Source organism: Lactuca serriola, chromosome 8 (assembly GCF_051521515.1).
Source record: "Lactuca serriola cultivar US96UC23 chromosome 8, Lser_US96UC23_V15, whole genome shotgun sequence".
In the NCBI taxonomy this organism is placed as follows: domain Eukaryota; kingdom Viridiplantae; phylum Streptophyta; class Magnoliopsida; order Asterales; family Asteraceae; genus Lactuca; species Lactuca serriola.
The window spans coordinates 214569704-214638579 of NC_136415.1; the positions used below are offsets into that span (position 1 = coordinate 214569704).

Sequence of the window (68876 nt, forward strand, 5' to 3'; positions counted from 1 at the left end):
TATGAAACTTAACTATAGGTCATTATTTACCTTAGGGGTCATCCAAGAATTTATCTAGGATTTATAGTCCTCAGAAAATATTTTATCTGAATTATTACTTTATTTTCTTGCAATAATTATAATAATTTGAGAAAGATGAATTATTTTCTAGAAATTTACATATCATCTTATTTTCTTGGTGGGAATCTGGGAAAAATCGGATTTGATCAGAAAATGAGTTTTAGATATTTATTTGGGAATAAATCCTTTATGGACATATTTAAAAGCCTTTAACAACAAATTTTGATCATCTAGCATCTAAGCTTGAAGATCTTCACATGCATCTTGGTTTGAAAACCATTCATGAGTTTGAAATGGTCAAAAATTGTTTTTCAAAGAAAACTTAGGGTGCATGTGGTGATTTTCCACCAAAACGTGTAGAAAATTGCATTTTCATGGTTTTGACTTAGGTTTAGGTCATGGATCTTCACCATTTTGTAACATGCAATATAGTTTTGGTGAAAATCTACCACCATCATCATCAAAATTAACGTGAATAAACATGAACACAAATTTTCCAAGAGAATGGTGTAGAAGAACAAGGAAATGCAAGAAAATCCATGAAAACTTGAAGGAAAATGAAAGAAAATCATGTTCTACCTTAATGAACACCACTAGATGATGAAGATTTTGAGCATCATGAGTGTTCTTGGACTTGTTTGCTGGAAACTTTTGTGGTTTATAGAGAGAGGAAGAGAGAAAATGTGTATGAGAGTGTGAGAGAGAAATAAGAGAGAGAGAGAGAGAGAGAGAGAGAGAGAGAGAGAGAAAAGTGAAGGAGATGGAGTGTATGAGAGAGAGAAGAAGTGATTATATGTTTTGGGAAGATGAGAAATGTTTTGGGAAAATGGTGGATGGTTTTGGGGGATAAAAATAGTTTTCCTCTCTTCAATTATATAAATATATTAATTTTGGATTCATAATTCAAGAGTTCTTGGTGTTGATTGGACCAAACTCTTTTTTATTTTATTTTTCTTTCTCATTAATTTTTTTTTTACTTTTTCGTTTTCTGCCGTTTAAGCCGTCATTGGTTCCACCGTTTATGCAGTACACGTGCTTCGCTCCTCTCATCTCATGTCGACGTGTTTTCTTGGAGGACCATCAACGTCTTTGTTAGTTGTTTTGTTGTCTCTCACCCTGCATCTTCGACGCCCAGCTCTCCCACTTCGTCTGATTTCTTCTTCTTCCAGGTAATTCCCTTCTTTTTCCTCCGTTTTTTTTATCGTGTCTGTCATTGTCGTTGCTGGTAGCTGCAGCGGTTCACTGTCGCTCATTGAACAATCAAATGAGTAATCGATGAGAAATCAACGTTTTGTACTGGTCGGTAAGATTTCACATGAGGTTAAGGCTTTAGGTGAGACTGATTTTGTAAAAGTGATTGATGATGCTTCCATGCCAGCTTCTGTGTAATACTCACATTACCCACTAACTAATCTTCGATATTTCAACACATACATCTTACGAGATCTATAAAACGATTCAAATTAGGAAGTAGTATGAAATTTTAGGTGGGTTTTTCTGTTTAATTTGATTTTGAATCTTCAAATTACCACCGTTGATGCCAGATGCACCACATTAATATCACTTTCTGATATGTATGTTGATGAATCTTCCCCTGCTACTACTCCCATCTCTTTAATGGCGGATTTCACTCTTCCTACTCTCTTATCCATTTTTGTTTGTATGTGATTTCACTGAGCTTTGTTTTATAAGGTTATAAACAACTTACTTTGTGATTTTGAATTTTTTTTTTTTAAATCTTTAACAAAGATTATGTTGCTAAATTCCACATATATTTATCAGGAACTAATACAGATATCCCAAGCCACAAAAATTCAAAATAATTGGCTGAAGAAATTGAGAAACAAAGGCCACGAATTGGGTAGTGTTTGCCACTCTAGGAGGAGATTAGATTGAAAGTCAGGAACTGCTGTGTGGAGTGTCAGATGAATGAAGCTCATGTAGACAAGGTGTTTGATAAAAGGTTTAAAAGAAACTATCACCAAACAGAATGTGTGGTTGTGCCTCTCTCCAAATAACATTCCAGTCTTTTACTAGGTTTGAGGGCTACCCGAAAAAGACTTTGTTAATAATTGAAGTTTATAATAATTTAGTTAATGGATTAGACACCTAATCCAATATTAATGGAGTTGATCTAGGAGATGGAGATGGCGTTTATCACTTACGATTGCACCGGGAAGCTACAACCTCCTATGTTGTGAGGCAGCTCAAAGGCACAACATTTCATTGGTGGAATGCATTGGGAAATATGTTAGACTCCCAACAAGCCACTGCAGCTGATGTGGGCAAAGTTCTTAACCTACTATAAGAGGAATTTATGTTCGGCTTAGAGCATGTTGGAATTGGAGAATCAATTCATGCTTTAAAGAAGAGAAGCATGTCGGTTGACAAGTACAACAACGCTTTCACTGATAAGATGGAATTTTCCCTGCGAGTCGCCCCTAACAAGTTGACCAAGATTGATAGGTATGAAAATGGATTGCAATGGGAGTATACAGTGTCAGTTAAGTAGGCACCTACTTTCTAGGCGGATGTTTGGGCTACAAAATCAGTGGAAGGAATGATTACGAAGAGAACTACCGATAGAGCAGAAGTCGGTGAAAAATGGAAAGCTGAGGAAGCAACAACAACAATAGCAAGAAGAAGAAGAAATTTTCATAATCAAGTAACTAGTCTGGGAGCAACCAATAAGGGAAGTGGTGCAACCAACGCAAGAAGAAGCATTTCGGCGATTACGTCGTCTTTTTCAAGTGCAAAAAGCCCGAGCATATTTCTACAAATTACTAATCAAACAAAAAGTTTGTTTCAATTGTGGAGAGGAGGGGCACATGAAGACAAAATGCCTAAAGGTTGAGAAACCAATCCCAAGGATCATGCCACCAAAGCCCAAGGGTCGAAGTTATTAGATGACCCTCAATGAAGCAAAGGAAGAGATTGATGTTACTTCAGGTAGATTCTTAGTTAATCAAATTTCTGCAAAGATATTATTTGATTCTGAAGCAGATCACTCATTTATATCGTATAAATTTGTTAGGAAGCATAGATTATCACCACTTAAACTAAGTACTCCTATCTTAGTATAAGTAGTTGGTGGTAGGAATGTATATGTTAGCAATAGGTTAGAGGTCGTAACCATTGACTTAAACGGAAACAAATTTCGTTGAGATCTTTAGCCTTTTGAATTGAGTAAGTTCAACATAATTCTCGACCTGGATTGGTTGGGAGAAAACCTTGCAGACATCTCATATGGAAGGAAGATGGTGCGTATTAATCCCCTCTGGGAGGGAGCCATTTGTGGTTTATGGTGATAGGAGTAGAGTAAGATCTGGAATCATCACAATGATGAAAGCTAGAAAATGCCTAGTCAAGGGATCTACGACATTTTTAGTATATGTGATAGACAAAATGAAGGAAAAGAAGGCAATAACTGACATACCTGTAATGCGAGATTTTACTGAAGTATTTCCGGATGAATTACCAAGATTACCACTAGAGAGGCATGTAGAATTCAGGATCGACCTATTGTCAGGCATGACGTCGATTGTAGAAGCATCGTATTGTTTAGCGCCTACAGAAATGAAGGAGTTACTGAAACAACTCCAGAAGTTATTGGACAAAGGTTTTATAAGACCTAGTTCATCACCATGGGGAGCTCCAGTATCTTTATATATATTAAAAGAGAAACCTTATGACATCATCTTTAACAATCAAGACCATTCATTATGTTTTATTGATTAATTTCAACCATTGGATCATTTTGATGATGTCATCCTAACATTAAATTAAATTAAACTAATATTGACTAAATTTGAAAGTTTGACTAATTGATTTAATGTTAATATCACTTACAAAGGAATGTATTCAACTCATTTAAACCCCATCATAATTTTTGAAAGTAAATTTTGTTCCTTCTTAATTAAAATCACATTCTTAACTATCACATTTCGTAATTATTTTTTCAATTCATATCTATTATATGAAACGTATCTACAAGATTACGGGATATCATCGCTCAATTTCAAAGAATCAAAGAATTCGAAATTTGATATCCTTTCCATAATCATTCTTGAAATTTATGTATAAATCATGTGCTATTGTTCGTATATTATGTTTTCTTCAGACTTTTTGCAGCATGACGTTCGAACAACATCATCCTTTGCAGCATCACGTTCATCATCTAGATTCCTTCTTTAGTATGATGTTCTTAATTTTTATTAATTGTATTTGATTTTTTTTATTCTCATTAGTGTTGTATTTGACTGTGATCTTTGAATACATGAATAATCTTGATTATAAATGTTAGTATTAGTTTTTCAATCTTTTATTTTTGTCTTTTTAACTTTGTATTTGATGTTTCACTCTACATGTTTGATAAAATGCCCATGAGAAAAGCACAATGACTTTTGATTACTGTATGTATGTATGTATGTGTGTCTTACGTAATTAAATTTTTCTGAGACTGTTTGGATTTCACGGTAGTTGATGATAAAAACTACCATTTACCCATTCAGTGTTTTTAATTATCAATATTACACTGCTATTAATTTAACATATTTGCCCATAATTCTTGGTTTTTAACAGATTTAGTTAATAGCAATGTAGTTTGACTTTAATCTATAATGTTTTGAACTGTAATTTCTAAATTTCTTTTGAGTTGTTGTAACTGTGTGCAGTGGATACAAAGTGCATTGTAATTTCTATTTTGTTTTTAAGATATTTACTTATTAGCAATGTGCGTATGTGATTTTTTTATTTAAAAAGCCAAAGCTTTTATTTCAACATGTTCCCTAATTTGTCCATGTCCTTGAAAGGTCATATCTCGGTCATGGGAAACCCTTTTTGGTAGAAATTAGTAAACAAAGTTTCGTATTTAAGACAATCAATCTTGAAAATAACATAGTTATAAAAAAATTATAAAGTAAGATAAAAAAAAGAATTATAAGATATTAGGAGATTTGTAAAATGTACAATTAATAAAAGCGTTACGGTTATTAAAAAAAATAAGACCGTTAACATTAGTAAAAATGTAATATACAAACTAAATTATCACAATAGTAATGAAATGTCATTATTTGAGATTTCATATAATTGAAAGATATATACCAAATTACATGATATACCAATATTATTCAAAGTTGCGCCAAATCTAATGCAAAGTTCTTGCGAACACCAAATAAATAAAAACAAACATAAATGTTAGCACTTATATTCGTAGTCAATTTAAAATAAACCAATCATGATTTAGAAAAAAAAAATCCGTTTATGATATACTAAAATCAAAATTTATATAACATTTAACATCCTATAAATTATACTATGACTTTATTTGAATAAATGAAATAGTTCTTAATATTTAAGTAATCTTATTATGGAAAGAACGTCTAATTATAATGTTTATACTTATATAACAATATAATTAAGTAATATTTTTAAATAACTAAAAAACATAGAATAATGACAAGTGAGAAATAATTAATTCAAAAATACCAAAAATTGTCATTTGACAAAATGAATGAGCAAATAATATGTGGCAAAATGATTCTTATTTATTAGGATATTTATATTTTTTTATTTTGCTTTATCTTATTTTTGTATTGTGTTAACTATTTATAAATTTATATATATATATATATATATATATATATATATATATATATATATATATATATACACATTTCCCCACGTTTAGAATTTTATATTTTGACGACTTATGCATTTCCTTTATCAAATTCAAACTTTCCAAAATCGGATTTCGATTGTAACCTACCAATTTAATCGTCATTAATTTCATCTATAATTTCACCCAATTTAAATTTGTATTTCCCTTATATAAACTTTTTTAACGATCTCGATTTTTTTCCCTTCAAAAATATTTCAAGCATTTATTTCTTAAGCGTTCCTTTATCAAATTTAAATTTCTATATTCATTATATTCATAAAAAAAATTATTTTGATAACTTACGTGTTTCCTTTATCAAATTTAAACTTTCCAAAACTGAATTCAATCATAACCTATCAATTTATTTATCATTAATTTCATCCACAAATTCAAACCCAATTTAAAATTTTATTTTCCATATATAAATTTTTTAGTGACCCCGATGACCCGATTTTCCATCCAAAAATATTTCAAACATTTATTTTTAGATAATGTTGTGCATTTATAATTATTACTTTCCTCATATAAATAATAAAACTTACCATATATATATATATATATATATATATATATATATATATCGATTTTATAAACAATATTAACATTAAAACAAAGTGATTAAAAATTCTTATTTTGTATAACATACCAACCTACTTTATTTTATCTTTATATAGTAATAATAAACTTTATAATTTTACACAACAAATATACATATTTCGAATTTTGTCATAGTATTATACCTTACAAAATACAATTATTTCCAAAATAATATTCGTCAATAATTTCGTACATAATTACACCAAATCTAAATTTTTATTTTCTTTATATAAAATTTTTAATGATTCTGATTTTTTCCCTCCAAAAATATTTCAAGCATTTATTTTTTAGATAATGTTGTCCCATTATAATTATTACTTTCCTCATATAAAATAATAAAACTTATCAATATGCCTATATACCTATATTTAACTTTTATAAGCAACATTAACACTAAAACAAAATGATGGATTCAAGTGACGATTTATCTTCTTCAAGAAAAAGAAAAAAGCTAAATGTCTCGTCCCTAACATTTTACCTATCAATCTTTCGTCAAATTACACTAATGTAATTATATTTGATTTTGAAGGTACCTATATGTGATGAAGAATGTCATTCAACTAATAAAACAAAAAATGTTGTGTACAAAGAGGTACTTCAACGATTATAGATATTTATAGATTTCAATCTATCTTCTGCATATTTCAATAATACCAATAACCATAACTTTTTTTTAATAATTATTAGGCAATATTTGTAAACATTTGTATGTCTTTTTTATATGTTCCCCCGCGTTTAACGCGGGTTATAATCTAGTTGTTCGTAAAGAAGAAGTACGGTACAATGAGAATGTGTATCTATTATAGATAGCTAAACAAAGCTACGATTAAAAATAGCTATCCTTTACCTAGGATAGATGACTTGTTCGATCAATTGTAGGGATCAACTATCTTCTCCAAGATTGATCTTAGGTCAGGCTATCACCGGTTGAAGATTAGAGAGCAAAACATTGAGAAGGCAACTTTTTAGAACATCGTATGGGTACTATGAATTCCTTGTTATGTCGTTTGAACTAACAAATGCGCCAACAACATTTATGGATCTAACACACCGAATTTGTAAACCTTTTCTTGATAAATCATTAATAGTGTTTATTAATTGTATCTTGGTTTACTCTGAGAACAATTAAGATCATGGTAAGCATCTCCGAGAAGTATTAGAAGTCATTAAGAGGGAGATGTTTTATGAAAAGCTCTCCAGGTGTGAGTTTTGGATATGGGAGTTATAATTCTTGGGTCATATTGTTAACCAACAAGGCATTAGGGTTGACCCAACAAAGGTATAAGCCTTTATGAAATGGGAAACGCCAATGAGTCCTACTAAGATTCGTAGTTTTCTGTGATTGGCAGGTTATTATCGAAGATTTATCCAAAATTTCTCTTTTATAGCAGCTCCATTAATAGCCCTGAACAAAAAGGGAGTTGCCTATACTTGGGGCGAGAAGCAAGAAAAAACTTTTGGTGAATTGAAGAAGATGTTGTGTGAAGCACCAATCCTCGTCCTACCAGAAGGAACTGATGACTTTGTGGTTTTCAGCGATGCTTCTAAGATTGGATTGGGATGTATCCTTACTCAAAGAGATAAAGTAGTAGCTTACACCTCGAGACAATTGAAACCCCACGAGAAAATTATCGATCCAACTAATGATCTAGAGATTACAACAGTGGGTTTTTCCCTATATATTTGGAGACACTATCTTTATGGAACCAGATGCAAACTTTATACAGATCATAAAATCCTTCAATATCTCTTTGATCAGAAAGAATTGAACATGAGACAACGATAGATGGATCTACTCAAGGACCACGATTGTTATATACATTACCACCTAGGTAAATCAATTATCATAGGTGATTCCTTAAGTAGAAAAGTGATTCTGAAAGGGAAATAATCTGGATCATTGAGATTGAAGTGATATCTGTTGGGTTTTGAGCAATCTAACACTTCCTAAGTGTGCATGCAACCCTAATAAACCTTGGATCTATGTTTGTCTAATACATGCAAAATAATAATTTTCCAAGGTTCATAACCTATCTAACATGGCATGGGGAACATTTAAACATAAAATAGTTAGATGAGATTACATACCTTTTTGATGAGATTGATTCTTTGGAGTTTGAGAGCCAAGCACCAATAATGTGAATGCCTCAAATGGAATCACAAATCACCACAAACACTTGGAAAACTTTGAGAGAGTGTACACACACTTATATTTTCGGCCACACACAAGCACACACACTAGTGGCCATTTCATGCAACATAAGCATGCTTATATAGTGTACATGGTTAGGGTGAAACCCTAATAACCCATGACCTTTCCTTTTCCAAGGATCCATGGGTTAAAAGCTCCATGGATCATCCATGGACTTCCATCCAAGCCTAGCCCATTAACAAATGAGTGTTAGCCCACACCATATAAAACCAATAGCCCATAATCTAATTAGTCTTCCTTTTAATCTCTAAATTAATTCATAGTTAATTTAAGACTAAGACTAATTAAATAACATAACTTCATATTAATATATTATAACTTATAATATATTAATAAACATATGTGTATAACTCTCATAAAATTATCCATAAATTGTTCGGGTGAAGTGCAACCCAAATGGACCATGCCGGGTCGGGTCAAGTATATACCAAATAAGTTATGGACTTAGACACCTTATCCAACAGACTCCCACTTGGATAAGTCTAATAACTGTATTTGCCTATATAACTTCAGGAACCAACCAGCAATTGTAGCTCTCGAAAACTCTGCTGAACTATGAAGCGCCATTTTAAGACAAGTGATCATATAATCCTCTGTTCTCATGATATCAACCGGACAAACACATGGAACTATGTCTTGCTTATTGTCTGGCAGTTGTTTCTCGATTTCCGATTTGTTTTACAAAGAACTTTACTGAACACATCAGTTTAGTTCTGACCGGGCCCGGTACATGGGTCAACACAAAATCATCGAGGGGCCCAGATATCGCTTCTATTTCTAGAAGGAACAGATAAACTTCGACTCATATGCTTGTTCTACTACTTGTTAAATTGTACACAAAGGCACGTTTTATAACATCAAGTTACTGATGCGTTTACGTGCAATCAATGCACAACCAACTCATAGGTAACAACTCATATCTCTAGGTTTGAAGACTTATATGATATTATCGTCTCACGATCGCTCGAGATAAATTCCATGAAGTGATACAAGTGAGCATGGGTTTATACCAATACTCATAACTTATGAGTACTCATGAACGTTGCAACAACCATTGCCATGTCTAAACACCTTTAGCCATCTACAAACCCAATTCATGACAATCTTGATTCATACCTACTTCCGACGTATGACCGATTGTGGAGGTTTGAATAAATTAATTATTCTGGAAGTCAAAACATGCAAAACTGAAACAATAGTAAATAATTGACAATGATAGTAACACTTTACTCATAAATAAATCACAAATTTTATTCATCATCAAATGTCGATTACATTTTACAAGTTTCAGGAAAATTATCTAATCTGTAAAACTAATATCGTCCCTCAGCCCGATGCGCCTCGCATGCTGAAAATGCTTAACCCTCGTCAGTCCCTTCGTAAGGGGATCTGCAGGATTCTCATCTGACGATACCCTCTTTGCCACGAGGAGTCCTTCTTCAATCTTGTGTCTTGTGAAGTGATATTTTCTGTCAATGTGTCGGGATCTGCCATGATCTCTTGGTTCCTTGGCTAAGGCAACCGCACTATTGCTGTCACAGAAAATCTCCATAGGTTCTTTAATAGTTGGTACAACTCCAAGGTCTCCGATGAAGTTCTTTAGCCATATCGCCTCCTTCGCTGCTTCACTCGCTGCTATATACTCTGATTCACAAGTCGAATCAGCCACCGTCTTCTGCTTGGAACTCTTCCAAGAAATTGCCCCTCCATTTAAGGTAAAGACCCAGCCCGACTGAGAGCGGAAGTTATCCCTATCAGTCTGAAAACTAGCATCACTATACCATAATACTCTCAATTCATCACTCCCACCAAGGGTAAGGATCCAATCCTTAGTCCTCCGCAGGTACTTGAGAATGTTCTTTACCGCGGTCCAATGAGCCTTGCCAGGGTTCCCCTGATACCTGCTGACCATGCTCAAAGCAAAGGCCACATCAGGGCGGGTACAAGTCATAGCATACATGATCGAGCCAACAGCGGAAGCATACGGCTCTCCCTTTGTTGGGGGCTTTGGCTACCCTACCTCATTCCCTTCACAAGCCAAGGACAAGATGAAATTGGCTCATCTCAGCTATCTCTACCTCTGTACTCGGACTCTGAGTCTTACTCAGTTTGGCATTGCTTTGGATCGGTAAATCTCCTTTCTTGGAATTCTGCATGTTGAACCTTTTCAACACCTTATCCAAGTAGGTACTCCGACTAAGTCCAATTAGTCTTTTACTCCTTTCTCTTAATATCCTTATCCCTAGGATATAGGCAGCCTCCCCTAGGTCCTTCATAGCAAAGCACTTACCAAGCCAGGACTTAACCTCCTGCAAGGTTGGGATGTCATTTCCTATAAGTAGTATGTCATCCACATACAGTACCAAGAAGCTAACTATACTCCCACTAGCTCTGACATACACGCAAGACTCATCTTCACTTCTCGAGAAGCCAAACTCTTTTACCTTCTCATCAAAACAAAGATTCCAGCTACGAGATGCTTGTTTTAATCCATAAATGGATTTCTCAAGCTTGCATACTCTATTAGGGTACTCTGCACTGACAAAACCCTCTGGCTGATTCATGTACACATCCTCAGCCAACTTTCCATTAAGGAAAGCGGTTTTGACATCCATTTGCCATATTTCATAATCATGAAATGCAGCAATGGCTAGCATAACCCTAATAGACTTAATCTTTGCTACCGGCGAGAAGGTTTCATCATAATCAATACCCTGAGTCTGAGTAAAACCCTTCGCAACCAATCGAGCCTTATAAGTATGTACTTTTCCTTCCATGTCGGTCTTCTTCTTAAAGATCCATTTGCACCCGACTGTTTTAAGGCCTGGTACATTGTCAACCAAGTTCCAAACTTGATTGTCATACATGGACTGTATCTCGCTGTCCATAGCCTCCTTCCATTTAGCAGACTCCGGGCCTGCCATGGCTTCCTTAACACTGCTAGGTTCATCCAAATTTACCAGTGTACTATCGCTAATAAACGTATCACCTTCTGTAGTAATATGAAAGCCATAATAAAACGAAGGTGTGTTCCTAACCCGTGTGGAACGCCTCGGAGGTACAGACTTGTCAGCTTGCTCAACAGGAGTTTCCTCCTCAGGTTGATTGCTAGTGTCTGAGGTTCCTTCATCAATTGCTTCTTGAATTTCTTCAAGATCAATTTGCCTCCCACTGTCTCCTTGGCTTATAAATTCTCTCTCACGAAAGACCCCTCTTCTCGCTACAAAGACCACATTCTCACTGGGTCTGTAGAAGAGGTAACCAAAAGATTTCTGTGGTTAGCCGATGAAAATACACCTTTCACTTTGGGGTTCGAGCTTATCATGAGTTTCACGCCTCACGAAAGCCTCGCAACCCCAAATCTTGATGTGGTCTAAATTGGGAACCTTCCCAGTCCACATCTCATGAGGTGTTTTGGTAACCTTCTTTGTAGGGACTAGATTAAGGATATAGGCGGCAGTCTCTAAGGCATACCCCCAAAAAAAGATTGGTAGCGAAGCTCGACTCATCATAGAGCGAACCATGTCCAACAAGGTTCGATTACGCCTCTCAGCTACACCATTTAGCTGTGGTGTCCTGGGAGGAGTCAATTGTGAGACAATCCCACACTCCTTAAGATAGTCAAGGAACTCAGTACTAAGATACTCACCACCTCGATCGGATCGAAGCATCTTAATATTCCTGCCCAATTGATTTTCTACTTCCTGTTTGAATTCCTTAAACCTTTCAAAGGTTTCTGACTTATGTTTGATTAAGTAGACATACCCATATCTACTAAAATCATCAATAAAGTCACATAATACCGATTAGCATCCCTTGTGGCGGTTTTGAATGGCCCACATACATCAGTATGTATTAGGTCCAACAAACCCTCACCCCTTTCACAAGTTCCAGTGAAGGGTGATTTTGTCATCTTTCCAAGTAGACAAGATTCACAACTATCCTCCGATTTAAGGTCGAATGACTCCAAGACTCCACTCTTTTGGAGTTGGCCTATGCGTTTCTTGTTTACATGTCCAAGACGACAATGCCACAATGATTCTTTATCTAGGCTAGTAGAAGAATCAATATACAACACATTATTTCCTAAGTTGTCTATAATCGACACAGTTTCATACACACCATCACAAGGTAACGCTTTAAAATAAAACACATTTTTAAAGAAGGCATTAATACCACCACATTCATTATCAAACGAAAAGGTAAAACCTTGTTTGTACAAAGCATGAAAAGAAATAATATTCCTCGCCATTTCAAACGAGTACACACATTTATTCAAATCTAATTTTAACCCATTATTAAGCAACAAAGTATAAACTCCAATCTTGGAAACAGGTGAAGCCTTCCTATTCCCCATGATCAAGTTTATCTTCCCGTGCTCCACATCCTCACTTCTTCTTAGGCCCTGCAAATTAGAACAGATGTGAATACCACATCCTGTATCAAGCACCCAAGAGTTAGAATATGTTGAGTAATTAGACAATATAGTGTAAATACCTGCATGGGTGGGTTTCACTTTCCCATCCTTTAGATCCTGCAAGTACTTAGGGCAGTTTCGCTTCCAGTGTGCCTTTTCATGGCAATAGTAGCATTCAGCATCCTTGGGAATGGCAGGAGGAGTGATAGAACCGATCTTGGTCTTCGATGAGGAGCCTTCAAGAGACTTTCCCTTGGTACCCTTCGAAGGGTGCTTCCTCTTTTTCCCTTTGCCTTGCCCGATAGCCAAAACAGGGGTAGATGTTGGAGTAGGAGTAGTAGAGGTAACAACCGCCTTGCCCTTAAGACCGGTTTCAGCGGTCTTCAAGAGTCCTTGAAGCTTGCTGAGGGTAACTTCCTCCTTGTTCATATGATATGTCATACGAAATTGGTCATAACAAGAAGGTAAGGAGTGCAAAATGATGTCAATTTCCAACTCCTCAGGGATGTTCACATTCAGCTTCAGCAAACGGTCCACATACCTTTGCATCTTTTGCATGTGAGCCATGACGGAATCACCGTCCTTCATGCGGGTAGTTATTATGGAGGAGATTATTTCATACCGCTCCTGACGAGCACTCTGATGGTACCTTTCCATCAGGTCTTGGTGCATCTCAAAAGGGTAGAAATCTTCATATGACTTTTGGAGCTCGGCTGTCATCGTGGCCATCATGATACATGCCACCTTAGTAGCATCTCTCTCATGTGTCCTGAATTCAGCGATCTCCTCAGGAGTAGCAGTAGACTCATCAAGCTCTTTTAACTCCTTATCGAGGACATATTCTTGTCCTCATAACGAGTAACCATCCTGATGTTCCTAATCCAATCCATGAAGTTGGAACCATCAAAGATGACCCTCCCACAAAGGTTCATGAGAGAGAAAGAACCAGTTGGGTTAGAGCCCGAAACATTAGTGTTGGAAGACATTTGAAAGAAGAAAGCAAGTTTAGATTAGATATATAGGATCCTTAATAAGACACCCAAATGTAATATTAAGGCTAGGACCCAATCACAATATATTATACTTAGAAGAGGGATGTCGTAATCTAAGTAATAATATATTTGAAAGGTAGGTGAATGACGATTCACCAATTTCCACCATGAAAAACAAAATGAATTATTAGGTTTTAATTGGATTTGAAATTCCTAGATTCTTTTGAGATTCATTGAACTTTTCAATGGCATGTTTCAATCTCGATTGTGCCCTTCAAGTTTTGTGACTGGGATGCCGAGGATCACAAAACAAGGTGTGAATAACCATGCTAATTCACTTGGTACCCTTAATATTATCACCTAATCAATGTGCCGGTTAACCACACACGCTCCATTGATCTATGACAAACATTAAGTCACCCTTCGTGATCCTTACTAGTCCAAGTTAGTGTGCCGGTTAACCACACACGCTCCACCAACGACTTGGTAAGGTACAAAGTGTGAATTCCATGGACTAGCACCATGTTCACATTTTTCCTAAAATAACTAAGATTGGGAATTAAAAAGGTTTAGTTACTTTATAATAATCATTATACTTTTAATGAGGATTTAAAGTCATTGTCCTACCCGTTCGGCTAACGACCCTCCACCAGTCAAGCAAGCGGTGGGTGAGAGTGGACACCCATTAATTTGCCATTTTATAGGCAACAACCTTATACCCACCTTATAAACTGGCTTCGTGAATGAGGCCTACTAACGGTAGAACGACTTATTCTTATACATATATATAATAATTAACCATTAATGTTATAAATAGTATAAGGGTTGAATTTTAACAATTAAAACTCTAAGGGTTGGAATTAAAGTTTATTAAAGTGTGAAACTTTACAAATTCCAAAACTTGAGGGCAAGTTTTGTAACTATCCAAAACTTTTCATTTCATAACTTATGAATTAAAGGTTCATAAAAAATGAAGACTCTTCATTTTCATGTAACTTATGTGTTTAAATGTGTGTGTTAAAGAAAGTGACCTTTGGATATCCATAACTTGAGGACAAATTATGGACTCCATTAAAACACATAAATGATCAAGAATTAATTCTAAACAATTCAGTAAATAATTCCTATCATCTTCTAAATTCATAAGAACATGAACATGATCATCAAAATTTCAAGAATTATATGAACACATAAAAAATCATGGAATTTTGATATATGCTATTGTAAATGGATTAGAACAACCATTACACCAACTAAAACAAGTTTTAAAACACCAAAACAGTTTAGGGTAATGTTTCTAGTCCATTTCCAGCAGCAAAAGTCGAAATTCTGCATTCTGATCATTCTACTCGCCGAGTGCACGAACCTACTCGCCGAGTAGGATGCATTTTGCCTTAAACTTGGCGAGTCCCCCCATGGACTCGGCGAGTCCATCAGCCAGACAACAACAATTTCAACTTTTTTCACTATTTTGCATCAAGTATCAAACAAGCAAGCCTAGGCTCTGATACCACTGTTGGGTTTTGAGCAATCTAACACTTCCTAAGTGTGCATGCAACCCTAATAAACCTTGGATCTATGTTTGTCTAATACATGCAAAATAATAATTTTCCAAGGTTCATAACCTATCTAACATGGCATGGGGAACATTTAAACATAAAAGAGTTAGATGAGATTACATACCTTTTTGATGAGACTGATTCTTTGGAGTTTGAGAGCCAAGCACCAATAATGTGAATGCCTCAACTGGAATCACAAATCACCACAAATACTTGGAAAACTTTGAGAGAGTGTGTACACACTTATATTTTCGGCCACACACAAGCACACACACTAGTGGCCATTTCATGCAACATAAGCATGCTTATATAGTGTACATGGTTAGGGTGAAACCCTAATAACCCATGACCTTTCCTTTTCCAAGGATCCATGGGTTAAAAGCTCCATGGATCATCCATGGACTTCCATCCAAGCCTAGCCCATTAACAAATGAGTGTTAGCCCACACCATATAAAACCAATAGCCCATAATCTAATTAGTCTTCCTTTTAATCTCTAAATTAATTCATAATTAATTTAAGACTAAGACTAATTAAATAACATAACTTCATATTAATATATTATAACTTATAATATATTAATAAACATATGTGTATAACTCTCATAAAATTATCCATAAATTGTTCGGGTGAAGTGCAACCCAAATGGACCATGCCGGGTCGGGTCAAGTATATACCAAATAAGTTATGGACTTAGACACCTTATCCAACAATATCAACAATCATGGAAATGATCAAGGAAGCTCAGACAAGGGCTCTGGCAGAAGGTGATAAGAAAGAAGAAAGTCTAGGCAAGACGTTTGTATTTGAAGAATATAAGTAAGGGTTGAAGATTTTTAAGAATCACATTTGGGTGCCAAAGTTGGGTGGTATACGAAATCTTCTTATGGAAGAATATCATAAGACGATGTATTCTATACACCTAGGCAGCACCAAATTGTACATGGACTTAAAACCCTATTACTGGAATCAAGAATACAAGCTTGAATTGCCCGACGAACTACAAGGTATCCATAATACCTTTCACGTTTTTTATTTGAGGAAGTACTTGGGAGAAGAAGTTGATGTGCTCCCACTTTCAGAATTAAGGATCGATGAAGATAAAAGGCTGGTTGAAGAGTGTGAAGTAATCATTGACCGTAGCATGAAGAAATTACGACATGAGATGATTGACTTAGTGCTAGTGAAATGGAAACACATGACATGGCCAAACCTCACATGGAAAACAAAAAGCAAAATAAAGAGTCGCTATTCTCTTCTATTTGCTACAACATGATTCGTGGGACAAAATCATCATAAGTGGGAGATAATTGTAACGTGTGCGTTTCCTGCTATATTATTCATAGTTTGTAATCACTTTGGTCAACTATTGTAATATTTATATGAATGAATAAGAAAGGATTATTTATATATTTATATGCTTGTATATTTTATATGATATTATTAAATTGTATATGTATTTAATAATAAAATAAATAAGATTAAAATACGCGTAAAAAATAACAGATTATTTAGGAAAAATAATCTTCACCTAGCTTTAGTATATGTAATAAGGATTCCATGGATATAAGGATTGTTCAAATCGAACTTTGTATGAAGAAGTTGTGCTTCTTCGATGTTTCACGATTAAACCGGCACGACTTTAAGTATCGTAAAAAGTAAAATTTTGATAAATTAATTTTTAGCCTAAGTGATCCAAACGAAATTCTTAGTAGTCGTTAAACCGAGAGCATGCATATAGAGAACGTCCAAATCTGACTTCATGAGAGGAAGTTATGATTTTTCGAAGTTTCAGCGCAGCCATGCGGGTGTAGAAATCGAAAATCTTTTTTGTTGATTGTTAGTCGAAACCATCTAAACGAGAATCGAAGATTTCATTAATATGAGTTTGACGATATAAAGACAGTCGAGAATGAGCGTTGGATGAAAGAGTTAAGATTTTCTGCAGCGAATTCAACAACCTAAGCCTATGAAAATTATAAAATTTTGATAGAGTGAAAATGATTTGTTGGTATAAAGGAAAGTTGTATATCTCAATGAGATGTTTTTGGGGATATAAAGAACGTCAAAATGGAGCTCATATGAATAAGTTACGTCATTTTGAAAAATTGAACTTGTGTGTGCTGATGATGTGGCACCACGAGAGGGCACCACATGGCATGATCGGGAGCCCCCTTCCTCCGAGATACATGTCGACGTGGCTCCACAATAACGCGACATGTTGCTCCATAAGAGTGTGAGAGGTGTCACCTTCTAGAAGGAATCGAGGTAGGCGAACGGCAACGCGACACATGGCAGAAGGCCACTGGAGCCAGCGAATACCCTGTGCACGACGCGCCCCTATGGCATGTGCAACATGCATTTCGAAAGCCTATAAAAACATTTCTTTTCCATATAACATCCTCACACTCAGCCCCTAGAGCTCTTCTCTCTCGATTCTCTCTCTTGTAGCCCCATTTTCCTTCATTTCTGGCCTACGGCAAAGCCTTGCAACACCCCTGAGTGTTCATCCAGTTGTAATATTCGAGTAGGAAGTCCTGAGTCAGTATTCTACCCACTTGGATCCCAGTTCTTGTCAATATTACTTTGTAAGTGGGCTATGCTTACTTTGCCTTCGTGTAATTAATAATATAATTATAAGTCGTTGCTAGGAACCTATAATTAAGATTTATCAACAATTCCAAGTCGTTATATTGATTGATCTACTTATAAGAGAGATGACTATAATGGTCATGTTGGCTTGGTTTTTGGATTTCAAAAAGGTTATATGTCGAAATGGTCATGTCTCCCAACTTTCCTGCATGACTGATCTTTACTTGATAGATCTTGAAGTAGACTTTAGGATTTTTGAAAAATCTAAACCCTTATGATAATAGTTCCATAAAATATGAAATTAGACTAAGACTTAGCATTATGTACAACTAGATCTTTTGGAAAATGTGTAGGGTGAAGCTCTGTCCGATTCACCAATCACCAAACATTTTGTGAGGTGAGTGCGTAGTTATTATCGAGAACATAATCTTAATTTAAAAAGTATTACTATATTATGTAATATTAAATGTTACCTATATTATCTATGTAATGTGTTATTTGTATAAATATGATAATTGGATTAGAAACTGTATTGGTAATCGATTGCCAATAGTTATAAGTCTTGCCTAAAATATAGAGTAAAGAGAAAATTTGAATTACATTTCCATTAGTTTATTTCTCTATTATTTGTAGGGAAAATGATAGAAATGATACGTGAAGGCTTTACCGAAAAATGAAAATCAAATACTTCTCTCCTCAATTCGAGTCTTACGTACATATTTTTCCTCTTTTTTCCTGACGTCGATTGTTACGTCCGTGTTTTTAGGCTAAGTATTAGTAGTATGATGTAATAGTTAGGCTCAACAATTATAACCTATTTTGAAGTGACAAAGAAGAATTATTTGAGTATTATGTGAATTATGTGATTTTATGTGCATTAGACTTGATATTAACGGTGTAATAAAATAATAATAATAGTAAGCGTCAAAAATAAAATAATAGATATACCCAATATCTTCAAATACATTTGAAGTAGTCATAACAAGGATTTCGGGGATATAAGGAACGTTGAAATCCGACTTATAACGAAGAAGTTATGACCTTAGAGATCTGAACGAAATTTTGCAACAAAACCTAACGAAATTTTGCAACAAAACTGACACAATGCGGTGTGACGTAAAAAGTGAATTTTTGATAAAATAGTTTTTAGCCTTAGAGCCTTAGAGATATGAACGAAAGTCATAGTATACGTTAAACCGCAAGCATGCATAAAAAAAAACGTCCAAATCTAGCTTCGTATGAGGTAGTTATGATTTTTCTAAGATTTAGCATAGCAGTACACAACCCGAAATTCGAATAGTAGATCGATCGATTTCTAGCCGACACAACCTAAATGAGAATTGAAGATCTCATTAATAGGAACTCAACAATATAAAGACAGATGAAAACGGACGTCAGAAGACAGAGTTATGAAATTTTAACAGACTTTATATGTCTATGTCTGTTAAATTATAACTTTAAAAATAAAGTCAAAATTAGTCGACTGAGTCGAAATGAAAGTTGTTGATTATGTCGCTATCTACGTGTGGATATAAATAACGTCAAAAACGGAGCTTGTATGTGAAAGTTTCGAAATTAAGAAGTCGGGAATAGGCTGATGCGAAGGGGGGACACGTGGCTTAATCTCGACCATTACTTTCTCCCCACGGTCTCGCATTCGGATCTCGACAGGTGGTCCTCGTACACGGAGCGTAGCCCCTCGTACACGCAGCATACTGAGTATGCACTACGTACTACGAAGCTATTCAGAGGAGTTCATATATAAATAGATGCAAGGGCACCCTCATTTTTTCACACCTTTACCTTCTTTCTCTCTCGATACTCCAAAATTCTCCCTACCCATACCTAGCACTTCCTAAGTGTTAGAGGCGAGTCCCAAAGTGCCAGAAGGCTCCGAGAAGAATAGATTTTGGTTTAGAAGTTCTGCCCCCGCAAAGCCCGGTTCCTAACCAAACCCCCTTGTAAGTGAGTTATGCTTACCCTACTTTAAGTATAGATTATGTTTAAGTTTAATATCATTATTACGAACATATAAACAATATAAGTGTTAATTATTATAAAATATAAAGTGTTATTATAATATCTTTTAACTACTCGTGGTAGGGGGAGTCTGGTTTGATGGGTCGCATAGGGTTGTTGGATTTCAGAACAACTTTAATGCCAAAATGGTCCTGCCCTCCGGTGTTTCATGTCTGACCCCTGTCTATACCTAGTAGTTGAAAAGTATTGTTTAACACTTATAAAAAAAATATATAGCTTGTAGAGCTAATAATTATTTGCAATAAACATTAGACTAAGATCTAGTGATAATGATACTAAGTTTCGTCGAAGAAAAATAAAATTGTTAAAAGCGAAGCGTTGCCCGAGTTTGGAGTCATCACTTTAAAAAGTGAGTACATATTTACTTTCATCTTACAAATAGATATGAAATATTTAATATAAATTATGTGTTATGCGTGCATATTATTTGTGTTCTTAATATCTATGTTGGATGAACATAATATACAGGTCTAAACTGTATATGTATTTTGTACCTATAATTATGATGGGAAAAGATGGGTATATGATATAGATGATGAAATAAATTATAAGAGGCCTTGATGTTTAATCTAGCGGAGTTTAGATGACAACCACAGACTATTCTAGACAGTCTAGTGGAACGCTAGCAGGCTCGCAACCTTTAGGAGTTTTTGAAATAAATGTTCACCATGTGTACTCCACCCCCCTCATGGTTGCCTTATTTGACATATATTATTGAGGAATCCCCTAAACAGTGTTGTCATCTCTTTGAAAATCCTTAGGCTAGGTCCCTTGAATTAGATGCTTTAGGGACAGAAAGTGAGGATAATGAGAACGAGTAATCGGGTTGATTGATTGATGAAATTATTAAACCTAATTATTGTGGGTTGAAAACCCTATGTGCTCACCAGTCTCTCAAGCATGACTCATTCAGTTTCTTGTATACAAGTAGTGGCAAGAGAGTACATGAGTGATGATCTGATGAGAGATCAGTAGATTATAGGCCACTAGAATAATAGATGTTGTAAGGCCTATGTAGTTTCTGTTCATGCTTTTGATCTGTATTAACAATGACATCCTGAGGTTTTTAATATAATGAAATACATTTCTTTGGAAATGCTTTGATAAATTCTTTATCATATTTTTGGGAACAAATTCCGAAAATATTTCTTCAAAAATATACTCTGATTTTCAAATAAAGACTAAACAAATCAGTTTTTATGGCCGTGAAATTGGGGATGTCACAATTGGTATCAACGCATTAGTTTAAGAGAACTAGGAATTTGTAGGATTTCTAGAATTAAACTTAAAATGCTAAGCGATGATTGTGAGATGAGTGTCTACTTTATTTTAGAAGCGGGCACTAGCTTATTTTAGGAAAGATGCCTAAATTGTTTTTTATGTGCTAAATGATTTATCTATAGCTATAAAGATGCCTTATATGCTATTATTTGATCGAATCTATGGTCTGTTGTCGACGGGATCTAGAAACCTTATGTGTTCATATTTCTAATCGTTCAATTACGATATTAGAACTGGCATGTAACTTTTTGGAGAAACAAGGAGGAATTAAACGTCTATCGTAAATAAAGATCTAAATGCACCTACTTTGGTGTATAGAACAACATGGTGAAAACCTGAAGCAAATTTGGAAACGCTAATGGTAATGCTAATCAGCGGCCTGTGATTGAGCGTGCACCGAAAGTAGCAGTTGCACCCGAACCAATCACAATGGCAGGAGTCCAAGCAATGATTAGGGATATGATGGCTGAACAAAGAGAGGAGATGAGACAGATGTTGCATGATAGGGAAGAACCTACTGTGCCTGTTGAACAGACTGAACTGAACCTTGAACAATTAACTGAAGGAAATTATAGGCAGAATGCCAGTCAAGTTGAGCCACGTGTAGGTAGAAGAAACCACCCAATGGAGGAAATTATGGACATGGGTGCAAGTACAAGAATTTCATGGCATCCAAACCATCGAGTCTATCTAGAAGCCAAACGCCGGTGGAAGTCATGGAATAGATCTCCGAGATGGAGATGATGTTTGAAAGCTACGACTACAGCAACAAACAGAGGACCGCTCTTGCAGTTACACTGTTAAAGTCAGGAGTACGGAGTTGGTGGAAGCTACTAGCTGATACCATGACTAAGGGAGAAGCTAGCAAGATGTATTAGGAAGACATTTTGGTGCAACTGAAAATGCAGTACTGCTCTTAGCAAGATCTGTTGGAGATCAACAATGAGTTTTAGAACCAAAAAAAGGAAGAATGAGCGTCATCGAGTATGCTTCAAGTTTTACGAAGAAGATGAAGCTTGTTCCTTACCTAGTTCTGACTGAAATCTCCAAGGTCAACAAGTTTGATAATGGATTGCCAGCGGACTTTGGTCCGATAGTCAAGCAAGCAAACACTTTGAAAGTCGTCATCTGGGCAACTAAGAATGTTGAGACCCGGATAAGAGAAAAGGGTCTGGAGAGAGCTGAGGTTGGCGAGAAAAGGAAGTTTGACGGATCTTCAAGATCCAACAAGAAAAGAAAATTCTCGAAGACTGGTTCAAAGAAGTTCGAAAGAGGATGAGGTGAAGCAAGATGGTGTGAAAGTGCAAAAAAAAGCACTTTGGAAAATGTGACGAGGAAGTGACTTGTTACAAGTGTGGGAAGACTAGACATTTCGCCAATGTGTGTACGTCCAGAAAGAGGGCGTGTTATGGATGTAACGAAGAAGGGCATATTTGTCACACCCCCAAACCAGAACGGCGAAAACGCCTGGGGTCGGATGGAGTGACTTCATGTACAATATCATAACAATTGAATAGTAATTAAACATAGCAACCCAAACATTCATACATTGATAATACAAGTCTACATCGTTTACAACACTTTACTTGTTCAAAAGTTAAATACAAATAACTGAAAAGTAAAAATCATGGAATGACGACGTCGACCCTCAAGAAGGGTTGAATACATGTTTACTGGTTTCCTGAGAATACCAATCATTTTGAAAAACGTCAACATTGAATATTGGTGAGTTCATTAGCATATTTGTATGAAAAAAGGTTTGTAACATCATTGTTTGGTAAAGGCTTGTATATTTCCAGAAAATCCGATATTTTTTTATAAAAATGAGTTGTAGTTTTTATACCAAAAAATGAGAATATATGTATGCATGTCCTTTGTTTCTTTTACTTGTAATTGTAAAATGTATGAAAACGGTCATGTATGAAAATGAGTTGTAGTTTTTATACCAAAAAATGAGAATATATGTATACTTTCCTTATAATTGTAAAATGCATGTTCCAAGAAAATCCAATATTTTATGATGTATGAAAACTGTAGTCTTAAACCCTAAGACCAAAATTGTTGTACCGAACAATAGTATGTAGTTATATCTTTTAGAAAAACTAATGAAGTGTAAGCTTCCAGTCAACCGAGATAGTATGTTAATCCCTATGTGAGTTCTTATAACCATGCTAATATGATTGATATGCCTGAACGCAACGTTCTTCAAGCGTTGGAGCTGATGGGACCTTTGTCACCCTAGACTTGTCGGGCTAACTGTAGCGAACAACTAAGGTGTGGGGTTGTCAATCCCGTATAGATCTATACACAACGGTCTCGCTCTCCCTCCAGGAGACTCTGGTTATAATGCAGGACTTAAGGTGTACGCTAGGTAGGTGCGGTTAGTGTTGTAAAACTCGCCGAGTTGGCCGATTACTCCTCCGAGTACTCGCTACTCGGCTCTTTACCGAGGTGAGTTACAGAATCACGAGTACTCCCTGATCAGCCCCTTATTGAATTGAGTAGTGTTGTAAAACGCAGTCAACTCGGTGATTAATATGTATAATATGCTTATTGATTTATTATTTAACACACACACATGTGATTATTACTACATATATATCTTAAATTTTCAGTAATTATTCACGAAGTGAGAACATTATGTGTTTTTTAGCTTTTGTGTATTCACATGTATCTAATTTTGTTATATATTTCAATCAACTTATGATTTTAACATATATAATTTCCTTAAAAATATTTCTACATGAATTACCGAATCCGAGTACTCCCCAAGTACTCCCGAGTACTCGCTATTCAGCAGTCGGCCGAACAGGTACCGAGTAACGAGTTCTACAACCTTGGGTATGGTGAAAAGAACGTCTCACAAGAGCATTAACTGATTTACGTGAACTGTGACTCCCTTTTTCTTTTACCATAAAATAATCATACTTTTATAAATTCATGACATGCATTTTACGACACGCGTTTTGTAATATGTATTTTTATGACATATATTTTATGACATGTGTTTTATGACATGCAAACTATACCGTCAACAGTTTGTTTTGTATACCTTTTTGTGCAAACTATTTATAAAATTTTATATAACTAGTCAATTGTAGTTATGTATGGTAGTAATATATGTTGGAAAAAAAATAACATAATATTTTTGGGTTTAACCCCATCAAAATAGTGACGACAATAATTACGACCATTATACTAGAAAAAATTATTTTTAGTAAAAATCTCCAAAATTTGTAGTTCTTGCACATCTCATATTTTTCTGTTTAAAATTTCGTAACCTAAAATAGTTTATTTTGGGCAACTTTAGCGAATAAAATGATATCTTTAACATTTTATACTAATATTTGAGAAAATTTCAATTTGACAAAAGGGAGACATGCAAGTGTCCAAGAGTCAAACATATTTGGTCATATAAAATATTTTGTTTTCGATAAATTTGTGGGAACCAAACCTATAAGCAAGATTTTTGTGTAACAGAGATGGCGACGAACACACATGTCATGATTTTTATGTAGTTTACAAATAATACCAACCTTTTTATACAAGAATTTGTTCCATATTTAACAAGTAATCATAGGGCATGCTAAAGTCCAATGGACAAACGCATATAGGCTTATGAGGACCTTAGGAAACACGACTTTTATGTATGTATGTATGAAACTTTTCATCATCATAAGCACAAATTATTCCATAAACAAGTTGATGCATGCAAATAACCATTGGGGAAACGAAGTTTGACTTATTTATTTTGTGTGTTGTAGGAAGGAAGAATGAGTGGTTTTGAGCCTAGCTTTGCACAAGCTTGAAGGATTCTCGAAAATGCTAGTGTTCTAAGGATCTAACACACAAAAATGTGTGTAAACATGAAGAACTTGATAACGAAATATATAAAAATACTTAGGATTTGTGAAGATAATAACCGAAATCACAGGAGTTTTCTTGGTAGTGTTGAGACTTGGAGAAGCTTGGAAATTTTTTTGAGAGAGAAAGAAGAGTTAAAGTAGGAAGAAATGGAAAGAGTGTGAGAGCTTCCTCTCATCGTCCATGTTTAAAAGGAAGGGAGAGTAATGGCTTTTATCTATACATATTGGTCATTTAACGGTTTTGCATGGAAGCATGAAATGTATTAAGGGGTGTGGTGTGGAAACTTGGTGGGTAATGAAGGCTAAAGTTATGAGGTGTCAACATTTGCCAATTCTTTTTCTTATTCTTTTTTTTGCTCATGCCCAACCAAAACCTCATAAGGCTTTCGGCCTAGGGTTTACTTGGGCCATTAATTAATGTTTTCGGTTTTTGACATGGTCCATTGAATATGGTTTTCGGTTCTAGGTCACCTAATAAGGAGTTTTTGGTCCTTAGGTCATCCACTAAGGGATGATTTCGGTCATGGGTTTCCATGGCCGAAAACCTCAATTCCATCCCTTTTTTTAATTCATGTTTTAAGAATTTTGGTCCATCTTGACTTTTAACCATCTGTTATGAACATGTTTCACAATGTTTTATTTATATGTGTATACACATAACGTCCTTTTTGATTTGCAAGAATCCATTGAAGCAAGGTTACATTGTACATTCATTGAACATTGTTACAATATATACTTTACTTGACCCTAAATTTATTAGTTGTGACAATATTGCAAAGGACTGGCCGAAGAAGAAAGAGACAACAAGGCCTAATGTTCCTTCGAGGCCAAAGGCAAGAGCATTCCAGATGATCTTGGAAGCAACAATGGATGAAGCAGATGTCACTTCAGGTACCTTTCTTGTAAATGGATTGTCCGCCAATATATTGTTTGACTCTGGAGAAAATTACTCCTTTATATCACACAAATTTGGTGGAAGACTAGCATTTCCTGTAGATAAACTTGATAATGCTCTGGTTGTAGAAGTTGCCAGTGGAAAGCTCATACCTGTTAGAATTGCATTAAAAATATCATAATCGACTTGAACGGGAATAAATTCCATGAGGAGTTGTTGCCCATTGAGTTGAATGGTTTCAACATCGTTCTGGGAATGGATTGGCTTAATGCAAATGATGTCGAGATACTATGAAAGAAAAAGACGGTGAGAGTAAACTCATCTGGAAATGAGTCATTTATGGTGTACGGGGAAAAACGTAGAGTGAGTTCTAGAGTCATTTCCCTAATGAAAGCCAGAAAATGTTTATCTAAAGGATACTCATCATACTTGGCATTTGTGATCGATGCAAAGAAAGAGAAGAAAGAGATACAAAGAATACAAGTGGTGTGTGACAATCTGAAAGTCTTTCCCAAAGATCTTCCTATATTTCCCCCTAATAGACAAGTGGAGTTTTGAATAGACTTGTTGCTATGATTGACACCGATAGCAAAAGCACCATACCAGTTAGCACCGACATAGATGAAGGAGCTTATGATGCAACTTCAGGAGTTGTTGGACAACAATTTCATTAGACCTATTTCATCACTCTAGGGAGCTCTGGTGTTATTTCATGAAGAAGAACGATGGAAGCATGAGGATGTGCATATACTATAGGGAACTGAACCAAGCAATGGTGAAAAACAAGTATCTATTGCCAAGGATTGGCGACTTGTTCGATCAGCTACAAGGTTCGAGCTATTTCTCAAAGTTCTATCTTAGGTTAGGATATCATCAGCTGAAGGTGAGAGAGCAAGATATTTAGAAGACCGCATTCAGAACAATATACGGACACTATGAGTTCTTGATTATGTCATTTGGACTAACCAATGCTCTAGCAACCTTTATAGATTTAATGAATAGGGTTTGTAAACCATTCCTCGATAAAATCTGTAATAGTATTCATAGATGACATTCTGATTTACTCAAAGAGCCAGCAGGAGCATGGCAAGCACTTAGTAAAAGTATTACAAGTTCTAAAGATGGAGAAGTTGTATGAAAGTTCAACGAATGTGATTTCTGGATTTGAGAAGTTCAATTCTTGGGTCATGTGGTTAACCAAGAAGGGATAATGGTTGATCCAGAAAAGATTGAAGTTGTGATGGAATGGGAATGACCAAAAAGCTCCACTGGGATTCGAAGCTTTCTGGGATTAGCTGGATATTACCGAAGGTTTATCCAAGGCTTTTCTTCGATAGTTGCTCTATCGGCAACTTTGACCCATAAAGGAGCTACATATACATGGAATGAGAATCTTGAAGAAGCATTAAAGAAAATAAAGAAGAGGTTTTGTGAAGTACTGGTTCTTTCTTTACCTGACGGAGTAGAAGACTTAGCAGCCTAGAAATGCATCTAGAGTTGGGTTAGGATGTGTTATGACCCAAAGAGATAAAGTGATAGCATATGCATCTCGACAATTGAAAAAGCACGAGAAGAACTACCCCACTCATGATCTGGAGTTAGCATTAATAGTATTCGCATTAAATATATGGAGGCTTTATCTTTATGGAACAAAGTGAAAACTCTTCACTGATCATAAAAATATCTAGTACCTCTTTGATCAAAAGGAATGGAATATGAGACAACGATGCTAGCTAGAGTTACTCAAGGATTACAACTACGAGATACTTTACCACCCTGGTAAAGTAAATGTCGTAGCTGATGCTTTAATTCGAAAAGTAAACATGGAAAGAAAAAGGTCAAGAGTGTTAAGAATAGAAGTTGTCTCAACAATTGTGGAAAGCATCAAGAAAGCACGGAGAGAAGCTTTAGCAAAAAATGACCAAAAAGAAGAACATTTAGGCAAAACGTTGGTATTCGGTACAAATAGTCAAGGATTGAAGTTATTCTGATATAGAATTTGGGCACCTAAGATGGGAGGAATAAGGGTTCTTTTGATGGATGAAGCTCACAAGACCATGTACTCGATTCATCATGAAAGCACTAAGATGTATAGGGATCTGAAACCTTACTACTAGTGGCCGACGATGAAGCTCCATGTTGCAAAGTATGTGGTAGAGTGTGTGATGTGTGCAAGATTTAAAGAACAACATCAGAAACCATATGGGAGTTTAGAACCTTTAATTGTACCTATGGGTAAATGGGAAGAAATCACCATGGATTTTGTGACTAAACTGCCCAGGACGAAGAACGGTCACAACATGATTTGGGTAGTCGTAGATCAATTCACGAAGAGTGCACACTTCATATCATCCAATGAGAGGTGGTCTATGGATAAGCTTGCAAATGCTTACGTGAAGGATATATTAAGACTTCACGGTGTACCATTAACGATTGTATCAGATCGTAATAGTCGTTTCACATCAAGATTTTGGAAGAGTATACAAGAGGAAATGGGTACAAAGTTGTGTTTAAGTACAACCTACCATCCGCAGACTGATGGTTAGAGTGAAAGAATGATTCAAACATTGGAAGATATGTTAAGAGCATGTACCCTAGAATTCCAAGGTAACTAGGATGAGCATTTACCCCTAGTAGAGTCTTCTTACAACAATACTTACCATTCGAGCATTAAGATGACACCTTATCAAGCCTTGTATGGACAGAAGTGTCGTACGCCATCTTGTTGGATTGAGGCCGGAGAAAAACAGTTTATGGGCCCCGAAATAGTCCATCAGACTGCTGAAAAGTTAAAAGTGATCAGAGAAAGGATGTTAGCGACACATGATCGGCAAAAGAGCTATGCAGACAAGAAGCAACGACCGATGACATTCGAAGTTGGACATTCGGTGTTGCTTAAAGTCTCACCGTGTAAGGGACTTATACGATTTGGAAAGAGAGGAAATTTGAGTCCAAGGTTTATTGGACCATTCAAGGTTCTTCAGAGGATTGGGAACCAAGCTTGCAAGCCGAAATTACCAGAAGAACTAGATGGTATTCATAACACTTACCATGTGTGTTATTTGAGGACATTCATGGGAGAAGTTCTCGATATAATTCCACTACCAGAGTTAGAGATGGATGAAAATAAGAGGTCAATCGAAGAGCCTGAAGCAATTATTGACAGTAAGACAAAGAATTTGTGGCGCAAGATGGTCGACTTGGTGCTTGTACAATGGAAACATATGGATGAGTCGAACCTCACCTGGGAAATAGACAGTGACATGATGAGTCGTTATCCACATCCGTTTGTTGATGCATGATTCTGGAACGGAATCATCCTAAGGATGAGAGAATTGTAACGCCCGTGTTTCTAGGCTAAACATTAGTAGTATGATGTAATAGTTAGGGTCAACAATTGTAACATATTTTGAAGCAATGAAGAAGAATTATTTGAGCATTATGTGAATTATATGATTTTATGTGCATTATACTTGCTATTAACGGTGTAATAAAATAATAATAAAAATAAGCGTCAAAAATAAAATAATAGATAGACCCAATATCTTAAAAAAAAAATTGAATTAGTCGTAACAAGGATTTCATGGATATAAGGAACGCTGAAATCTGACTTATAACGAATAAGTTATGATCCGACGAAGTTTTGCGACAAAACCGACACAACGTTGTGTGATGTAAATCATAACTTCCTTATACGAAGTCACACAGCGTTGTGTCGGTTTTGTCGCAAAACTTTGTCGGGTCATAACTTATTCGTCAAATAAGGCACTGTTAAGCTAAATCTTAGAAAAATCATAACTTCCTCATACAAAGTCAGATTTGGACGTTCTTTTTATGCACATTCGCGGTTTAACATATACTACAACTTTTTCACACAGCTGTATTCCATCCCCCTCATTATTTCCTTATTTGACATATATTGCTGAGGAATCCCCTAAGCAGCGTTGTCATCCCGATGAAAATCCTTAGGCTAGGTCCCTTGAATTAGTTGCTTTACGCCTTGTTCCCGAGTTCTACTTAAGGAGAGAAATGGGCGGATACGGGGAGAAAGTGAGGGGTGCCGAAGGAAAATCATGTTCCCGAGTTTCATTAATGGAAGGAAAATGAGAGGAGGGAAATGATTTTGGATCCATATTTTCCTTCCAAATTTTCCTTCCAAATTGGGCCGATTTGGAAAGAAAGTGAGGGGAAGGAAAATTTTAAGTTTTATTTTCTTTTTCCTCCTAACTCAAGAACACAAAAACTTAAAATTTTCCTTTCATTTCCTTCGAACTCAGGAACACGGATTAATGATTATCTTCATTCACCTCCCTTTCTTTCTGTCAAAATTTTCCTTCCATTTCCTTTAATAAATTTACAAAAAAAAAAACTCGGGAACAAGGCGTTAGGGACAAAAAGTGAGGATAACAAGAATGGGTAATCGAGTTGATTGATTGATGAAATTAATAAACTTAATTATTGTGAATTGAAAATCCTATGTGCTCACCAGGCTTCCAAGCCAGATCCACTCAGTTTCTTGTATTCAGGTAGTTGCAAGAGAGCACAAGAGTGATGATCTGACGAGAGATCAATGTATTATAGAGTGCATGGTCCTTTTGGGTTGCCTTCACCAAAGCAACTTGATTGGAGAAATAAATAGAGAGAGAGGTTATTATGATTTATAAATATGTTATAAGAATAATATATTAAAGGAGAAATCATATTTGTTTAATTAATATTGGTCAATAATTAATTAAGAATTAATTTTGTGATCAAATGTAATTAATTAAACTAGAGGGGTTGAATTGTAATTATGTGATAGTTACAAAATAAGGTAAGGATTATCTTATTAATAGGTTGGACGAATTTAAGGTGATAAGGCCTTAGAATTCGACTAGGATAAGGGTTTCAAGACTTATCTTATGGTTACTTGGTGGGCAAGCAACTAGATAAGGATAAGGACTAAAACCCTAATCTCTACACCTATATAAAGACCCCCCAAGGCTCATGAATTCGTCCATGCCTTCCCAATAGGTCCTAGAGATGAATTCTTATACCTCTCCTCTCTCTTTATACCTTCTCTATTTGCTCTTGGTGTTTGTAAGCCATTAGAGGAGTGACACTTGTGACTCTAAGCCTTCCAAAGTCAATTCAAGGATATTTGGGATTGTTATTGCTACATAACAATCAAGGTAATATCATAAACCTAATTATATGTTAATATCGATTTCCATATGCTAGAATTAGGGTTTATAGTCTTGGATTCAAAGCATGTACAATAGAGAAACCTAGATCCAAGCATTAGGGTTTGTATGAGCACATAGGATGTCTTATGACCAAAACCCATCAGTAAGGCCTATGTAGTTTCTGTTTATGCTTTTGATCTGTATTGACAATGATATCCCGATGTTTTTAATATATTGAAAATACATTTCTTCATAAATGCTTTGATAAATTCTTTATCATATTTTTAGGAACAAATTCCGCAAATATTACTTCAAAAGTATATTCTGGTTTTCAAATAAAGCATAAACAAATTGGTTTTTTCTGGCAGTGAAATTGGGGATGTTACATCGGCTCATGTATTCCTTCTTTCCTCGTGCGTCGATCTTCTTCCTTCTGTGTCGATCTTTTTTACCCTTCAACCTTCGATTTCAACTTCGAATTTAGACTGGATGTTGCCTTATGCCTTCAATTTCAACTTTGATTTTGAACCAGACGTGATTATGCCCTATTGTCTCTCTCAGCCTTAAACAATTTGTTCTACCTGTCGATCTTAGTAACCCACAAATTCTCCAATTAAGATAATTGTTTTTCTTAATATAATCAATTTAATTGCTCATATGTTCTAATTTTTTTTTTTGAATTATAATGTGTTTTAAGTGCTCATGGTTTGATTGATTTCTGTGAAGAAGAGATAATTTTTTGATTTATTGTTTGATCATTTTTGTATTGATGTACTTGGTAATTTGTGTTCACCCATTGTCGGTTTTTTATTGGTTTATGCTTGACTTGTATGTACAAGAGCAATTTTTTTCCTATCAGTTTTTTATAGAATTTTTACCCCACTTTGAACTGCTATAAAATCTACATACGAGCTTGGAATGAATTGATTTTTTCCCCAAATTGTAGTCCTCTACCTTGTCTGTATTTTAGGATCAGAAAATAGGTTAATTGGTTAAGATTTGGTTGAGTTATACAGCCCCAAACATGAACAGTTATGATTGTTGGTTAGTTTTTCAGTGCTTTTTATAATTTTTTCCCCAACTATGAACCGCTATAAAATCTTGATACAAACTCGGAATGAGATGATCTTTTCCCAAATTATATTCCTCTGTCTTGGCTACGTTTTAGAATTAAAAAGTAGCTTAATTAGTTAAAATTTTGTTGACTTACACATCCCTAAACATGGGTTGTTATGATTATTGGTTAGTTTTTCTGCACTTTTTAGATTTATCCCCAAAAAGTTATTATGGGATTGAAAACCCTACGTATCTCATTAGGTTTTCCTAAACCTGAGCTACTCATTTTTATGCATCACAAGTATTGGAACCAATGCGGGTGTAGTATAATTAGAGTGCGGAGTGGAATATAGAAATGTGCATGTAATATGTACTTTTAGGACCTTTTATATTTTATACTGTAATGTATGTTTAGATATGAACGAATGACATCCTTTATGTTTTAATAAAATAACTTTTGTTGTCTTAAAAATGATTTATTTAACTGAGAAATTCTGCATCTCAACTTATAAAGTGTAAAGAAAAATATTTTAATTGGTTCTGAAAAATGGGGGATGTCACAGAGGGCAACGACCCTCTCTTGTTTCCCCTGCTTCTCATCGAACTACATGAGTCAAACATCCCCTATACTTGTTGTTGTTGCTTTCGTAAAAAAGATTATTGCATAACTGTTAGGATCCCTCAAAATATTAAGGGGTTGTTTGATAGTTGTTGATTAATTCGTATCTAATTGAGTCAATGTTGAGTTAGACACAACCATGAATATGATCGAATAAGAGCCATTTTAAAGGAGCCGATTAAGGACCGAGTTAGAGGCTTCTACATGTGACGTATACCAATTTGAATATGACCGAATCGAATCTAGCTTCTTATTCGACACAATAAGAGACGGATCAAACAACCCTCAGACATCTATAAATTAATATCGAGAACAAATATTAGTTTCTCTACTTTTATTCCTTGAAGTCTGACGACACTTTTCGTTATACTTTGGTCATCATATATTTGTTCATTTTTCTGTTTGATATTTTTTAGAATATCACTTTGAGCAAATACATGTTTTTTAATAGGTTATTATTATTTACTTGGCCATTTAATAGGACTTAATACCATTGGAGAGGATCTATATATATATATATATATATATATATATATATATATATATATATATATATATATATATATATATATATATTTTGTTATTGTTATTGTTATTTTTAATGACTAGTCAATATATAAGGAGCGATCAATATACTTTAAAGGTTTATCCATCTATTTTTTTTTCTTTTTAATTGTATATCATTTTATCCCTTTAATTTTATTTTACTTTTAAATAAATTTTATTTATTTAATACATATTTATGTCTATTAAATGTTTCAAATATTTATATAAAGTTTAATACAAGCCATTGTTAAATGTTTCAAATATTTATATATTACAAACCATACTAAAGTATGCAATTATGATTTACTTAAAAACTTTATAAGAAAAAGTTAAATGAAAGACTTTAGATAGATAATGATTAATTAGGTAAACTTAGGTGCTGTTTGTTTTTTCAAAGCGAAAATTTGTGAAGCCTGCGGACCACCTCTACAATCATCTGTAGCAGAAGAGGTGGAACAAACGGCTACAGCCCATAATAAGAAACATGTTTGTTTTTTAACATCTGCAGACAGCTGCAGTAAACTGAAATTTAAATAAACTAATTTTATAAACTAAAAATAGTTTTCAACACCGAAATTTAAATAATTCTACTCTTAAAACATTGAAATAGTACTAAAAAGAGCATGTAAAAAAACAAAAATTTAAAACTTAAAAAAACTTACAAAAATATAAAAAAAAACAAAAATATAAAACTTTTTAAAAAAAACTTACAAAAATATAAAAGAAGCTAACAACTTTATTCTAGAAAAAAAAACTAATTTTAAAAAACATAAAAAAGAAAATAACAAAAAAAATTGCAAATGATGTCTACAAAGTTTGTAAAAAATTATACACGTTAAAAAAAGATGAAATTGAAACTCATAATATTATTAACAGAAACGATTAAAAAAATTAAAGTTTTTTATTAAATCAAGTTCAAAAAAATTTATGAAAACTATAATAAGAAATTGTATCAAATCTGTAAATAAAAGTATAAAAAAAATCTAAGTTTTAAAAAAAAAAAACAAAAGTTAAAAAAAATAACTTATACCAAAATTCTAAAAAAAAACAATTCAAAAAAAAATGAAAGTCGAAGAGGTTTGAATAGGTAAGTCAAGTGTTGCGTTACGCAGCACACGTGCAGAGGTTTTGCAGTCTGAAGTCTTCCAAAAAATAAACTGTTGTGAGAGGGAAAGTGTTGCGCGTGTGCTGCACCGCGCAGCAGAAAGTTGTTTGAAGAGGTTTTTTTTAAAAAAAAAAAAACAAACAACACCTTAAGGATATTTCAATTCATTGGCTTTTTGAAAAAAGCAAAAACTTCTGGATTTTTAATTTTTGTTGTCTAAAAAATTAATATTTATCAAACGTTTTGTTTTGTTTTTTTTTTTCAAATTATTGACTTTTTTAAAAAATCAATAAGTTATTAAGTCACTCCTTAGGTTAACCATTAAAAATATAATATAATTAAATATCAAAGTTAATTAAGATGACAATAACTTTAAATCATAATATAAATTTGTGTTAGAAATGCTCTTTTGCTTAAAGCCAAAGATTAATAGTCGTTTATTGTTCAAACATTAAAGCACTAGTTGTGTGACTCATGTAGTACATGAGTTAATTTTTTTAAAAAAAAAGTTAAATATGAAGGTCTAAATAATTGAGAAATTTGAATTTATAAAAAATAAAAAAAAAATAATGAATTATTAAAATTGAATCTATAAGGTAGAATGCTATTACATTATTAAAACAAACATATTTAATGCAGTAAAATCAACAAACACTGTACAATTGGAATAAAAGGAAGCTAATATGTTCTATAAAGAGTATATGTGTTATAAAGATTGATTTTTTATTTGCTTTTTTGCATTGTTTAAGTAAAGATGTATAAATTCAAGGGGAAACCAGGAACACATAGCAAAACTTGTAAAACTGAATAGAAAAAACGAAATGCAATTTTCACCAAAACAATCCTAATAACTTCATAAAGGTAATTCAATCCAAATAAAATAATGTCAAATACTTCCAACCATCAAAGAAAAAAACAAACCCACACAAAGAAAAAACAAAAGTCGAAATAGTTTTAAAAGGGAGAATCCACTTAAAATATCCAATTGGGTTATATGCTTAAAGATGCATTTATTTCTCTATTTTTGGAATCAAAAGTTCCATCTTGCCATGTCCCGAAAAGCCATCATCCATGATAGTTGAACGCACTTTTGTCGATGACATTGTTGGTGGGTCATCAACATCGTAAACTTCAGAAAGATTGCGCTTTAGCTCTGCATTAGGAGATACAACTTTAGAAAAATGGTATTTGGGCAACGGACTCGTCGCTGTGCTTTTCTCAACATTAGAGGCTGGAGTGATGTTATCTCCCGTGAATGATATTGCATCCTTTTCTAAGTACATAAAAAATGATAGTTAAGTAGTAATGCAAATGAAGTTAAATTAAAATTAAACTTTAAATGTAAAATAAATAGCACCTTCAAATTGGTAGTTTCTTGAGATGTGACTTCAAAGATTGCAGTGTTGAAAGAGTCGGAATCAACATGCTGCAAATAAGAACATACTAAGAATGTCTTAAAAAATATAATAGTATAGGGATTAAATAAATTGTGCAAAATTGATACCTGGTCAATTGTAAACTTCTTTTCAAGTTCAGAAAGTATTTTACGGCCAGTAGTCAACTTGCGTATTGAATACCCTTGTACTTTATTTTTCAAATTATATTCAGAAACTTCAATCAGAAACGCAAATTTCCTCTCAAGCAAATCAGTGATTTCAATGGGGAAAATAGCAGTATTACCATCCTACAAGACAAGTGGAACTGGATAACATGTAAGATAAAACATGAGAAGAACAATTAAGTTGTATAGTAAAACAGACCCAACCTCATTAAAAATTTCCAGCAATTCTTGTGCATTTTTTCTTAAAAGCCTATTAGCATCACCATCAAAAAGAGTCAATGAAATTACTCCTGTAGGATCTTGGACTCTAATTGGGATTTTAAACCTAAACATATTAAAAACAATAATGAAATATTACATTAATGTGTAAAAAAATAATAACAATGAGAAAGCATAAAGTATGTGTTCAATACCTAGGAAGAACAGATACAACTTTATTGTTGTAGATTGAGGATGAACACACAACCATTTTTTTTGCCGTTTGATCCATCATTTAGCTCAATGTTCATCATAATATCTTCATCAACCTTCTTATGACACGATTTACATCCCCAATAATACCATGAAAAATATGTGCACACATGCTTAACTGTACCAAGCACAATTACTCGGCTTACCTATAAAAAATAGAAGTTGTTTTAGTATACAATCAATTGAAATTATGTAAAACTTAAAAAAAATACCTTTGTGATTTCTTGGATTTCGGTAATGGGTTTGAAGTCATGTTTCAAAAGAAACTCATAGGTCTCAGAATACAATAGGGATGATGAATCTTTGCTACGATTAGCAGACAGATTTTCAAAAGAATTTTTGGAAACCAAACTGTTCATGAATAAAGTTTAATTTTTGTTATGTAAAAATGCATAAAAACAGTACAATATTAAGAAAAAAGATGGAAGCTATCTAACGTGTTCTTGAATTGTAGGATTTCTTCTATGTTAGCATTGATGTAAAGCTTGGTAACAGAGTACCAATATGAAACAGACAAACGACCTGCAAAAAAGAGTTATATTTCAGGTTTTTGTGTAAAAAATGGAACAAATATGAAATTTTATGTTGTAGTTATTTGAGTAGGGTCAAAACAGTACAATTGGTTCCCAATAAAATATACTATCAATTTGTTGTTTAAAGTGGGAGGAATTTATTACTTGTTAAAGTATATTGTTGTTTTTTGCTTTTAATGTTCTGTTATAAATTTTACTCCTGGCAAAATAATATAAAGATTCAGGGGCAAATCAGTCATGAAAAAAGTATAATAGTATACGTTATGATGAAAAAACTATAAAATATAATTTTATAGAGTATAAATCTGCATATCATGCATATTGTATATAGCTTAATTGTTTAATTTAAGCTTTATTTAAAAAAAGGGATTTGTGAAGGGACAATAATGGTAACCAAACAAAAAATATTAAAGTAAGAAACATACCTCGATAATCAGACACTTTTCCAAACTGGATAATTATTATAACAGTCCTTTCTTTCGGATTATTTGACACATAATCAACAAATTGTTGAGCATACTCATCCCATAAAGTAACACTCACTTTTCGGCCTCTGAAAAAAATGAAGTAAGGGGAAATGAGATTGTTATACAGGTAAAATAAAATTGTTTGTGTACAATAACCGGTTCTCACTCTAAATCTTGGATTTGCACATTCTGCCTACGTGTTTCCTTGTCATGCTTCGACATAAAAGTCTCCATTGGAAAATATAAAAGCACATGACCAATTACATCTAGAGAAAATCAAAGTATAACACAAAGTATAACACAGGTATTAGGAATGGTAATGTAAGAAAGAAAAGTATAATAAATTAAATAATTAAATTTAGATTAAACACTAACCGACTGGTGTTTTTTCTGGAATATTATTTTCAATGATTGTTTGGTAATTCTCAAAAGAAAAACCGTACAGAGGACCCACAAAATCATTAGATTTGGTAACCATTGTGATTGGACAGAAATGTAATTTGTTTGAATTAATCACAAATTTGTTATCTGCAGTGTTTTCACCAACTTGAGGATTCTCGATATAATAAGATTCATTTTCAGCAAGCATCTTTTCAAATTTGAAAACCCACCTACTTGGAACTTGAGCTTCAATTTTAGTACCCTATATGCAAAAATCATAATTTAGAATAATAACATAATTATTAGAATACCATTAAGAAGTAGTATGCTTAACAAAAAAATGAGACAAAGAAACTGAAAATTGAATAAATACCTCTTCATCAACTAATATCATATCAATATGAAAAGTCTTCTTCTTATCATAAGTTAGTTGTTTAGTCAATCGAATGACTCGAACTTTCAAAGTGAACTTCTCATGCGACAAATCAAGTTGTCCAAGTAGTGTGATGTTTTTAGGAGCCATGAATCTGTAACACGCGCAACCAACAGAAGCTACATTATAGACAATGCTAATATTTGCCAAAACAAAATGTACACCGAATTGAAAGCATTATGTTATTATAGACAATGCTAATATTTGCCAATATGAAACATTTTTACTCATTCAAACAAAATATAAGTATTATGTTATCATGAACAAAAAAAGATAACAAACAAATTCTTAATTAAAAAGACCATACTACCCTTATACCCACGATTAACTTTGGGGTTATCAATACTTAATCGTACCTGTAATAACACCAACAATAAACATTTTGAAACATTTTTACTTATTCCAAAAAAGTATAAATATTATGTTATCATGAACAAAAAATATACATAATCAAATATATTGTGGCAAATTTAAAAATTTTTGAATATTTGCCAAAACATAATGTACACCAAATTGAAACAAACACAGTCACATCTATGATTTTTTTAACAAATAAGAGTTTTTTTTTGCAAATTTGTTTTTAATCACTTGATCATGTGTGCAGGGATAATTTGATGCAAGTGACATTTTTTAATCTTAATTGAAGTTGTATATTAAGATTCTCAGAAACTTGCAAATTACACCAAGTGGGTTATATCAACTAACCTAAACCATTAACCATCTGGGGGTTACATAGCAAGCAGTTATATCATCAAACACATAATCTTCATTTTGACCAATTATCGAGAAATCCAGAAGCTACATTATAGACAATGCTAATAAAACTTAAGTCATAGTTCAATATTTTAATTTGGTTGAGGCATTTTAGCAAACACATAGAGTGCGATATATGAAAATTTTAGCAAACATAAAAAAATTAACAATCTGAATGAAGCATTCAATCAACAAATAATGTAAGATTCTTCTTTGAACATTATCAGATGATGGTATGTATAAGATGATGGAAATAAAATACATACCTGTATGCAGACTGCATTGAAGAAGAATAAAGATGGCAGCTTCTACAGATGGGAAATTGCGAGAATATGATAGCAAACGTATTTATACACAGTTTTGATTATAGAATCCATTATGTTTCCTAAAATATTGAGATATTACACTGTCAATCTAAAAATCAAATCCTTTATCTTAGCATATAATTTCAGGAAAACATCAATTCCCTGTCAATTTTTTGCTGATTTTTAGGGGATTTAAACTTGACATCCGATTGTACAGTTATACAGGCTCATTGTCGTTAAAACAAGAAAATTTTGTATCGAATGATGGTGAAGAGATATACGATACAGGAATGTGAGCGTGAGAAACTTGTTTTGGTAGGGAAAATGAAAAATAGTGTTTTTTTAAGAAAATGATTTTGGAAATGTAGTGTTCGTCCGTTTTTTGTTTTTTGTATTAAAAATGCCATTCATTGACATTATTTTGACTTCTAATTGCAATTTTTATGTTTATTCAAAACTAATATCCGTTTTTTTTTTTACAAAAGTAACCCAAAATTGGTGTTGATATTGATGGAGTTAAAGAGATTGGCATTACCATCTAAAGAGGTTGGCATTGCCATCTCTAGAGCTATTAAGGTCATTTTTCGTATATTGGCTGCATTGTAATAAATTTGTTTTTATGCCTTCTTCTTTGCCATAGTCCATAGTGGATAACGAAAATATTTTGACACCATTATTCGACAAATCTTATTTTATTGTACCAGTGAAATTATGTTTCTATTTATTTAATTAATTTAAGAAAAGCCTTATAGTTTACACTTTAATAATTATTTTTTTTAATGAACCCGTGTAGTACATGGGTCTTATTTAGATTTTTTATTTCTATTTTTGATCTAAATGTTTTTATTTCTATTTTTGATCTAAATGATCATTTGGACATTTATATCCAATTTACTTAGATTTTAAATGTATATTAATAATTTATTTTTATTATTTTAAAATTGGCATACTTCAAAAAATTATAATACACTAATATGAAACTCTTAAAACATAAATCAATTTTATTTGTTAAAAGTTGTTATTTTGACCATTTTAACGACAAATAATCATTTTGACAATCATAGAATAATTAGCATTCTACTTTAATATTATTTTCTTATTTTTTCTAAATGTACAATTACTAAAAAAATTATAACTAAATGATTAATGATTACACACTCATATTTATTTTTTCATGGTATAGTAATATAAAGTTGAATTTTAGAAATAAATATAAAGGAAATGATGATTAATTCAATAATTGAATCTATACAAATAAAAAAAAGTATTGAAATATTTTAAAAAATTACTCACAAATTTCCAAATACTTCTTTGAATACAACATTAGACGTTTTATTGATAAGGTTGCCATCACTATCTAAAACTAATATTTTTAATCCATCTTTGCTTTTAACTCTCGACAATGCAACATACAACTGTCAATGAGTGAACACTGGTTGTCTCAAAAATAAACCTACTTTCGATAGTGATTGTCCTTGACTCTTGTTTATTGTTATTGAAAAACATACAGCCAATGGAAATTCTCTTCTTAGAAATGTGAAAGGAATTCTTTTTTCTAAAGGAGTTAAGGTCATTCTTGGAATAAAAGTACGGTTTCCTATATTACTTCCGAAAATTATATCTGCTTCTATAACACGGTTACCCAATGCTATAACTCGTAGTCTCGTTCCATTACACAAACCACTTTTCGGATCAATATTCCTCAGTAACATAACTGGAACACCGACTTTTAATACCAACTTATGGATCGGCAAACCTGACGGTTTAAGACCATTTAGAACATCCCGCGAATACAAGCTTTCATCAATGTCATTATGAACAAAATCTGAATGACAAAGACTGTCTGAACTCAAGTATTCTTTTTCATCACCTAGAAATAGTGATAACAGACAATCATTTATTTCCTGAACAACTTCGTTTTTCGGTGCAAGGATTGCTCTTTCTTGAAAAAACCTGGGATGATTGGCATTTTCAATAATAGAAGGATAGACAAATGCAATTAATGAACCGATTGGATCAGATGAATCAGTAATGAGAAGATCATCTGGTATATCAATAATTGCCTCACCATCATTGAAACCACCCACATTTCCTTCTCCTATATCCAAAAGCCAATTTGCAAAGGCCTTTGTTTCCTCAATATCATTTGTTTGATCACTCAACCTCATGTTTTTAGTTAATCTTAAGACTTTGCAATCTGGCCAAATGTAGGAGGAACTTAATGAAACATTCACAATGTCTTGTCTGCTTCGTTTGGAACAACAGGTAGAATCTGCCTAAAATCGCCTCCAAAAACAATTGATTTTCCTCCAAATGGCAATTTTGAGTTGCTGCAAAGATCACAACTCAATATATCCTTCAAAGATCGATCCAACGCTTCAAATGCATGTTTATAAATCATTGGTGCCTCATCCCATATAATCAATGATGCTCGTCTTAACAAATCGGCAACATCACTATCCAGCGTGAACGAACAAAAAGAATCCTCAGTAAGATTTATAGGAATTATAAAGCGAGAGTGTGCCGTTCTACCTCCGGTAAGTAATAACGAAGCAATACCATTTGAAGCAACATTTAAAACGATTTCACCTTCAGATCTTAAGGCTGCAGATAATGTCTTCCATAGAAAAGTTTTCCCAGTACCACCATAGCCATATACAAAAAACACGCCTCCTTTTTTTTGTTGAACATGTTTCATGATTTCGTCAAAAACACCTCTTTGTTCAACTATTAATGAATCCAACAGATGAATCAACTCGTTGTGTAGAATGGTCCTGTCAAAATCTAGCTCCTCGGTTATCAAACGATTGTTTGAAGAAGATATAGATTCATGATCTGGGTAAGGCATCCCATAATAATCTTTGAGGCTTGAGTTGTTCTGGAGTAAAACTTTTTCAATCTCATAAAGGGTCAAGTTCTTAAGTTGATCCTCGGTAAGCGATAAACCTGTATAAATTGAAAGCTAATTATTTATAAAGAAATATACATAATCATAAGTACATAGAAATAATGTTTCCAAAAATAATATGATAACATATTATGAAAAAAATGTAATTGTGAATAAAAAAAATACTTATTAAACATAAGTATATTATTAATGCATATATTTAAATGTTAAAAAATATCATAATACCTGGAGAATTTAATCGCTTCTGTTGATTGTATAGAATTACATCCGATAAATATTTGTATTTTCCCAAACACAGGACGGGTTAGACAAACTATTCGACTTTAACATAATTGCAAATAGAGATCGTAAATAATAACCATACCCTGAATGGCTGGCTTCCTTGATGGCATCAATGTATTCTCTATCATCTTCTAAAAGTCCAAGAGCATAACATGCCTCTCTAAAAGTAGCATATTCGTGACCATTTACCATGCGGATATCTTCAAACGATTTCGGACCTTTGACTTTATTTAAAAGAATTCTTAAAAAATACGCTTCACCGAGATTAGGTGAAACTGCATGAATTCTACCGATCGATTTTCCTATTTTTCTTGGCTTCCAGCAACGATCTTTCAATTTCCATACAATTTTTGAAGGAAATTCAACGTATGAAAGTTTTCGTGCGTCTTTATTATGTTCGTTACATGTCATCCAAGCTAAGAACATCAAAGAAGAAACAAATTGTTTGCCGAGGACATCGTCGATATCGTCGTCTGCACCATACACAACATTTTGCTGTCCAGGAAGATGGAAAGGAAGTCTAACAACAGAAGGATACCAGTAAATAATTATTATTTAATTAAGAAAATAATTAGTATTTAAAATTTATCTTTTTCTAAAACAACATTTGTTTAGTGCTAATACCTGTAATGGACGTCAAATCTAAATATCCGCCACGAGGCTTCACATGCAGACAAATATCTACAATCGTAGTAGTTCTTTATTTCATCAACTGCATCTCTAGTATCATCTGCATTGTTGCTTTGGATAAGTGCCATGGTAGCCCTATCAAGACCCTTGTTAATATATTTAAACAAATATTTGATGGAAGCACCCTGATTGTACCATTCAACATTAATGTGAGCTTGATATCTTTTCAAAAGGACTTTGTGATATGGAACGACGCTTCTGTTGTCTAATTTCACACCCGAATTTTCAACAAATAAATCATCATTACGTCTCCTGTATATAGGATAACCATTAGAATCAACAGAAGTATGATCTAAGAATGGTTTCGGGAAGTTTTTTGAACACTTGTTCTCAATCATGCATGGGCATTTAGGATTATCACCACCACAAGGACCATGCATCATGAACTCGCTGACAAGTGCATATAATTCCGGATCCTCATCTTTGTTTGGAATTTTAGCAGAAATAACTCGATCAATATGTTCAACGGTAGGCAACTTGTAATCAGAGTGCATGAATAGACATATATGGGCGTGAGGCAAGCCGCGTTTTTGAAACTCCTGTTGGAAATTTGGTAAAAATATTTATATTTTTACTAACTTTGGACATATATAAATATATACATATGTTGTATATATAACAAACTCTAAGTGGGTTTGTCTTCTCCTCCATGAGGACTTCGAAACAATATATTATATGTCCAAACTAGAGTATAAGTGAATGAGATATCGATACTCAAATATGGGTATTTGAAAATAAGTTTAGCAAAAGAGAGGAATGTGGGAATGAGTCCCACATTGGTAAAGAGACCAAACTCAACAAGGTTTATAAGCTTTATTGCATGGAAGGATTACAAGCTTGTGTCTATGGTTATGCTACAATTCCTACCCATCTTGGTTCCGTAGACCAAAAACATCGAACTCGTGCATGGGCGCGACCTGCGGACACGAATGTAGCTCCGAAAACTCGGGCGCACGCTACCCTCATTTTTGCTAAACTTAACAGTTTTGGTCCCTATTTTTGAATTCTATAACGGATGCATTAATTGCGTAATTAATGACATTTATTGCCATTAAACGCTCAATCAATTAGTGATTTGTTTCCGTTTCACGATTCAACTATAAAAGAAGACCTTGTCTTCTCATTCAAACACACGAATGAAACTACTCTTCTTCTTCTTCCTTCTCTGCACTCCTGTTTCCGGCGATTCTTTCAGGCAAGTGGTGATATCCGGCAGTACACAATACTGTTTAGGTTGTTGTACCCTGGGAACAGACGGCGAATCTGTTTAAGGGAATCGAGTCCAACTTGAGCCTCAACCACATCATTTGTATCTAATTTTTCTTTACAGGAACCTTTCAAGGACGAAAACGAAGACCTTGTACTAACAGTCTTAAACAAATTTATTCTTTGTTCTAATACTTTCGTTTTCTGTTCTTTTATTCTAAAATCGAGTTTGTATCGATTTTTTTTCCTGTAAGAATATATTTCATTGTGGTTACGATTCTTTCAGAATGTCTGCAACTCCCGTTGGTACTGGAACTCCTGCTGTTGGTGCTACCCCTGCTGTGAACCCAAATGCACCGGTTCCAAACATCATGACTAATCATGCTGAAAGACCTGAAAATTCTTCTGGCCTGAACTTCAAGAGGTGGCAACAGAAGATGTTGTTCTACTTGACCACCTTGAACCTGGCTCGGTTCCTAACAGTAATTGCTCTTGTAATTGCTGAGGGGCAGGCTGATGCTCAATCTGTGACTGCAGTGGATGCATGGAAGCATTCAGAATTTCTGTGCCGCAACTATGTGTTGAATGGGCTAACAAATGCACTTTACAATGTTTATTGTAAAGTTGCAACTACTAAGGAACAATGGGAGTCGTTGGAAAGGAAGTTTTGTTGGATAAGGTGTCTAAGTCCATAACTTATTTGGTACATACTTGACCCGACCCGGCATGGTCCATTTGGGTTGCATTTCATCCAAACTATTTATGGATAATTTTATGAGAGTTATACACATATGTTTATTAATATATTGTAAGTTATAATATATTAATATGAAGTTATTTAATTAGTCTTAGTCTTAAATTAATTATGAATTAATTTAGAGATTAAAAGGAAGACTAATTAGATTATGGGCTATTTGTTTTATATAGTGTGGGCTAACACTCATTTGTTAATGGGCTAGGCTTATATGGAAGTCCATGGATGATCCATGGAGCTTTTAACCCATGGATCCTTGGAAAGGAAAAGACATGGGTTATTAGGGTTTCACCCTAATCATGTACACTATATAAGCATGCTTATGTTGCATGAAATAGCCACTAGTGTGACTAGTGTTACTAGAGTATGGGTGTTTGTGTGTGACCGATTTCTATGTGTGTGTACACTCTCTCAAGGTTTTCCAAGAGTTTGTGGTGATTTGTGATTCCATTTGAGGCATTCACACTATTGGTGCTTAGCCCTCAAACTCCTTAGGAATTGAACTCATCATCAAAAGGTATGTAATCTCATCTAATTCTTTTATGTTTAAAAGTACCCCATGCCATGTTAGATAGGTTATGAACCTTGGAAAAATTATTATTTTGCATGTATTTAGACAAACATAGATCCAAGGTTTATTAGGGTTGCATGCACACTTAGGAAGTGTTAGATTACTTAAAACCCAACAGTGGTATCAGAGCCTAGGCTTGTTTTCTTGAATACTTGATGCAAATTGCTGAAAATCGAAGATTTTATGCTGTCTGCACAGCTGACTCGCCGAGTCCATGAAGGGACTCGACGAGTCCAAGACAAAATTCATCCAACTCGGCGAGTTGGTTCATGCACTCGATGAGTTGGACCCCCAGACAGTATATCTTCGAGTTTTGGTGCTGGAATTGGTCTAGAATCATTACCTTAAACTGTTTTGGACTCATAAAACCTGTTTTTGATGTGGTAATGATGATGGTGGACCAATTTCAAAGTTATAATCAAAATTTCAAGTTTATATGTGTTCATATGATTCTTGAAATTGTTGATGTGGATGTTCATGTTCATATGAGTTTTGTTAGATCATAGGAATTATTTGCAAATTGTTTGTTAGTTAATTCTTGATCTTAATGTGTTTTAATGGAATTCATAATTTTTCCTCAAGTTATGGAATTTTCCAAAAGTTTTTCCTTTTGAATGTTTTTTTTAAGAATTCATAAGTTACACTTTTGAAGAGTTTTTTCTAATAAATGCTTTTATGGACTTCATAACTTGTCATCAAGTTATGGATTTCCAAGAGACTCTTCATTAAAAGTTTTAAACACTTAATTAAAACTCATAAGTTATGAATATCCAAAAGTTTATGAATTGGTCAAAACTTGCCCTCAAGTTTTGGAATTTGTAAAGTCTCACACAAACTTTAATTCCACATCCTAGAGTTTTAAAAGTTAAAATTCAACACTTATACTATTTATAACATTAATGGTTATATGTATAAGAACAAGTCGTTTTACCCTTAGTAGGCCTCATTCACGAAGCCGGTCTATAAGGTGGGTATAAGGTTGTTGCCTATAAAATGGCGACTTAATGGGTGTCCACTCTCACCCACCGCTTGTTTGACTGGTGGAGGGTCGTTAGCCGAACGGGTAGGACAATGACTTTAAATTCTCATTAAAAGTATGATGAATATTATAAAGTAACTAAATGTTTTATTTAATTCCCAATCTTAGTTACTTTAGGAAAAATGTGAATTTGGTGCTAGCCCATGGAATTCACACTTTGTACCTTACCAAGTCGTTGGTGGAGCGTGTGTGGTTAACCGGCACACTAACTTGGACTAGTAAGGATCACGAAGGGTGACTTAATGTTTGTCATAGATCAATGGAGCGTGTGTGGTTAACCGGCACATTGATTAGGTGATAATATTAAGGGTACCAAGTGAATTGGTATGGTTATTCACACCTTGTTTTGTGATCCTCGGCATCCCAGTCACAAAATTTGAGAGGGCACACTCGAGATTGAAACATGCCATTGAAAAAGTTCAATGAATCTCAAAAGATCTAGGAATTTCAAATCCAATTAAAACCTAATAAATTATTTCGTTTTTCATGGTGGAAATTGGTGAATCGTCATTCGCCTACCTTCAAATATTTTATAGCTTGGATTACGACATCCCTCTTCCAAATTATAAAATATTGTGTTGGGTCCTAGCCTTAATATTTCATATTGGGTGTTATATTAAGGACTTTGAATCAACTAACTTGATTTTCTCCCATTATAGATGTCTGGTTCAGACAACTATGATCTTCCCAAATCTCTTGAAGATGGTGTCCCTCAACATCATGCTTCACTTCCTCCACCTCCTCCAATTATTCTCCCTCACCCACAAGTTCTTGAAAAGTTTAAAGTCACTCAATCCCTATTGGCAAGCATAGTTTATGTGTGCTCACATCTTGGAGATAAAGTCACATATTGACAAGCCGGGAGAGTTGGGTGTCAAAGTCTCGTGAAAGTTGGATGTTCAATCACTTTCTTAGTAACATAGTGAGTCTCTTTGGGACTACTATGAGACGGACTATGACATGACCCTTAATGATGTTATCTTTTTGCTTGGTGTTGTGGGATCAGAAATGATTCGGAACACCAGTAAAGCAAATTTGATTAAAAGAACAACTTCCCAAGTCTACATGGACATTGACAATGGTAGCATTGGATATCTAGAAAAGGATTTCTCTTCCCAATGGAAAGGGATCGGCTATAGTCAACTCGGTTGACCAAATAGTAAAGAGAAAGGCAAATTCTGAGACAGTCTCATGTACCATTACCAAAGGGTCCATGTGTTTTGTTGCCAAAGGAAGGGGCATTGATTGCGAAGCTGCCATATTTACCTGAAAGATCATAAGATTGATCAAGTCAAAAAGTTTGACTCTACTTCAGTTAAAGTCCATTGTTTAACTCTATTAAGTTCCTATTTGGATATTCTTATTACATAATGTGAATGGGTCACATGCTGATGTTTTAAGAATAAAAGAAAAGATAGGAAGCTTAAAGTAAGTATATGTTGATCCTGATTGCGAAGGTGGGTTTCGATCGCATGGTTCGACAATCAGAATTTTGAGCTGTTGCTTAAGAGTTATAATATATTGCTTATGAATAGATAACAACAAGATTTTCATGTGGATTGTAAGGATAAGTTTTTCCGCAAAGTTTTAAAATAAAAGAAAAAAAAGGGTTTTAATTTTATTTATTTTAAAAATATCCTTGCAATGGCATCTGTGGAAAATTGTTGCTTATATGTTTCCAGTAATAGCAATATTGGAAAGTGGGTTTGATTCTTTCATTTGTGGTAGTGTCTGAATTTACCAAATGAAGAAAGTTTTTCATCACCCAAGTTTCAATTGGATTGAAACTTGGAATCATACAAGTTGTATTGTATGATGAATGAGAATTTTTCATCTTTGAAAATTAAGACTAATTCTTTGATCACATGTATATGTGAGTCAATTGAAGGACTAAGGAATTAGGTACACTGGGTGTGCGCTGGTCAAGGTCCACCACAAAGATTGATTTGTCATGATTTACTGAAGATTAGTAAATATGATTATACTTATAAGGTTAAGTATAATTCTGTAACATTGGAAAGGTTACAATGTATGACAAAACAAATGAGAAGAATCAAATTAGGCAGAAAGATAAAAGTTTCTCAAATCTGAAAGGATGAGAGAGTACTTTAGTATCGTATTTCATGTTCATTTTAATGATTATGAAACCATATCACAAATTCATACTCTAAGGACGTCTTAGTGCATTGTTATGGCTAAGAAGAGAGGTCATGAATTGTTGCATTGGTTAAAATCAAGAAGATGAGTCATACTTCGTTCCAAAACAATTCTTAGAGTCATACTCCAAGATTGTAACTTTGAGTGACATAAAGGAAGATTTATTAACACTAGTCAAATGTAAGAGTAAAATGTTTTCTACTCTTGTACATTTGAGATTGGTAAGTTGTGATGTATTGGATGAGACAAAGACCAACTAAGACCAATTGTGTGAAGTGTTAGTCTTGATAAGAATCCGCACTATCCCTTGAATATTTGTTTTGTCAAGGAATGGTTCTTGACTAGGGAAACTTATATGTCAAGGAGACAGTGGGAGCCTTAAAGATCCTGAAAGAGTTTCAAGATTTAATCAAGAGTAAAACCTGTAATTTATCACTAGCACACGACTTAAGGTTTGCAACCTATCGTGTTGACATAATTCTTATTTCTGTACTTACTTCAAATAAGTTGAATTTGCATGTGAGTTATCAGAGTTCAACTTGGAAGCATTGGTGGGCCTTGTGCTACCAAGGTGACAAGAAACTAAGATTGAACAAGTTTAATCCATCTAAGGCTGAATTTGTCACTAACCTTATCTTGTGATTATGGTTTTGACAAATTCACATGGATAGGAACTCATACACTACAAAATCTAAGTGTCATAAGGTTTCTCTCCGATTCATGAAATGATGGTGAGGAAACGCTTTCACTAAGTAGATTTTACGTAGATATCAATTGTGTTATTTGCATTTTCAAAAGTCGTTAGTGGAGCGCGTGTGGTTAACCGACACACTAACATGGAATTGTGAGAAATGGAAAATGCCTAAGCAATTGAGACTATGATTACGACATCCCTTTTCATAGTTCTGAATATTGTTTAGACACACATGTGAGCTATCTAAGAAAGGGTGTATGAATCTAAATTTCAGAAGTCCAACAAATTTCTGGAAATATGTCAGAGCTAGTGGGAGCATAAGTGTTATGCTAATAATCATCATGTTAGTGGGAGCATGATTATTACGTTTAGTGTTGCAAGCTAGCAATGTTAATTATAGAAAACAAAGTTTCAATTCGTGAAGTTGCAGGGGTTGAAAAGTTGTCTTGCTATAATTAAGGGAGAGGAAATTATACTTCATTTCAATTCTAAAGCTTAGATTGAGATTTTAATCATCTTTAGTCAAGAATATATATATATGAATTTTATGTTGGAATGGTTCAACTTAAGGAAATTCTATATACATTGCGTTTTCAAAATTTGATTATGATTACGGCATCCCTCTTCATAGTTAAATTTTGAAAACATGGCAAATAAAAATATTGTAGCAAAAAACTGGTCTAGTATCATGTCTTTATGTCAAACATCATGAATTGTGTCCCATATGCTTCGGATATAGGATCGATTGCATGTGCTATAATATTCATCCTTTCTAAAATTTTCAAATGCTTAAGGCATTGAGAAGGGAAAGTATAGAACTGGATATGACTAAAGTGATTAAGCAATTGTCGAGGACAAATCTGAGGTTCGCCAAAGATTGGTTGCTCAGGGAAAGTTGGAAGTATGATGTAAGTTGTCGGAAAGGACCGTATTGACATGTTCTGAAAAGAAGTAACTCTTGTTCGGAAGTGATAGTCAAAATGGGACTATGGAAATGTCTCCATAGGTGGAAGTTATTCAATCTATGTAAGATTAGAAAACCTTAATGCAAGAAGGATGTTCAAAGCAATGTATTTTGAATATGAGACTTCCGTTCCATAGAAGTTGACCTTCTTTGGAATACTCTGTAATGACTGGTGACAAGGTTTTGGTGACTTTGTGCATAATCATTACAAGAGGAACATTGCATAAAAGTTTAAAATCTAACAGATTTTTTGGTAAATGATAGGAATCGGGGATTCTCACATTTACAATAAGGATTTAGGATTGTGAATGGAGTATCAATGGAATCATGTTCAATTGATCTACATCACAATGTAAGGATCATAGACAAACATAGTGTGCATACTTGGAGTATGGTATAACTATTGATTAGAAAAACAAAGTGTACATGCTAGGAGCATGGGACGACTGTTGTTTTTATTCAAGTCTTAAGTTGATTGTTTGAAACGTTATACAATGAATAATGTGTAATCAATATGGTGATAAATAAAAGGTGGTTCTATTTATATTCAAAAGGGTTCTGAGACCATATTGGGTTCGATTATTATTGTGTTTCACTTTGCATGTTTTGACTTCCAAAATAGCTAGGTTATTCTTTCCGAATGACTGAGTTATTTAAACACTCCACAGTCGTTCATATGTTGGAAGTAGGTATGAATCAAGACTGTCATGAATCGAGTTTGTAGATGGCTAAATGGGTTTAGTCATAGCAATGGTTGCTACAACATTCATGAGTGCTCATAAGTTATGAGTATTGGATTAAACCCACGCTCACTTGTATCACTTCATGGAATTTATCTCGAGTGATCGTGAGACGGTAATATTATATAAATCTTCAAACCTAGAGATATGAGTTGTTACCTATGAGTTGGTTGTGCATTCATTGCACGTAAACGCTTCAGTAACTTGATGTTATAAAACGTGCCTTTGTGTACAGTTCAACAAGTAGTAGAACAAGCATATGAGTCGAAGTTTATCTGTTCCTTCTAGAAATAGAAGCAATATCTGGGCCCCTCGATGATTTTGTTGTGACCTATGTACCGGCCGGTCAGAACTAAATTGATGTGTTCGATTAAGTTCTTTGTCAAACAAATCGAAAATCGGGAAACAAACTGTTGGACAATAAGTACGACGTTGTTCCATGTATTTGTCCGGCTGATATCATGAGAACAGAGGATTATATGATCACTTATCTAAAATGGCGCTTCATAGTTCAACGGAGTTTTCGAGAGCTACGATTGCTGGTTGGTTCCTGAAGTAACATACGCAAATATAGTTATTAGACTTATCCAAGTGGGAGTCTGTTGGATAAGGTGTCTAAGTCCATAACTTATTTGGTATATTCTTGACCCGACCCGGCATGGTCCATTTGGGTTGCATCTCACCCGAACTATTTCTGGATAATTTTATGAGAGTTATACACATATGTTTATTAATATATTATAAGTTATAATATATTAATATGAAGTTATGTTATTTAATTAGTATTAGTCTTAAATTAATTATGAATTAATTTAGAGATTAAAAGGAAGACTAATTAGATTGTGGGCTATTGGTTTTATATAGTGTGGGCTAACACTCATTTGTTAATGGGCTAGGCTTGTATGGAAGTCCATGGATGATCCATGGAGCTTTTAACCCATGGATCCTTGGAAAGGAAAAGACATGGGTTATTAGGGTTTCACCCTAATCATGTACACTATATAAGCATGCTTATGTTGCATGAAATGCCCCCTAAGGGTAACTAGTGAACTAGTGTGTGTGTGTGTGTGCTTGTGTGTGGCCAAAAATACAAGTGTGTATTCTCTCTCAAAGTTTTCCAAGAGTTTGTGGTGTTTTGTGATTCCATTTGAGGAATTCACACTATTGGTGCTTGGCCCTCAAACTCCTCAAGAACCAAACTCATTTAAAAGGTATGTAATCTCTTCTAACTCTTTTATGTTGAAATGTTCCCCATGCCATGTTAGATAGGTTATAAACCTTGGAAAATTATTATTTTGCATGTATTTAGACAAACATAGATCCAAGGTTTATTAGGGTTGCATGCACACTTAGGAAGTGTTAGATTGCTCAAAACCCAACAGCAACATCTCTCTTAAGTTCTCCTTTGTCCTAGGTGTGTTGTGAACCATTTGAGGAATCACACTTGGGATGCTGAGTTCTTAAAGACCAAATACAACAAGTTCTACAAGCTACATAAAGAGGTAAACTCCTAACTAGTATTTTATGTTGTTTATGTCAATTGTATGCTAGTTGTAGGCTTAATGTTTTGGAAACAATATTGCATGTATAATAACAGAAAACTTTGATCCAAAGCATTTAGGGTTGTATGTGCACCATAGGGTGTTGTAGTATACTAAACTCCAACAATAGTATCAGAGCCAAGGGTTGTTATCTATTATATTTGAAGCTTGGTTAATTTTCAAAGCTGAAAAATCAATTTTCTGGCCATCTGACTGATGAACTTGCCGAGTCCATGAACTGAGTCGGTGAGTCCACTCAGTATAAGGTCAACTCAGTGAGTCATGTTCATGCACTCGACAAGTTGATGCTTCTTATGGCAGATTTTCGGGATTTTTGGCTTGTTTTGGATAAGGATTGTTACCACAAAATTTTTAAGTTCATAAAATTTGATTTTGTTGATATGGTAGTGATCATTCTCATCCAATTAAAAGATAATTGTCGTAGTTTCAAGATTTGTATTAGTTTATATGATGGACTAATTTCTTTCAAATTGTTGATATGAATTATCTTGACTTATGAGTTTAACTAGATCATAGAAAAATTATTTGATGCTTTTCATTAGTTAGAATATTTGATCTAAATGTCTTTTATGAACTCCATAACTTGTCCTCAAGTTATGGAAAATGAAAGTCTCCTTTAAAATGGTTTTAAAGTCTTCGATAACTTGTCCTCAAGTTATGTAACTTGAAAAGTTTTTCCTCTAAAAATACATTAAACTCATAAGTTATAGAAACCAAAAGTTTTTGAATAGTTCAAAACTTTCCCTTAAGTTTTGGAATTTGTAAAGTCAACCTTATGAGTACTTTAGTTCCAAACCCTAGAATTTTAAAAGTTAAAATTCAACCCTTATACTATTATAATATTAAAAGTTAATACTTATATATACGCATAAGAGTATGTCAGTCTTACCGTTAGTAGGTCTCATTCACGAAGCCAGTTTATAAGGGGGTATACGGTTACTGCCTATAAAATGGCAGTTTAATGGGTGTCCACTCACACCCACCGCTTCCTTGAATGGTAGAGGGTTGTTAACTGAGCGGGTAGGATAGGACACCAATTCTCATTATAAGTATAATGATAATTATAAAGTAACTAAACTTTTATTAAATTCCCAACCTTAGTTACTTTAGGAAAAATGTGAATATGGTGTTATCCCATGAAATTGCACTTTGCATCTGGTTAAGTCGTTAGTAGAGCGCGTGTGGTTAACCGGAACACTAATTTGGGACTGACAGTGTGTGGAAAAAGGTAGCTTGATGTTAATCATAGATCAGTGGAGCATGTGTGGTTAACCGGCACATTGATTAGGTGATCTGTAACATTTGGTGTACCAAGTTAATTTGCATGGTTATTCACACCTTGTTTGTGATCCTCGGCAACCCAGTCACAAACTTGAAGGGCACAATCGAGATTTAAACATGCCATTGAAAAGTTCAATGAATCTCAAAGGATCTAGGAATTTAAAACCAATTAAAACTTAATTATCAATTTCATTTTTAATGGTGGAAATTGGTACATCGTCATTTACCTACCATCAAATATTTACAATTGGATTACGGCATCCCTCTTCCGAATTGTAAAATATTGTGTTGGGTCCTAGCCTTAATATTTCATTTGGGTGTTATATTTGATGGGTTTTATATAAACAATCCTAGGTGTGCATGCAACCCTAGAATTGGATCTATGTTTTCACTATTAGATACACAACATTATGAACACATAATAAAACCCTAATGATGATTACTATTATCGAAATTCACCATGAAGATTAGATTACATACCTTTTGTTGTTATATTATAATAACAAATTAAATCTTCAAACCCTAAGTCTTGAAAGCAAGCACCACAAGTGTGGTGCCTCTAATGGCTCACAAACACCACAAGCAATTGGAGAAGATATAGAGAGAGAAGACGGAGGTAGAAATCGGCCCTATGATCTCTTAGGCAAGGGACCTCACAAAGGGAAAGCAAAGGGCAAAAACCTAGGCCCCAAGGTAGGAACTTTCAAGAAGAAGTTCAAGGGCTACAACTGTGGCCAACCGAGTCATAAGGCTTCGGAGTGCCCTCAACCTAAGAGGGAAAACCGTCAAGCAAACATGGTGAATGATAACATGGAGTTGGTGGCCATGATAACTGATCTCACGGCTATGGTTTTTGAAGTGAATCTCATGAATACAAATTCAAATGAGTGGTGGATTGACACGAGAGCTACTCGTCATGTGTGTCATGACAAAAGTGTTTTCAACACCTACAAAGAAGTTGAAGATGGTGAAAAGCTCTACATGGGAAATGCAGCTACCGCGGATATCAAAGGTGTTGGTGATGTCATTCTAAAAATGACTTCGGGGAAAGAAGTGAAGCTTAGGGATGTTTTGTATGTTCCTGAACTTCGTAAGAATCTAGTTTCGGGTGGTTTATTGAACCAATTTGGTTTTAAGCTAGTGTTTGAGTCAGACAAGTTTGTTTTGTCCAAAAATGGTATGTTTGTGGGAAAAGTATATGCCTTGAATGGCATGTTCAAATTGAATGTAATGGTGACAAACAAAATGAATAATGAAAGTTCTAGTTCTGCTTATTTGCTTGAGTGTTCAAATGTTTGGCATGGTCACTTAGGACATGTAAATTACAATTCAATTAAGCGATTAATTAAACTAGAATACATACCAAAACTTAATATTGACTCAAATCACAAATGCCCCACATGTGTTGAAGCTAAACAAACTAGATTGTCTTTCCAAACAATCAAAAGAAACACCGAACCTCTTGATTTAATTCACACTGATGTGTGTGATCTAAAGTCAATTCCTACTCAAGGCGGGAACAAATACTTCATTACATTCATCGATGATAGCACGAAATATTGCTACATATATTTACTTAAGAGTAAAGATGAAGCAATAGACAAGTTTGTCTTGTACAAAAATGAAGTTGAGAATCAACTCAACAAGAGAATTAAAGTGGTTAGAAGTGATAGGGGTGGGGGATATGTTTCTCCCTATGTTGATTTTTGTGCTAAAAATGGAATTCGTCATGAATTCACATCGCCCTATTCACCTCAATCCAATGGAATTGCTGAAAGAAAGAACCGTACCTTGAAAGAAATGGTCAATGCCATGATAATTAGTTCGGGTGTAAACCAGTCAATGTGGGGGGAAGCTATTTTGTCGGCTAACTATCTTTTAAATAAGATACCTCGCAAAGAAAAGAATGAAACATCGTATGAACTTTGGATGGGAAGAAAGCCATCGTATAAGTACTTACGAGTGTGGGGGTGCCTAGCTAAAGTTGTAGTGCCACCACCTAAGGTACAAAAGTTAGGGCCTAAAACAGTGGATTGTGTATTCATTGGGTATGCACAAAGTAGTAGTGCTTATCGGTTCCTTGTGCATGATTCTAAGAATCCTGAAATACACAAGAATACCATAATGGAATCAAGGAATGCTTCATTCTTTGAAGATGTGTTTCCCTGTTTGAACAAGGAAGTTGAAAGCCCATCTTTACCAAATAACGAAGCTGTTCGAGAGGAAGAACAAGCTCAATCCGAGGAGGAAGAGATAGAACCCAAAAGAAGTAAGAGGGCTAGAGTTGAAAAATCATTTGGTGATGATTTTTTCACCTATGTGGTGGAAAGTGAACCTAAAACCTACCAAGAGTCAGTAACTTCTTCTGAGGGACCTCAATGGAAAGAAGCCATCAAAAACGAGGTAGAATCTATCTTACAAAATCATACATGGGAACTAGTGGATCTACCTCCAGGTAGCAAACCACTAGGTTACCGTTGGATTTTTAAGAGAAAGATGAAACATGATGGCAGTATTGATAAATACAAGGCAAGACTAGTAATCAAAGGTTATAGACAAAAGGAAGGTCTAGACTACTTTGATACTTATTCGCCGGTAACGCGGATAACATCCATTAGATTAGTTCTTGCCATTGCAGCTATCAGAAACTTGCAACTTCATCAAATGGATGTGAAAACAGCTTTCCTAAATGGGGAGTTGGAAGACGAAATTTATATGGAGCAACATGAGGGATTCATTGCCTCAGGACAAGAGAACAAGGTTTGTAAACTTGTTAAGTCTCTATATGGATTAAAACAAGCTCCTAAACAATGGCATCAAAAGTTTGATAAAGTCATGATGGAAAGTGGCTTTAGAATCAATGAGTGTGATAAGTGTATCTATGTGAAAAACACCACTCATGGTTATGTCATCTTGTGTTTGTATGTTGATGATATGCTTATCATTGGTAGTAATGACAAGATAATAAGATCCACGAAGGATATGTTGAAATCTAGGTTCGACATGAAAGATATGGGCTTAACAGATGTGATTCTTGGAGTGAAGATCACAAGAACCCAAAGTGGTTTGATTTTGAGTCAAACACACTATGTGGATAGAATTCTTGAAAATTTTGCTAAGGGAGACACTAGAATAGCTAGAACTCCAATTGACACTAGTCAACATCTACGTAAAAATAGAGGTGACAATGTTAATCAAGTGGAGTATTCAAGAATTATTGGCAGTCTGATGTATCTAATGAGTTGTACCAGACCTGACTTAGAATATGATGTGAGCAGACTAAGTAGATACACTAGTAAACCCAGTTCTGAACACTGGAAGAGTATTACTAGGTTGCTGAGGTATGTGAGATACACACGAGAATATGGACTGCATTATGGCAGACATCCAGCAATTATCGAAGGATACACGGATGCAAATTGGATATCTGACATAAAAGATTCCAGATCTACAAGTGGATATGTGTTTACACTTGGAGGTGCTGTTGTAGCATGGAAATCATCCAAGCAAACATTTATATCTAGATCCACAATGGAATATGAATTTATCGCCTTAGATATTTGTGTTGAAGAGGCGGAGTGGCTACGTCAATTTGTAGAGGACATTCCCGAATGGCCTAAGCCGGTAACGGCCATATGTATACATTGTGATAACCATTTGGCAATTGGTAGAACTCAAAGTACAATGTATAATGGGAAATCAAGGCACATTAGACGTAGACATAAAACGATACGACAACTAATCTCTATGGGGGCTATCACGGTTGACTGGGTGAAGTCAAAGGATAACATTGCGGATCCGCTTACAAAAGGCTTGAGTATAGATGTAGTTTATAAGTCGTCAAGAGGAATGGGACTAAAGCCCATGAATGAATAAATTCATACGAAGGAAACCTTACCCAGAAGACTGGAGATCCCAAGATTTGGGTTCAAAATGATAACCTAATGGTATGAGTGGGACAGGTCATTGTGGGGGGGAGTTAACCTTTCTTCCTAGTCCATTCCTTTATGTAGTGACAAAAATTAGGCTAAACATATGGTTTTTAATGATTCTTGGAATCACCTATGTGAGAGAGCGGTGGGGTCGCTTCGAAGGGAATTATAGGGGCAAAATTTCCTAAAGCTCTTGCAGAACCAGGTTAGTGTTCATGACCAAAACGAACACGTCTATGAGGATATGACCTTGTCGGGGAGAGTCTTGTGAGATTTACATTGTCGTCTACATAAATGGCAGCTTAGTTCAAAGACATCGAGATCTACTAACTGCTAGGAGATTAAGTGTAACTTCTTAAGGGAAGGTTCAAAGGGTAATACCTACCTATCCTATGCAGGATTCAACTGTTGAAAATTTCGTCTGGAAATTGGATGTGCAGAGATCGATCTCCATTCATGTGGGGGATTGTTGGAAATTTGGTAAAAATATTTATATTTTTACTAACTTTGGACATATATAAATATATACATATGTTGTACATATAACAAACTCTAAGTGGGTTTGTGTTCTCCTCCATGAGGACTTCGAAACGATATATTATATGTCCAAAATAGAGTATAAGTGAATGAGAATCGATACTCAAAGATGGGTATTTTAAAATAAGTTTAGCAAAAGAGATGAATGTGGGAATGAGTCCCACATTGGTAAAGAGACCAAACTCAACAAGGTTTATAAGCTTTATTGCATGGAAGGCTTACAAGCTTGTGTCTATGGTTATGCTACAATTCCTACCCGTGCGTAGGGGGGGTGCAAATCTTGGTTCCGTAGACCAAAAACACCGAACTTGTGCATGGGCGCGACCTGCGGACACGAATGCAGCTCCGAAAACTCAGGCGCACGCTACCCTCATTTTTGGTAAACTTGACAGTTTTGGTCCTTATTTTTGAATTCTATAACGGATGCATTGATTGCGTAATTAATGACATTTATTGCCATTAAACACTCAATCAATTAGTCATTTGTTTTTGTTTCACGATTCAACTATAAAAGAAGACCTTGTCTTCTCATTCAAACACACGAATGAAACTACTCTTCTTCTTCTTCCTTCTCTGCACTCCTGCTTCCGACAATTCTTTCAGGCAAGTGGTGATATTCGGCAGTACACAATACTGTTTAGGTTGTTGTACCTTGGGAATAGACGGCGAATCTGTTTAAGGGAATCGAGTCCAACTCGAGCCTCAACCACATCGTTTGTATCTAATTTTTCTTTACAGGAACCTTTCAAGGACGAAAACGAAGACCTTGTACTAACAACTCCACCGTGTAAACAACTACATATGTATATTAATAAATATCACATTATAAAATATTGGAAATAGAACAAAAAAATAACAACTATAAATATAAACATATTAAAATTATAGTTGTTATATAACATACCTGCTTGGACCGAACCCAATAATGCATTTGTCTTTAAGTCTGTAATCAACGAATCGAGCTTCATTTTAAATAGCCTAGATAAGATATCTGGCCTGTCTTTGGGATTAAGCGTTGTATCCTTAAGAAACCTTTTAATTTCTGGCCACTTTGGATTACATGTTACAGTTATGAAAAATCCGGGTACCCATACCACTTACAAAGAGACATAGCATCTAAATAGTTCTGCATCATGTACCGTGCACCACCCGTAAAAGAAGAAGGCAAGATCACACGTTTTCCGATGTTGGAAATATTAGTATTTCCATGACTTTGTAGGCTACGCAAAGTTTCATAAGATTCGCATCTAAGAACTTTTTGCTGGTTGCGTACGTAATATAGCCGCTCACTTTCGATCATCGTATAGGCATCAACCAGGAATTGTTGAAAAAATCTTTTTGAATTCAAAACTAATGAAAAAATATTCACCCTGTCTTGAATTCTATAAGCAAAGAACTCTCTCATTGTATAGTTGCGTTGTCTGGTATCCGTTGATGGCGTAACACCTCTATGAGGGATGTCAACTCTATATCCATCATCTCCATAAGGAAAGAGTAGTGGGTATTGAAGAGCAAGGTAATCAGGATGTAATTCATTTATATGTTGTAGACGTCCCGATTGAGTTGTTACAATGATATCTCTATTATCAATTGAATCACCAATGTCACCAACAATCAAGGCAGCAACCTCAGAAGCAGTAGGTAGGTTATACGTTCGTCCATCTGTTTGTCTTCTTCCTATAAGACGTAACTTTAAATCCACATGAGGATTTTCAAAAAAATAATCTCTTGCCCTTCTATACCACTTAACCAGTTCATTTGTTGAATCCAACATAACCTTCAAGAACTGTATGGTCTCGATATCAAGTGAATGAGAAGGTGATATACACCCATATTTTTCTTTACTGTTAAACATAAAGGTTGTATGAAATATTCAGTAATTAAATAATTAAATATATAAAGATAATAAATTAAAAAAACATACGTAAATAAATAAAGAGACGAACCTGAAAGTGTTTTGTCTATTTGAAATTTCGTTTTCAGTATCATATAAGTAAAGTTGAGAGAACTTTGGTTTGGATCCATATGAAGGTAACAGACTTCCCATAGTATGATAATTTTGACCGCTAAGTCTGAAAGTGTACGGAGCATTGCCTTTGTTAATGGAAGAGTCAATTTTTCCACCCATTGAAGTAAATGAAAACATCGAATTGAAGCGACGAATATTCTTCATGAAATATTTGGATTTGGGATCAAGCTGACGATACAGATTTAGGTATTCTGGAGGCGATTCTTTTAATTCAGGAAGCTCAACTTTGCCTTTACCACAACGCATCGAAAAATATGTGTTCTTCCCAGATTTATTACCTCGACGGGCTTCATCTTTCCATAATTTTGCATGACAGATAGCACACACAAGAGTCTCATCGCCATGGTCCAAGTAATCTGATATATATATATATATATATATATATATATATATATATATATATATATATATATATATATAAAAGCTGTTAAAAGATTGAAAAAAATTAAAGTTTAATAAAGAATTAGTTTAATTAAAAATAAATGGAGTTATAGCCAACGAACATTACCTTTTGAGAGACCTGAAATTACATCTTTAAGAATGTAATGATCATTTAAGTCTTCATTTGATGTCAATTCAAGAAAGGGTATAGTAGATATATTTGCATTCTACCTTTTTAAAGTTTGTTTCCCAAACGATAAATTTATGGAAGAATCTCGAGTGATTCCTGATGAAGTCGATGAGCTCATATGATCGAATAATACAGAATACTGTCCATTTCCTGAGGACAATGTTTTAATTGTTAGTATTGAATTTAGAAATGAATTGGATATAAAAATAAAAAAAATGTTAAAAGAAATGTATTTGTACCGTTTGAAATGTCAGATAACGGAGTTCTTAGATTAAAATTGGAAGTAGATTCGGAAGTTTGTTGAACACGACCAAGATTCGCTATAAAATAAAAACATTAGTAACTACAGATATGTATTAATTAGCTGAAAAAGAAACAAATTGATTTGGATAAACATATATTTTTCATAAATTATATATATGAAATACATGCCAGTGTGGTCGGCATTGTTCGATTGTTAGTATTGAATTTAGAAATGAATCGGATACAAACATGAATTGAAATATGTATAATGCATGCAGATGGACAAAAGTAACATATAAAATAAGAAATATTAGATGGAATGTATTTGTACCGTTGGATATGTTAGATAACAGAGTTCTTAAATTACAATTGGAAGTAGTGATGAAATTTTGTTGAACACGACCACGATTAGCTATAAAATAAAAACATTAGTAAATACAAATACATATAAATTAGTTCAAAAGAAACAAACATATTTGGATAAACGAATATATTTTATATACTATATGGAATACCTATTGATGTGGTGGTCATATCATTATATTTTCTCTTATCCAAATACATTTTTCTTTGTTTTCTTTTGACCTTGGGATCGTTATATAATGGACTTTTGCTATTAACAATGGGAGAAGATTGGAAACTAGTGTTCGGATATCCATATGCTATATTTTGGTTAACATTTTCATCAAAACAGGTATCATATATAGAATTATCTGAATAAATTATATGTTGTTGCCGATAACCCACATCTGATAAAAAAAAGTAACAAAAATAATTAAGAAAATACATTAATTATATGACATAAAGCTTCGATTGGATATAATACAATATTTTGTATAAGTTAATTGATATCAACCTCTGAAATTACAATATAAAAATTTCAATTGTATACAAACGATTACCAATTGGCATGTTAGACGTAACATTGGATTTTCTTTTATCGATGCATGTATATCGACATAAGTAACTGCTAGGGTTTAAATGTTGTAATAGTCGAAGTGTCAGTTAGATTGTTACGAAGTTTATTTTGTCTTCGTAAGAAGGGTCTTCGGATGTAATGTTATTTGTACTAAGGCATTATAAAGAGTAGTCTTAATGTCTAGTCCTTAGTATTGTTATGCTTTTGTTCTCCTATAAATAGGGGTCTGTACTAAGTGAGTAAAAAAAACTTTCACTCAGTCTTTTACAGATTATTCTTTGTACTCTGTAAAATCAAAAGCATAATATGAGCTGAACAAATATTATATTTACTCGTGTTCATTGTTATTCTTCTTTCTGAATTCATACTTGAATTGATCTTAAACTCGATTACAAATCACATCAATTGGTATCAGAGCAGGAATCCTTTCTATGATCTGATTTTCATACGTTCAAAAAGATTTTTCCATCTACTGTTTGATTCAAAAAGTTTCCGTTCTTTTTGAGTGTGAAAAATTATTCTTGATCTCAATCTAGGATTTGATTCTGCAAAAATATTTGTAAATCGAGTGTTCTTTGTGTGATTCTGATTTGAAATATACAATTTGATTTCAATAATCTCAAAGTTTTTGTATCATCTTGAAGCTTTTGTCCGTACAACAATGGCGTCATTCAATCTGAATTCGATGACATCATTTTCTCATTTGCTTGGATCATCCACAAAAATTCCGATGCTTATTCCAGAATATTATGATCAGTGGGCAGATCGGATGGAAGATTACTTGAACGGATTGGATGAAGAATTATGGAAATGCATCTCAGGAGAAATCAATCAACCTGCACAAGTTCAGCCAATCGGTAAGTCTTCAAGCAGTTCGGAAGTCGATAATCAAACCAATCGTTTAAAACAACTGGAGAAGAAATGCATGAGGGAATTAAGAGGTGCGTTGCCTCCTGTTGTGTACAATTATGTCAGAACATGCACAACAGCTAAAGAAATCTGGAACAGTCTCAAAGACAAATTTCAAGGAAGTGAAAAGATGAAGATCACATCTGTGAAACAATGCCTGGTGGAAATCAAAGATTTCAAACAAAAAGAATATGAGTCTATTGAAACATACTATGATCGATTCAACGAGCTAATCTATCGTTGTAACCGTTATAGTATAATAAGGTCATCAATGGAGTACAATTTGATATTTGTAATGGGACTTCGAAAAGAGTGGAGGAGTGTGAGTATGATGGTGAAAAATCAACAGAGTTTTGATACTTCGACTTTGAATGACTTGTACAATCAATTAAAATCTCATGAAAATGAAGTTAATGAAATAGCTGAGGAAGCGATTGCAAGTCTTGGTGGACCATTGGCACTTGTTTCGAAGGTTTCAGAAAGAGAGAATGAAAAATCGAAGTCTGATGAAGAAGAAGGTTTTCTGATGAATTCTGATGATGAGGTTGTTGCATTTTACTCAAACAATCGAGTAAAGAAATTTTTCAAGAAACCTTTTAATACAAAGATAAAGTCATCATATTCGAAGGGTAGTTTTGAGAACAAAAATAAAGTGGATGAGAAGAAGAAAGAAGTGAAGGCTGATTCGAAGAGTCAAATGGAGCAAATGAAGATGATGTTGAAAGGTGATACAGGGATTAATTGCCATTATTGCTATGGAGCAAATCACTTGGCAGTAGATTGCTTGTTGAGGAAGAAGGAGGAAAAGAAAAATAGAACAAAGGATGAAGCTTATTACACTGAGAAACTGGAGGAAGTAAAGTCGAAAACAAAGAATTTGTCATTTGTGGCTCATGGAGAAACTGAATCGGATGACACATATCAAATATGGTCTTCGGGTTCAGATGATGAAGAGATGAAAAATCCATCACATGGAGCTATGTATGCAAAGATGGAAGAGGATTCAGATGAAGAACAGAATTACGAAGTGTGTGGGCAATGCTTCGTTTCGAAGTCTACTGACAGGTCGCCCATGACTACCAAGGTACGTAACATTCTTGAATCTTTTAACATTCCAATTTCTGCATATAATTCTGAGTTAGTATCTTTTGATGAAACTGTTACTTATTTTGATTCAATTGTTGTGTCTGCTAGCAATGAAGCGAAAAAGTTAAGTGATCAATTACTAGAGACAAGAAAAAATTTGGATTCAAAAGTCACTAGGATTGATTACTTAGAATTGCAAGTTTCAAATATTATGGAGGATAGGGAAAGTTTAGCAAAGGAAATAAACTTATTGTTAGCACAAAGAAATATTTTTTGTAATTTTGCGAAAAGATTGTATGGAAAATTAACTGAGTTACATCATTCGAGTGAGATAAGTAAGGAACAACATAGAAAATTACTACCATTTTTAGCTTATGATAGAGCTAAGGTAGATAGTATTTCATATGATTGTGAAAAAGAAATTTCTGATTTTAAAAAAGTTCCAGATGATAGGTTTAGATATGGAATTGATAAAGTCGAAGATTATCTTGATACTAATGATTTAGTAAAAATTGTAAATGAGACCTTATCTAAATCAGAACAACTTCGAATTTTGAAAAAGACTGAGAATTCTACATCTAATTGTGAAACTAATTTTGCTGATATTGAAGATAATTCTGATAATATTAGTGAAATTAGTGATTTAGAGGATGTAGATTGTTCTCAATTGTCTATCATAAATGTAACAAATTCTTTTAAAGGGAAAGAAAAGTGTGAAGATTTATTCTTAAAAATTGACACTGATGAACCCTCAACTTCGAAAGTTTGTGATATGGAGTTTGTGGAAATACATGATAGTCAAACCGATGATAGTGACAATGAGGAAGAAAATACAAATTCGAAGCCAATTCAAAGATCGAAAGAAATTGAAATTCCTCGAGTGGTTGTTGATCAAGTCTATTTGGATACACAAGAATTTGAGAAAATTCTTAGTGAAAAAGGTGCTCATTATCTTGAATCGAATACTGTTGTGTATCCAATTTTCAAATGCACTGATGATGTTGTGTTCCCAAATCAAGTCTTCGTAACAACAGATAATGTTGAAAATATAAAGCCTGAAGTCAAAAAGATGATTGAGGAAGACAATATGCAAACTTCAAATGAAGGTTTCTTTTCGAATCAAAGCACAGTTGAAAACAATCTTACAAAGAATTCATATAAATTTCAACATCAAAAAACAAAAAGAGTATGGGTTGAAAAGTCAAAAGTTGAAAAGAAGAAAGTTAACTCAACTGAAAATGTGTTTACAAAGCACGAAGGTGTTAAAACAGATGTTAAAACAGTCAACAAAGCAATAACATTAAATTCAAAAGAATTTAAAGCTCAAGTTGAAAATTTTTCAAAGGAAAATAATATTTCGAAACGTCAAGCGAGAAAAACAATTTTTTGGCAAACTATTGAATCATTAAATATGAAATCAACAAATTTTTCAAGAGGAAGAAAAGTTTTTAGAGAAAAAATAAAGTCTCAAAGTTTTGAAAAGAAAAATGATTCATTTTCAAATAGAATAAAAACAACACTTCCAAGAAAAAGTTTTCAGAAAAAGGTTGAAACACAGATTTCAAAATCACAAATCAATACATCTTATCATGAATCATATATTTCAAAACCAAAAGTGGATTATGTTCCAAGTTCAGCAAAATGTTATAATCCTTTGAAGAAACAAGCTGACAAAATCTCATATGCGAAGGGAATAACAACAAAAAGAAATATTGATCATTGGTTGGAAGGAAAAGGAAAAATATATCAATCAAGTAAGTTTTCGAAAGAACAGATACATGAGGCGTATGACAAGTATGCTAATCCTTCAACGAATGGCAGTTTGTCATCCAAAGAGTCAAATATTTCAGTTAAAGTTTGGCAGCCAGTCTCAAAAGAAAAAAGGGAAGAATCACAAACTCAAAATGCGAAGGGTATAATCAGTGAAAATTTGAAAATAGTAAAAACTCATATATCTAACCCTTCGAATGAAAATGTTAAATTTTTTGACAGTTTCAAAACACAAGTTTGTGATTGGGTTAACGGTTGTACTTTACAATTGAAAAACAAATCTAATATGAATGGACCCAACAAGGCTTGGGTACCTAAATTTTTTCAATAATCGCAGGTACTTTGTGACGAGCAATATGATAACAAGTGGTATATTGATAGTGGTTGCTCACGTCACATGACTGGGAAGAAGGAAAACTTGCGTGATTTTCGAAACCTAGAAAATGGAGGAGTGGTTAAGTTTGGCAATAATCACAAATGCAAAGTCAAGGGTTATGGAAAGATAACGAATGGAAATTTCACTGTCAACCGAGTTGCATTTGTTGAAGGTTTACAACACAATTTGATAAGTGTTTCACAACTTGTTGTGGGCACTGGAAATCAAGTTCTTTTTAATGAAGAAGGCAGTGCCATTTCGAATGTTGAGACAAAGGAAGTTTTACTTAAGTCAAAACGAAAAGGTGATATGTTTACATTGGATATTGTTCCTATTGTAGGAAAACCTGCTGTGTGTTTACTTTCGAAGGCTGCTGCCGATGTTAGCTGGTTATGGCACAGGAGACTATCACATCTCAATTTTCGAAACATCAACAAACTTGTTGGACAAGATCCGGTAAGAGGTTTACCCATTCTTAAATATGATAATGACAGTTTGTGTGCAGCTTGTGAAGTAGGAAAACAACACAAACAAGGTCATCCTATCACAATAGATTCGAAGATTGTTGAACCCCTTGAACTCTTGCATATTGATTTATGTGGTCCTTCAACAGTTGCTACTCTTAACAAGAAAATGTACATTTTGGTAATTGTAGATGATTTTTCAAGATTTACGTGGGTTTATTTTCTCAGGTTAAAATCCGAAGTTCCACAAATGATGATTGATTTTATCAAGAAAATGGAGGTTTCATTGAAGAAGTCAGTTCGAAAAATTAAAAGTGATCATGGAACTGAATTCAAAAATCGTCTTTTTGATTCATTTCTAGTGGAGAAAGGAATTTCGCATAATTTTTCATCTCCTTATACACCACAACAAAATGGTGTAGTTGAGAGAAGAAATTGATCATTATGCGAAGCTGCAAGAACAATGTTGGCCTATTTGAATTTACCTCAATATCTTTGGGCTGAAGCTGTTTCAACTGCTTGTTTTACTCAAAATCGATCATTCATTCATAGACGGTTTAATGTTACTCCTTATGAAATAATCAATAATCGAAAACCTAATGTCAAATTTTTTCATGTTTTTGGATGTAGGTGTTTCATAATGAATCTTAAGGATAATCTTTCGAAGTTTCAAACAAAAGCTGATGAAGGAATTTTCCTGGGATATTCACACAATTCGTTGCTTATAGAGTGTTAAATAAGCGAACTCACAAAGTGGAAGAAACTTTTAATTTGACATTTGATGATCATTACATTAAAAAGTCTAATCATCAATTTGCAAATTATCTTATTTTACAAAATTCTTCAAATATAGATGATTCAATTGAAATGGATGATGCTAATTATGAATCGATTTTTGGTATTTCAGATCAAGCAATTGATGCAGAAAGAAATGCACCCGATAATCAAATATCAGAAAATTCGAAGCATGACAATGATTCAATTTCGATTTTGAATCTAAACACAAATGAACAATCTGATGATCCAGTGGAGGGGGAGCACTTGGATTCAAATAGTTTTGTTGAGGGGGAGCGTTATAGTGAAAGTGATAACATGTCAACAAATGTTAATATTGAGGGGGAGCCAATTATTGAAGAAGAGTCGATCATTGAACCAGAGCAAAATATCGAAACGGAGTCAATCATCAAGGGGGAGCCCATAATTGAGAAGGATCCAATTCTTGAAGAAGAACATTTTGATGATGCTGAAGATTCAATTTCCATAAATGGATCAGAAACAGATGTTATGTTCAAAGATGCACCTTCGGATTTTGATCCTAATTATCCACCATTTGATAAATGGACAAGAAATCATCCAAAAGATCAAATTTTTGGCGATCCACAAGCAGGTATAATGACAAGGGCACAACTTCATGCACGAAATGAGGTATTGAATAATCATCAAGAGTTATGCATGTTTAATGTTTTTATTTCCAAAATCGAACCAAAGACAGTTAAGGTTGCAATGGAACACTCTGATTGGGTTGTTGCTATGCAAGCTGAATTGTCTGAATTCGAAAGAAACAAGGTTTGGAGATTAATTCCAAAACCTGTTGATGTGTCAATTGTTGGACTCAAATGGATTTATAA

The 68876-nt window shown here is 34.1% G+C and overlaps 3 protein-coding genes and 1 long non-coding RNA gene across 4 annotated transcripts; 1 reads left to right on the top strand and 3 right to left on the bottom strand.

Annotated features, from left to right (window-relative positions):
- The first annotated feature begins 1005 nt into the window (after positions 1–1005).
- On the top strand, positions 1006–4357 carry LOC145070016 (uncharacterized). Its single transcript, XR_013689792.1, has 2 exons — positions 1006–1229; positions 1843–4357. It is a non-coding gene; the product is annotated as an uncharacterized LOC145070016 (long non-coding RNA).
- Positions 4358–35670: 31313 nt separating this feature from the next.
- LOC145067857 (uncharacterized) lies at positions 35671–38596 on the bottom strand. The gene is made up of 9 exons (XM_079014895.1): positions 38447–38596; positions 38068–38335; positions 37859–37958; positions 37651–37778; positions 37130–37214; positions 36426–36546; positions 36165–36344; positions 36018–36086; positions 35671–35928 (listed from the first exon to the last, which is right to left on the bottom strand). The coding sequence occupies exons 1-9, from the start codon at positions 38594–38596 to the stop codon at positions 35671–35673; spliced, it is 1359 nt and encodes a 452-aa protein (XP_078871021.1).
- A 2201-nt stretch (positions 38597–40797) lies between these two features.
- Positions 40798–41732, bottom strand: LOC145067858 (uncharacterized). Its single transcript, XM_079014896.1, has 3 exons — positions 41073–41732; positions 40858–40979; positions 40798–40810 (listed from the first exon to the last, which is right to left on the bottom strand). The coding sequence occupies exons 1-3, from the start codon at positions 41730–41732 to the stop codon at positions 40798–40800; spliced, it is 795 nt and encodes a 264-aa protein (XP_078871022.1).
- Positions 41733–41794: 62 nt separating this feature from the next.
- Positions 41795–43938, bottom strand: LOC145067859 (uncharacterized). Its single transcript, XM_079014897.1, has 3 exons — positions 43379–43938; positions 42832–43274; positions 41795–42510 (listed from the first exon to the last, which is right to left on the bottom strand). The coding sequence occupies exons 1-3, from the start codon at positions 43936–43938 to the stop codon at positions 41795–41797; spliced, it is 1719 nt and encodes a 572-aa protein (XP_078871023.1).
- Between the last annotated feature and the right edge of the window lie 24938 nt (positions 43939–68876).

Coding starts and splice junctions, on each gene's coding strand:
- LOC145067858 (XM_079014896.1), bottom strand. CDS start 41,732: ATGAGGTTGAGTGATCAAACAAATGATATTGAGGAAACAAAGGCCTTT. Junction 40,980..41,072: donor GAAGAGAATTTCCATTGGCT/GTATGTTTTTCA, acceptor ACTCATTGACAG/TTGTATGTTGCATTGTCGAG.
- LOC145067857 (XM_079014895.1), bottom strand. CDS start 38,596: ATGGCTCCTAAAAACATCACACTACTTGGACAACTTGATTTGTCGCAT. Junction 37,959..38,067: donor TCCAGAAAAAACACCAGTCG/GTTAGTGTTTAA, acceptor GATTTTCTCTAG/ATGTAATTGGTCATGTGCTT. Junction 37,215..37,650: donor AAAAGTGTCTGATTATCGAG/GTATGTTTCTTA, acceptor TCTTTTTTGCAG/GTCGTTTGTCTGTTTCATAT.
- LOC145067859 (XM_079014897.1), bottom strand. CDS start 43,938: ATGCACTCTGATTACAAGTTGCCTACCGTTGAACATATTGATCGAGTT. Junction 43,275..43,378: donor AGATTTGACGTCCATTACAG/GTATTAGCACTA, acceptor TTCTGTTGTTAG/ACTTCCTTTCCATCTTCCTG. Junction 42,511..42,831: donor AGCCAGCCATTCAGGGTATG/GTTATTATTTAC, acceptor CAATTTATACAG/GTTTATCGCTTACCGAGGAT.